Source organism: Clarias gariepinus, chromosome 20 (assembly GCF_024256425.1).
Source record: "Clarias gariepinus isolate MV-2021 ecotype Netherlands chromosome 20, CGAR_prim_01v2, whole genome shotgun sequence".
In the NCBI taxonomy this organism is placed as follows: domain Eukaryota; kingdom Metazoa; phylum Chordata; class Actinopteri; order Siluriformes; family Clariidae; genus Clarias; species Clarias gariepinus.
This window is the reverse complement of record NC_071119.1, coordinates 29,757,210-29,824,949: the sequence shown is the minus strand read 5'-3', so window position 1 is coordinate 29,824,949 and position 67,740 is coordinate 29,757,210. Positions and strand designations below refer to the sequence as shown.

Genomic DNA, 67,740 nt, shown 5'->3' with positions numbered 1-67,740 from the left:
TTTGTTCTCTCATGTGATCTTGTGTGTTTATGTACAGAGTTATATTTAGCCCCGCCCCCTCCCCCCCGCTTTCTGAGGTTACTATCGGGCAAACTGCAGCTCTGCCTGAAAAACGACGGATTAGTGTGTGTGTGTGTGTGTGTGTGTGTTCGTCATAATTAAACAACAATACACACACACACTCCTGTACACAGTGTGTGTGATGCAGTAAAGCGCAGGTTTGTGTTTATTCCTGTGTTTTAATAATTCACTCAAAAACACAGAACTGCAGCCTTAAAGCGGCGACACCGAGTGGGGCCCACCTCTTATTACTGTACCTCCCATTACTGTACCTCTTATTACTGTACCTCTTATTACTGTACCTCCCATTACTGTACCCCTTATTACTGTACCCCTTATTACTGTACCTCTTATTACTGTACCTCCCATTACTGTACCTCTTATTACTGTACCTCTTATTACTGTACCCCTTATTACTGTACCTCTTATTACTGTACCTCCCATTACTGTACCTCTTATTACTGTACCTCCCATTACTGTACCTCTTATTACTGTACCCCTTATTACTGTACCTCTTATTACTCTTATTACTCTTATTACTGTACCTCTTATTACTCTTATTACTCTTATTACTGTACCTCTTATTACTCTTATTACTGTACCTCCCATTACTGTACCTCCCATTACTGTACCTCTTTTTACTCTTATTACTGTACCTCCCATTACTGTACCTCCCATTACTCTTATTACTGTACCTCCCATTACTGTACCTCCCATTACTCTTATTACTGTACCTCCCATTACTGTACCTCTTATTACTGTACCTCCCATTACTGTACCTCTTATTACTCTTATTACTGTACCTCCCATTACTGTACCTCTCATTACTGTACCTCTTATTACTGTACCTCCCATTACTGTACCTCCCATTACTCTTATTACTGTACCTCCCATTACTGTACCTCTTATTACTGTACCTCCCATTACTGTACCTCTTATTACTGTACCTCTTATTACTGTACCTCTTATTACTCTTATTACTGTACCTCCCATTACTGTACCTCTTATTACTCTTATTACTGTACCTCTTATTACTCTTATTACTGTACCTCCCATTACTGTACCTCTTATTACTCTTATTACTGTACCTCTTATTACTCTTATTACTGTACCTCCCATTACTGTACCTCTTATTACTGTACCTCTTATTACTGTACCTCTTATTACTCTTATTACTGTACCTCCCATTACTGTACCTCTTATTACTCTTATTACTGTACCTCTTATTACTCTTATTACTGTACCTCCCATTACTGTACCTCTTATTACTCTTATTACTGTACCTCTTATTACTCTTATTACTGTACCTCCCATTACTGTACCTCTTATTACTCTTATTACTGTACCTCTTATTACTCTTATTACTGTACCTCCCATTACTGTACCTCTTATTACTCTTATTACTGTACCTCTTATTACTCTTATTACTGTACCTCCCATTACTGTACCTCCCATTACTCTTATTACTGTACCTCCCATTACTGTACCTCTTATTACTCTTATTACTGTACCTCCCATTACTGTACCTCTTATTACTCTTATTACTGTACCTCTTATTACTCTTATTACTGTACCTCCCATTACTGTACCTCTTATTACTCTTATTACTGTACCTCCCATTACTGTACCTCCCATAACTCTTATTACTGTACCTCCCATTACTGTACCTCGTCTTATTACTGTACCTCCCATTACTGTACCTCCCATTATTGTACCTCCCATTATTGTACCTCTTATTACTGTACCTCCCATTACTGTACCTCCCATTATTGTACCTCTTATTACTGTACCTCCCATTATTGTACCTCTTATTACTGTACCTCCCATTACTGTACCTCCTCTTATTACTGTACCGTAATCCAATGCCTTAACCACTGAGCTACCCCTGGCCCATAATATTAGCACCATGTAACATTAACACATAGCATTGACTAACATAGCATTGATTATCAGTTATACACCAATAAACTGGTGTCAGAATTATGGGCACTCAAGCCTTACCATTTACATTTACATTTAGGCATTTGGCAGACGCTCTTATCCAGAGCGACTTGGTCCCATTACTGTACCTCCCATTACTGTACCTCTCACTACTGTACCTCCCATTACTGTACCTCCCATTACTGTACCTCTTATTACTGTACCTCTCACTACTGTACCTCTCATTACTGTACCTCCCATTACTGTACCTCTCATAACTGTACCTCTCACTACTGTACCTCTCACTACTGTACCTCCCATTACTGTACCTCTTATTACTGTACCTCTCATTACTGTACCTCTCCTTTACTGTACCTTTAAAGTACTTTTACTTGTTTATAAATCACTTAATGGCCTAGGACCTAAATACATTACAGATATGTTCACTGAATATAACCCTAACAGACTCTCAGACTGTTAGGATCGAGTCAGTTAGAAATATCAAGGGTTCACACTAAACAAGGGGAGTCGGCTTTAGCCATTATGCTGCCCGCAGTTGGAACCAGCGTCCAGAAGAGATCAGATGTGATAAAACATTAGTCACATTTAAATCTAGACTCAAAACTCATCTGTTCAGCTGTGTGTTTATTCAATGAGCACTGTGCTACGTCCGAACTGACTATTTTATGTTTATCTAATTTCTTTAACTGTTTTATTTTTATTTTAAATTATGTTTTTATTAGTTTTAATTAGTCTTTTATTTTTATTTTTAATTAAATTTTAATTAGTTTAAAGTTTTGTTGCAAACTGCATTTATTTTTATTTTAAATGAAATTTAAAGGTTTTTGTTAAAATGTCTTATTGCTATTATCTTTTATTTTATTTCATGTTTATTTTATTTTCTTCTGTGTAAAGCACTTTGTATTAACACTGTGTATGAAATGTGCTCTACAAATAAACTTGCCTTGCCTTGCCTCTCACTACTTCACTCACTCTGTCTGTCTGTCTGTCTCTATCTGTCTCTATCTGTCTCTCTCCCTCTCTACTGTATGTGTCTTTCTCACATCAATCTGATTGTATAAACATTATAAACATATTAGATATGAAGTATCATGGTGTAAACGACCAAAAAACAACATCAAAAACGCACCAATATTAACAACAATAACAACAACTATCATTTAACCAGATCAGTAGTGATGTTAAATCGTAGTTACTTTGGGATGTGCAGGGTTTGTCTCACGTTCTGTCTCGTGTTCTGTCTCGTGTTCTGTCTCACGTTCTGTCTCGCACTGTGTCTTAATGTCTCACACACTGCAGCGAGGGCACCAGTGAGGTCCTAAAATTATTCAGATTTTCTTACCATCTGTTAATTTGGGGTAGTGTGTGTGTGTGTGTGTGTGTGTGTGTGTGTGTGTGTGTGTGTGTGTGTGTGTGTGATAATCTCAGTGAATTATGTGTTGATGTTTTTGACAGTGGAGAAGGAAGTGCAGTTCAGTCTTGACCTCACTGTTCATACACTGTTCATACACTGAGCACACACACACACACACACACACACACACACACACACACACACACACACACACACACACACGTCTCTCTTTCTGCAATATTTTCATGGAATGGTTAATTATGATTATAGAATAGATTAAACATTGGCTTCGGTGCGCGTCAGTAATGCTGTCTAGACAAAACCATAGATTTGGAAAGTGTTGTTTGTTTATTTGTTTGTTTGTTTTTCACAGAGACGTTGAGTTACATTTAAGACGTGTTTAGTTCCTCAGCAGGTGATTATTATAGTGTATCAGAGGAACCAGCACCAGTCCTCCCAGTCGATTAAAGCAGGTCCAGGTTTGAACCCCAGTAACCCTGGGTTATTGACAGTGAAGTGAACGTGTTACGGATCGACGGCGCTCTCCTCTCACGCGGCCCTGAACTCGCCACTTCCCCTCGCACTGAGGTTAGCGTTTCCTTTATGTGTGACATTTCCCTCATGACTGACTTCATTGTGTTATTGTATTTTATACTCTGAGCTAAATCTCTGATGAGATCTGAACTCATAACCATCTGGGAACCTTCATGCTTCATAAGCCAAACCACACAACTGTGATCTGTGTGTGTGTGTGTGTGTGTGTGTGTGCAGTCGATGAATGCAGTTATTTCTATATTCTTCTCATTTTCTTCATGGTGTTTTATTTCTTTTACATGTCGGCTAATTACTGTAGCAGCAGTTCAACTGTTTGTTGGAGAAAAAACTGGACAAGTGCTGAGTTAATTCTTCTCACCAAACTGAAGAGTCGTCATGACTCGACTTCCAGAGAACTTTACATGACGACTGGGAATCTTCACAGACATAAAAAAACTGCAGAAACAAACCCCATCTTATTCATGTTATTACTAAGAAACAGTTTCAGTGTGAACTCGTCTGTCCTGAAGATTACAGTCACAGCTTCACCTGTTCCACAGCACTCGCACTGGAGACTCCTTACACTCATGTTCCACTAACAACTCCTCACTCCACTGTAATAACGTTCTATTTTATTCGTATAGTGCCTTTAACAGTTGACACTGTCGCAAAGCAGCTCTACACAATCAAAATAAATAATGGAAGTGTGTATGGAATGTGAATGTGTGTGAATCAGAATGATTAGAACGTCCCTGATGGACAAGCCGAGGACAATGTTGCTGTGGTGAAAAACTCCCTGAGATGATAATAGGAAGAAACCTTGAGAGGAACCAGACTGGAACCCTCCACAGTCACCACACGCATCCCAGACAGACTACACCGGGTGTCCATGTAAGGAGATCTCCAACCAGAAGACGGACACCATGACCAATCAGACAGGTCCAGAGGACAGAGGGGGTCTGGATCACTGGCAGCTCAGGAGAGACATGTGTAGTGAGAGAGAGAGAGGGGAGATAACAGTTAGGTATGGTCACAGTCACACAATGTATAATGTGAATGTATATTAACTGTAGAGTGCAAGCAGAGACTCCGGCAGGACTAACTATGACAGCATAACTAAAAGGGAGAGCCAGAAGGAAACACAGACATGATGGGGAACTGAGATGTAAAGCAAACAATCACCTCACCGTCAGCAAACCTGAGTGATCAATGAGAGTGAGGAAGACAGCATCCAAACATACCAGTTCACCATAATACTCTACGTCCATGAGTCCCCCAGATCTGCTCCTTTACCTATGGCAAATCTATTTATAAAAATGCTTGGCTAAATAAATAGGTTTTTAGCCTGGACTTAAACACTGAGACTGTGTCTGAGTCCCGAACACTATTTGGAAGACTGTTCCATAATTTTGGGGCTTTGTAAGAAAAAGCTCCGCCCCCAACAGTGACACCTAGAGGTCACATGACCAGAGCAGGTACAGGTGTGAGCTCCACCGTTACCGGCGTTAAGCCCCTGCGCGGTGAATAAACAGATTCAGGTCTTCAGTGTTTCCTGAACTGTTACACACGCAGTTATTCAGTCAGCCAGAGGCAGCGCTGTGCTCCAGGAGCTGTTTATTCATTTTAGAATTCTGGCTCAGTTTGTAAAATATTTAACAAACACCTGAGTTAATCAGAATCTTCATGTACTTATTCATTTATTTATTAACTACAACTGGTTCTAGATTAATGCTTTAAAAAATATTTAAAGTTGTAAAACAACAACCTTTTTCCTGTTAAAGATATTGCTAGTGTAGTTATAAATATAAAATATATCACTCACACATCTTCTCTACCACTTTATCCTGTATTCAGGGTCACAGGGACCTGGAGCCTATCCCAGGAGACTTAGAGCACGGGGTAGGGTACAGCCTGGACAGGGGGCCAATCCAGGGCACACACACACACACACACACACACACACACACACACAAACATATATATATTGAATATTTATACATAAATATTGGCAATTTGGGAACGCCAATTAGGAATTTAATATTATTATTTATTTTGCAGTTTGAACATATATACAATGGGGGCCAAAAGTTTTGTGTAACACAAATATAAATTAAGTCTTCTGCTTCAGTGTTTTTAGATCTTTGTATTAGATGTTACTCTGGTCTACTGTAATATAATTACACTCATTTCATAAGAGTTAAAGGGACAGACTGATATTCTGTAAAAGGTCCAGGGACTGATATGATGAGGACTGGAGTAAAGACCTTCTCTATAATCAGTCCCCTTTCAGATTGTTTGGGACATCCAGAGAAAAATCTTGTCCGAAGAAGAGAAGGTGAGCTCTGCCTTCAGTCCTGTATCACACCAACAGTAAAGCCTCCTGAGACCAGTCATGTGTGAGGTCATCCTCTGAGAGAAACTCCTCCCAGCCATCCAACAACAGCCTGGTGATGAACATGATGGAGCTTCTCACCATGAAGCAAAAGTCATGACTGAGTGTCTCAGGGAACAAAATGTTTCAAGTTTTAGGTCCATGACCAGGAAACTCCCCGGATCTTAATCCAACTGAGAACTTGTGGTCGACCCTCAAGAGACGAGTGGACAAACACAAACACACAAATACTGACCGGGTGTGGAACAGAAGATGATTGACACCGAGTCTCTACATAGAGCTCATGTTATTGTCAGTAAAAACCTTTAACTCCTATGAAATGTGTGTAATTACACTTCAGTAACATCTCACACAAAGATCTACACACACTGAAGCAGCAGACTGTGAAAATTTATATTTCTTTCATTCTCAAAAGTTTTGACCCCCACTGTATGTAGAAATAATACATTGTGGATGTTGAACAAATTATAAATATAAAATTGTGAGAATGATGTCCTTAGACACACCCTGAGCTAATAGACCAGACTGTGTGATACAGTTATATACTGTATAATGCATGGCATGTCAGTAGCTTTTAATGTTTTATCACGTGACCTATCAGATGGATGTCTGGTTTTATTCACACACACACACACACACACACAGATAATGCTTTATCTCTGAGCAGAGGCACCTGTATAGGAGGTAAGAGTGCTCCTGAACCTGTATGAGGTGTGAGATGAGTGTGAGGAAGAGGAGGATGAGGAAGGTGTGTGTGTGTGTGTGTGTGTGTGCGGGGAGGTTACTGTCGGTCATTTGGCTCAGGGACTCCAAATGAAATAAAAACACTGTCTTTCATATATTTATATTTATATACACATATCATTTAAATACCTTATTAATGAGATATTTCTGAAATGTGTGTGTGTGTGTGTGTGTTACCGTTTTAAGGGCTGTTTGGGCTGAGCACGCGCTCGGTTTCTTGCTGTTGACCGAGAGTAACCCCGCAGCTTAAAGCGGCAACATCCCTCCTGCTATAAAAGGATGGAGAGAGAAACACACACACATACACACACACACTCACTCAGACTCAGAGTGAGAGCGGAGACCAAACAGAGCAGGACTGGACCGGACCGTGTGTGTGTGTGTGTGTGTGTGTGTGAAGGATTAAAACACTGTTTTTTGTGATACACACTGAAGCAGCAGCAGTGCCAGGTGAGTGCCTTTGTTTATGTTTATGTTTATGTCTGTGTTTATGTTTATGTCTGTGTTTATGTTTATGTTTGTGTTTACATGTCGAGCTGCTGTCAGTGTTTATTGTTTATTATTGATTGTGGATCAGTAGATCAGACAGGATGTGTCGGGACGCTTTCATCTTCGCTCGGACACTTTGTATCATTTCATGGATTTGTCGCGTTCTGCACGTGTGTGCGCGCGCGTGTCCTATATGTCGCGCTGCACAGTACTGTCGCGTTTTAATTCTGTGTGTGTGTGTGTGTGTGTGTGTGTGTGTGTAAGTGTGTTGCGTTAAAACTGGAGAATCATAAAGAACAAAGAGAAGTGCGTTTAACTGGCATCTGCATGGAATGACCGACAGTAACCTCATTCTCCTCCTCCTCCTCCTCCCTTTACTGAAAACACACACACACACACACACCATTCAGACCTCGTCACATTTTTACTCATGTAAAAATATTTTTAATCTCATGAGCAGTGTGTTTTATGTCTGTAGATTCCAGAAGAAGCTCAGTGTGTAAACATTATAACTGTGTGTGTGTGTATAGATATATATATATATATATGTGTGTGTGTGTGTGTGTGTGTATAATAATCCTGATGAGAAATAAAGAAAGTCTTTTCCCTCCTGATGGATGAAAGTAATGCATGTGTTTACGACTCATGGTTGTGTTGTTAAGATGATCGAGGCATTTAGGAATATTTTTGGATGATGTCACTCTTTAGTTGATCTCGAAAAGATGAGAAAAACAACAACCCGAGAACAAAGAAAGTCTGAAACTCCCCCAAAGCAGGCAGGGTTTTCAAACTTTATACATCGTAGTCTTTATATTCCATTGGTATTGTGTTTCTTTACAGTTTTGTCTCTTTTTGGTTAATTAAAATGTATTTTCTCCTTCGTTCATTCTGTGTTTTAACCCTTTAACACGCTGTGTTGAAGTAAAGCACAGAGACAAAGGAACCCAAGAGCAGAGATCACTGCCGAGGATCTACTTGTAAATAAACTACAGACACGACTCTCACGCTATAGTTCCTGAACTCCAGCAGTAAAAAACATCATTATATTTAATATTAAAACAAATATGGTGTAGAAGTCAGAAGTGTTAACATCTCACGGGGTCCTGATGATCCAGAGTCGTTTCAGAGGGAAATAATACAACAGTCTCTAAAATGAACCCTTAAGGAGCCTGCAGCAGGCGTGTTGGTGCTCACAGCATGACCTCATCAGTCTTTATCCTTCTGTCTATCTATAATAATTACATTAGGAGTTAGTAAAGTACTCTGTTTATTTATCACCAATAAATGGTTTATACACGTTTAAATAAGAGTATTTTGAGCTTCTTTCTTTTTAATTTGCTTTTTGTCTAAATGACAGTAAAATGTTAGGATTAGTCATGAGTAAAAAAGATGATAAAACATTATGGTTAAAATAATGACAAATATAGTACAGTAGTTGCAAGCAACAATGAGTGGGCCCAAGCACCGTGCACCATTGACAACCCCCCCCCCCCAATACCATGACAATACATGACATAAGAAAAAGAGGAATTTTATGTTTAGATGTAAAAAGCCCCAGATGCTGGAAAAAAATTAATCACACTATGATGTCATTCAATGTGATGTCACTGAACATGATGTCACTCAGTATGATGTCACACAAAGTTATTAACCACTTTTCAGCGTAAGACATTATCATGGCTGACCTGTTTGAGATATCAGAAATCCCTCTATGTTGGTGACGATGGTATAAATTCCCTAGGAGGAGTAAATCAAAATCCATCGGGTGCCTTTTTTGCGAACGACCCAAAAGAACTGTCCTCCTGTTGAGTTGAGCCCAGGACATGCGATGTGAAGGTTTGTTCAGCTCGATGAGTAGTTATATAAGTGAAGGGATTTACCTAAATACTCACACAGTTCTAGTCTGTCTTTTCTAAATGCTCTGTTCATGAGTGTGCACTCTGTGCATGAAGGGGTTAATGTGATCACCTGGAATATAACATAGAATTAGTCAGTTGATTGGATGATTGATTAATTATATGATTACTTTTGTGTGCATGTAGGTCAATTAGCACATGATTAGCATAGACATAATGAGAAAATAAAGAAAACAGCTGCAGCTCTGTTGATATTTTAATCACCGCTCTGATTAAAGGTACGATTGAAACTGTGACACAAAACCCAAGAGTGTCACGTCACAGGGACGAGAATGGCTCGTTTTATCTATTTCAGCTTACGATTAGTAATTATTTTACACACACACACACACACACACACACACAAGCAGAGAATCCATGGCGTACTAAACTGCAGTGTGTTTATCCCCGGTGTGTTGAGGAGACACTGTGCACAGGACAGAGGGTTTTAGATCTCTGTGTTCCTCCTGCAGCTGAAAGTGATTTTCTGGGTTAGGATCGTAATCTCAGCTCTAATATTTGCTGGTCCGAAGGTTGGGTTTTATGCTGAATCTGAATCCCGCCCCATCACTCATCTATTAAAGCCCCTGAGAGATGCGAGTGGGGTGAGCTCTGTCCAGCACATAGGCAGCGTTAACTCCAGTCCCGTCAGAGTGTCCAGTCTGGTGTCAGTGCGTCCTCTTGTAGACCCGAGCGAGCGCCGTGCATTCAGCTGCGTTGTGTTTTCAGGTGCCGAGCGGAGCAGAGAGGAGCAGAGAGGAGCTGAGAGGAGCCGCGGTAAGATGGCTGTCTCCACTCAGCTGGGTTTACTGCTGTGGAAGAACTTCACCTACCGACGGAGACAGACCGTGAGTTCACACCGGGAATAGAAAATAACTTTTAACAATAGTGTCAGGATTATTGATTATTACAGCGTTTTATTCCTTAGTTTGCTACACAGATATTTAGTGCAAAATGTAAGCGCACCCCCCTTAACGCAGCATGTGTTCAGCTTTAAGGGGTCAATCTGACAGATGTACAGGGGCAGCTGGGAGTAAACTCATGAATAGAGGATTGTGTGAGACAGCTGACGGATCAGCATCATCTCAGTCCACACCATCCCAGTGACTGCCGACCCGCCGCTGTTCATGATGAAGAAAGAAATCTATAGTGTATAGAAGAAGCAAACCTGTCTGAATTTGGATCAACAACAGACAGAAAAAAGAAAGCATGTGACCTTTTAATGTATCAGATCAGTTTGATTAATTATCTTAACACGACAGAGTAAGAGAGAGAATGTAGATGTATAATGTATAAATGTAGATGTATCCAGAACCTGCGCTCTGACTGAGAACAGGAAGAAGAGAGAACCCTTTCACTTGAGTTTGTGGGAAACCACATCAAAGTCTCTCGCGGATCTCAGACAGGAAACGTCGAGCCGTACAGCAGAGTGTTTCTTACATCTACAGTATCTGAAGCTGAGGGCAAATCCAGGGATAGAACCTCACACCCTCCTGCTCATAAACCCCAAAACCTGCAGTTATAAAATATTACTCATAAGGGAAGTGATAAATGTTTTTATTAGAAATAAACAATCTCTGATCTGAATCGCTGTAACTAGGCAGATAATTTCACACAAGACCTTAAACTGATTTAGTTATGTAACAGAAAGATGTTTTTATGTATTTAGATTATACAGACTGGGAACAGATTAGTAGAGTGAGAAGTGTTTAATATTCTCCAGTATAAAACAAGTCAAGTCCCTGAACCCCTCCTGATGTTTCCCCCCTCAGATCCAGCTGCTGACCGAGATCGTGTGGCCTCTCATCATCTTTTTTATTTTGATATCGGTGCGACTCAACTATCCTCCGTATGAGCAGCACGAATGTGAGTGACCTGTAGCTCTTCACCTCCCTCTGAGAACCTTTGAGCTGTCTGGGTTCAGTCGAACCCGCAGTCACGTGATGTCACTGTGATGCCTGAGTATACGTGTGTAACGTGTGTAAGATGTACATGCTTTATCTCAGATACTTGCTCCATGTTATAGATACGGAGACACTGTAGTACCTCTGTTACGATACACAGCTTTTATAAAATTAAAACCTATTTCTTCTTCTCATCATTATTATAAACTGTGACCTATAACCTGTCATCACTGTGTCCACATTTCGACAGTGTAATGATTATAATTTCACCTTTTTAACCTTTAAAAGTCTGTAAATGTAATGATTAATCCACCAGCGTATTAATCTCCCTGTATTGAAATTTAATGACTACTTAAATAAACATCACGTAATAAAAAAAAAGATCAATTGAGCTATAAAGTAAGTGAATGATTCTGAAAGGCTTCTGGAAGAGTTCCTACTGGAGTTAATGATTTGAACAAGGTCATGATGTTTTCTGTTTGCGTTCAGCTGAACTCCAGCGTTGGAATCAGGCCACTGTTTGCTTTGTGAGCAACACGGTCAGAGCCTCGAGAAGAAAGTGTCAAGGATATCAAACCAGCTCCGAGAAGAGCTAACATATGACTCAGTAGTCTCGGATAAACATTTTTGTTTAATTTACTGCCTAAAAATGATCTCGCTGCAATTTCCTTTAAACTGATGGTTATCTGTTACTAAGAATGATGGAGTAATTGAGTTTTGTGTTGACGTTAACGTTATCACACGTTTAACACTTCACATGATTTCCGCAGATTATTCACATCTTCACTGATTGACTTGTAGAAACTGATGTCAGCAATAAATCCGAACTTGATTTGCGAGTTCAGCTTGATAAACATGTTTAAGCCTTAGACGTTACACTGAGCCCTTACCATCCAACATGTACTCGCTAGTATTTACTTTGGCAATATTTCTCTTGATAAAATCTCCTCAAAGCTCATTACAGAAAAAGTTGAATGTTTCTAAACATCATGTTCCCTTCTGCTTGGTTTCATTGTCCCCATCATATCTTCTTTAGGCCACTTTCCCAACAAGGCCATGCCCTCAGCGGGCACTTTGCCCTGGGTGCAGGGAATCGTCTGCAACGCCAACAACCCCTGCTTCCGCCACTCGACTCCTGGAGAGGCTCCTGGTGTCGTGGGCAACTTCAACGACTCCATGTAAGATTTACAGAATTTCCCCTTGTTGCATGTCGTTCTTCAGTGAGATCCTTAAGGGTTCCTCTCGTACTAATAAGCTTTTATTTGGAACTGAATATAAACCATTGTGTTCAGGAGATCTTAATAAATCATTTTTTCTTAGAGGTGAAATACCCATTAGAGGTCTAGTCTCCACTGGCCTCATCTTATAAATTAGTAATAATCTTTTAGATTAACTACAGTAAGATTAAAAGGAAACCAAATGTTCCATGTTGTGTAAATTCCGTCCTGTTTGAATGAAGCAGAAACTGATATTGTGTTACATGTTTATCACGTTATCATTCGGTTACGTCACCGCGGCGTTGCTATAATAGAATATATATGGGAGGTTTTGCAGAATGTTTTAATGTTGCTGTTTCTTACAGAATCACCCGGCTGCTTAATGACGCCAAGAAAATCCTTATCTACAGCCAAAACGATAAGAGTTTCGAAGGGTACAAGGGACTGGTTCGAGCTCTCAGGAAGCTCCAGAGCAATACTGCAGGTACATCAAAACACCGTACAGTGCGGCATGTAATGTCATCATTACTCCATCTCATTTAGAAACATCTTCAAGCGCGCGCACACACACACACACACACACACACACACACACACACACACACACACACCCAGAGCAAACCTAGGCCCCCTGTACAGCTCTGAAGTATAATCTGTCGGTGCCACGCTCTCGGTCATGCCCAGATAAGCGGCCTGCCCAGGGTCAATTACTGAGAAATACGTGGCGTCCACAGCCCTCTGAAACGAGGGAACACTTTGTGCTACAGCACAGACACACACACACACACACACACACACTTGACTACTTCCTGTTTTACTTCCTAACTGAGTGCAGAAAAGTCTCTGAGCAACTAATCACAATCTTCCTGCAATCAACATTCCAGCATTTTTATTCTTGGTCACATATTCCTACCAACACACACACACACACACACACACACACACATGCAGACCCCCAGCTCACACACACAGTGAAGGTTTACACTTTAGATATCAGCAGTTGTCACATTCTTTCCTTTGTTTTCCCTTTAAAAGGCCTCGAGGTTCTGTAGCAGAACACGGCGCTCGGGGACGAGACACAGATCTGTAAACACACTCATTCATCACAAAGTTGGGTCGTAACTCTGTCCACGTGTTTCCAAACAGGTCTTTAACTTTTTGTATAGTTTCTAGATAAGAACCTTCACACTTCTGGAGTCACTTGCAGAAAATACATGCAGGAAGTATTCAACGTTATCCTGTTTCAAAATCAGATACTAAAAGTGTAAGTTTGTAGATAAAGTGTGTATTCGACCAACGTTTGGTTCAGGAAATACACCTGCAGTCTCTGGACTCAGAAGGTTTTCAGGTCTCTGAGAAATCAACAAAAATATAAAATCTCTTAACAGATCCTCTTTAATATCCCGAGTTCCTGAGACAGTTCCTGGGTTGTGACTCTGGTGGAAATGCAGCTGAAGTTTCATCCTGAGGTTCTTCTGTTGAGAGTGTGTCTAAAGGTTCATAAGAGGACAAAAAACTCACTCTCTTCAAAATGTGTCTAAAGATTCCTGAGTTTCCACCAAAGATTTCTGGTTTGCACACCTTCCTGGTGTCCTGAGAGTCTTCCTCTTGTGGAAATACACCCGAGGTACCCATGATGCCCTTTTCCCCCAGGCATCTCATGTCCCTCCTGCCTCCTGATTTCCTGCTTGGCTGCTCAGGTTATTGGCAGCATCTCGTTCCCCTTTCAGGTCCGCTGAGTCCTTTAACCTCCCATCTCCCTTGTTCTCTCTTTTGGTTCTATTTCCGGCGTCTGTTCCCGTGTCCTGCAGATCAGAGTGCACCGAGTTCACCCAGCAGGACGTACGTCCTCACGGGTCATTCTCTTTACATTAGTCTGAGTCTTCTGGCAGACGTTCAGCTTGGGTTCATCACACACTTGAAAGTGAGCCAGAGTTCCACACTTGAAGTCTTAAATCCAGGCTTTCAGTATTTGGTGCTCGGGTCTCCGTTTGTTCTGACGATTAAAAGACTTTGGAGTGGAAGTGCTCTGAATCTAAACAAGGCTGAAAGTGAGCACAGTAATTACGCTAAATGTTGTGCTTTAGCATCTTTTCTGTTGTCTGTGTGTGTAACCTGGGGACAGACGGCACACTGGGAGTCATAATGTCTTATATGCTCTGTTGAAGGGTTTTAATTAACGCTCCCACAACACCTTCCTTATACACCTGGGTCCTGAGTCTCAGTGTGTGAAGGAGACTGAAGGAGACTGTAGGAAGCTGTTTGGGCCCGGGGGATCGCTCTCTCTCCCTCTCTGTCTCTCTCTCTCTCTCTCTCTCTCTCTGTCTCTCTCTGTCTCCCTCTCTGTCTCTCTCTGTCTCTCTCTCTGTCTGTATCTCTCTCTCTCTCTCTCTCTGTCTCTGTCTCTCTCTCTCTCTGTCTCTGTCTCTCTCCCTCTCTGTCTCTCTCTCTCTCTCTCTCTCTCTCTGTCTCTTTGATGTCTTTTAGATTCATCTAAGATGTCTTTCATCATCCTCCTTATTTTGGCTTTTTTGTCTTCTGTTAGTACAGAAAACCTTTAGACAACGTTACAGCAACATTATGCAACTGTGCTGAGCGAAGAAGAGGAATGACCTAGAGTAACCTCAGTCAGGCTGAAACCGGTTGACTCAGACAGCCATTCTGTAAGCAGCTGACATGTTGAACGTGAGGAGCTTGAAGAACAGAGTCTCAGTGTCTCCCTGGCGTCTCTCCTGCCCCGTCTGTCCTCAGTCCCACGCTGCATCGTTTCCTTTATTCCCGTCACTACAATCTCTGTATTGTAATGTGTGTTGTTGCAGAGACGGGAATCGTGCAGTAGATCGTACACAGTGTGTCATAAACATCGTACACACTGTGTGTGTGTGTGTGTGTGTGTGTGAGAGAGAGAGAGATTCTCATGATTTGTTTAATTATTTCTCGCAGGTTTTAAGTTGAAGGACTTCCTGCGTGATAATGAAACCCTGTCGGAGTTCCTGGAGCAGAACGCCACGCTGAGCGCGAACGCCGTGCAGCAGATAGTGGACGCCGACATCAACCTGGAGAAGGTAAGGAGGGATTTGAACACGTCTCAGTCGGTCGGGTTGCAATCAGATATCAGGAGATATTTCAGTGCAAAATGAGAAGATGATGGGATGAGAGGATGAGATGATGATGATGGGATGAGAGGATGAGATGATGATGATGGGATGAGAGGATGAGATGATGATGATGGGATGAGAGGATGAGATGATGATGATGGGATGGTGGGATCAGCGGGTGAGAGAATGTAGGGAATAGAGGATGGGGGGGGCGCTGCAGGACACAAGGTGAAAGACAGACTGCAGACATGACAAAAGACATAACTAAAGCGCGGGACATGTCCACCTGAACCTGCTCTGATTCAGATCTTCATCACGTTTCCTCCTCAGCTGGCAGAGATACATTTAGAATCTAATTCAATTTGTATAGCATAAAAGATTTTAATCAAAGGACATCCTGAGGAGACTAAACCATCTTTAAAAAGTGTCCTGGGAAGCTAAGGCAAATAAGGTTCCTGAAAATGTTCCTGGGTCCTTCAGACCTTCCCGCAGGAGAAACATACCTGAAGTGTTTTGGTTTCTGTAGAATGTTCTGGATTTGTCTCAGCTCTAGCGCCACACGGAGGTTTCACTCCGAGCCTCTCATATCGATTCCTGATGTTTTTATAATAAATAGTGAAGTCATGTTAGGCCTGACAGTAGGAGGAGTGTGTGGTGTGTACGGTACAGGACCTTCACTCTCCTCAGGGAGACACACAGGTCTAAACTAAACTTCTTCAGAGATCCATCAGGCCAGAGCCGTATGTCCAGCTGTCCCTGATGAGCTGTGTGACTCTCCCCGTGTCTCCAGGTGCTGATTAGAGGGTTCGGGGTGCACCTGAGGGACCTGTGCAACACCACCTCACTGGAGGAGTTCGTGAGCATTGCCGACCGCGACGTCGCCGAGACGACGCAGAAAATCATCTGTGAGGCGCCTGCTGATTGGCTGAACAGCGCCGAGAGCCACTTCCTGTCCAACCTCGACTTCCTGAAACCCATACGTGTAAGACACTCGTCTCTCACTGTCTCTCACACACACACACACACACACACACACACGGTCGTGAGCTGTTAAATCCTGCGGTCTGATTGGTCAGAAGGTGTTAATGTATTCTCTCTAACAGCAGCTCTAAGAGTATCGCAGGTTACGTCATGGTTTCACAGGGACGTGTACAGCGGACGCTCCACATCCTGGTCATGGGGAGGTGTTCGTTAAGGACAGCATCACTGGGACGCTGCAGTCCCTCATTAATTAGACGTTTTATTCAGGCTGCTGTAACGAGCTTCACAGAAAAGGTCACTCTCTTTCTACTGTGTCCCTCTTCTGCAACAAAGAATAAAATGATGATCATCATCACGTGTATCGCTTTATTGAATGCAGTACAACAAAAAATAAAGGACAGAGTGAATTCTGGGAAAATTTCATAACATATTGCTACAATAGAGACTTTGTGAAATGATTCCGAGAACATCACAGGAGTTATCACAGAGTGAGCATTGTGCTTTCCTCCAAGGAATCTTTCGAACCACATCAGAATTGTGTGTGTGTGTGTGTGTGTGTGTGTGTGTGTATACACATAAGCCTGATGAGAATAGCACCAGTGAATAATAGAACAGGAAAGCCGTGGCGCTGGTCCGAGTGTGTTGCCGTGTCAGTCGTACATCATGCTGAACTCCGTCACACTGAACGCTGGTTCGGTTCTGTTTCAGTAATTAAAGGTCCCGTGTTGGACCACAGTATTAACCCGTTAACTTCCACAGCAAACTGATGGGTTGTTTCTGTAAATGTGTCACATGTTTCTCACGTGTCCTTCTTTCTCCTGTCTCTGTGCAGAAGGACGTCAGGTCGGACCCTAAAGTCGTCCAGGACGTGTCTCTGGCCACCGATACGCTTCTGCAGAGTCTGGGGTCACTGGCTGTCGAGGTGAGCCTCTCCAAAAATATCCCTCATCTTCTGGATGCAAAATCAGATATCAGATAGAGAGACCCGATACGTCCGCTGCAGTTCCCAGAACAGGGCTTCATTTCAGCAGTGGGTCAGAGGCCACGGGTTTGAGATTATTTAACATGTCACTGACCTGTGTGTGATTTTATTTGCAATAATTTTACTAATAATATCTTGTGTATGAAAATAACCTGTAATCGCTGAAGAACACAACATTTGGCTCGGCTTTGACAGATTTTCTCAAAGATCCAGAAACCGGATCCGAGTCAGAAAGTGACGAGTGGTTTACCGAGGCGCTGGCGGAGCGCGCTCTTACAGCTGAGCTGGCTGAACATCGGGTCACTCTGAGTCACTGCTGCTGTTTTTGCTTTGTTATATAAAACCTGAGTGTGTACGTTAAGTAAAACAAAGAGAGCCGCCCGAACAGGCGTCGACTTGTGTACATGCAGGAAGCTGAAAATATGTGAGTTGTGCCACATGATGAGCTCTGACAAAAACACCAGTACTGTCAGCTTTTAGAAAGGAAGTGAAACAGAAACAATTGCACAGCCTCAGCTCTTTTGTTCTCACGCTGTGGGTTTTTAGCGATCGCTGAACTGCAGTAACCCCGTGGCCAGGCTGCGGGACGGGGAGGTTACTCCAGGTCGTTCTCGGCTCCTCGACTTCCTCCTGCTTGCGTGGCTCTGTCTCATCTCGGAGCGGCGTGTTTACAGTAGCTGGGGTGTGTGTGGTTGATCAGGATGCCTGCAGCATATGATTCAGCTCGGTGTGACGGACCGGGAAGGGGTGTGTGTGAGAGGAAACGCGGCATTGTTGAGAAATGAGACAAGAGGGATGGAGATGAGGAGTGAAAACTGGAAGAAGATCTTCAATAAGAGTGACATCAGGAGTTGAGAAGTCGTTCTGTTTTAGTGAGCGTGTTTATGAGGTGACGCAGTGGAGCTGCTCGAACCTGAAGCGGCTCAGCTCAGATATATTCCTCTTTAATAAACTCCAGCATTTCTTCCTCCAAACGCGCTGTCTTTGCAGTTCGGCTTCCTACTCCGCAGCCTGACTCAGAGTGACCTCTCGCTTCTCGTTATCATGGACTGAAATGTAGCGTCACAGTAAAGTACCGAAGACTTCTCCCTCTGCACCCACATCCCTCTCTAAAGGACCAGCATGGCTTTTCCACAGCACGAAGACCTGTAGTAACCCCAAACACACACACACACACACACACACACACACACACACACACACGGTATTGCTTACACAGCGGAGGAGACGTGTTGATTAAGCATGAGCTTCATTAAGGTCTTGTTGATCGAGAGTAACCCTGCTGTATTTCTCCTGCACTCAGTGGCTCCCCCTACAGGCTGACGCTGGCTTTGTGTTTTTGTCTCAGCTTTAATCCATTTTAAGACTTTTTCTAAATAGAAATTAATTTTAAAATAACATTTTAGTTGCATTATCATGTACATATTGCATAAATGACATTAAAATGTCACTATAAGAAAAAATTAAATCCTATCACTCTCGCTGTCACTGTTTTAAAAATGTATGTTTTAAAAACATTTGATCTTTGCCTAAATAAAGTTTATAACTGTTTATCTCAGAAAATGTCTATCTGTGAAAAAACAGAGACAAAAACTGTCAATAAATAAATAAAGTAAAAAAGGCATTTTAAATTGTTTCCCATGTTTTTGCATTTTAATTCAGTAACATTTAAGATGTTCCGGTGTTCCTCATCCACTGGTTATAACCACTCCAGATGTTCCTCCTGATGTTATGTGTGTCCCCTGCTCTTCGTGTCTCAGTAATGTGTAACCCTTCCTGATTCTCTCTCTCTCTCAGCTGGTGAACATGAAGAGCTGGCGTGACATGCGGAACGAGATCCTGTTTCTGACTGGCAACGCCACCCGCACGCCCAATCACGTGTACCAAGCCGTGTCGCGCATTGTGTGTGGGCACCCAGAGGGCGGCGGCCTGAAGATCAAATCCCTCAACTGGTATGAGGATAACAACTACAAGGCCCTGTTCGGTAACCATAACGACAACGAGAGCGAGCCCGTCTCCGCCTACGACAACACGTCCAGTAAGTGTGTGATGTAACATCGTCCAGAATATCAGTCGCTTAAACATCACACACATCAGGAGCACATCTGCTTCGCTTTCAAATAACTACTTGTGTGTCCAAGAACTAAGTACACTGCCTTCTGCTGTATATAAACCTGTAACATGCCCAATGTTGTTAGCTTAAGTGTGCAGCTCCGTTTGATTTGCTCTTCCGCTGCTCCTTCAGCTCCATACTGTAACAACATGATGAAGAATCTGGAGTCCAGTCCCATCTCGCGGATGATCTGGAGAGCGCTGAAGCCCCTGCTCATGGGGAAGATCTTATACACACCCGATACCCCGGCGACACGCAGGATCATACACGAGGTCCGTCTCTGCCTGAAGGATGAGGAATGAATATCAGTTTACCGCATGTGAAGAGTCTCTCTAACTCTCTCTCTCTCTCTCTCCATCTCTCTCCCTCTCTCTCTCTCTCTCCATCTCTCTCCCTCTCTCTCTCTCTCTCCATCTCTCTCCCTCTCTCTCTCTCCCTCTCTCTCCATCTCTCTCCCTCTCTCTCTCTCTCTCTCTCCATCTCTCTCTCTCTCTCTCTCCATCTCTCTCTCTCTCTCTCAGGTGAATAAGACGTTCCAGGAGTTCGGAGTTCTCCGGGATTTAGGAGGAATGTGGGACGAGATGAGGGTGAAGATCTGGGACTTCATGGAGAACAGTGAGGAGCTGGATCTAGTCAGAGTGAGTTAACTGAAGCACTTTTTAAAAATAAATGCCACAGCACCACATAGTGGCCAGTAATATTACTGCAGGTTATTTTCTGTTGTATGGAATGCTGGATTGCTGGCTGGTGATGGAGATAAGGAGGAGTGATGTTTGAGTGTCTGATGTGTGATGTCGTCCCTCTGTAGACTCTGCTCCAGAATAATGCCAGTGCTCAGTTCTTCAACCACAGGCTGAAAGGGACTGACTGGAGAGTCGAGGACATTTCACAGTTCTTATCTAAAGCCTCTGAGGACACGCGTCCTCCGGGGACAGGGTACACCTGGAGAGACGTGTTTAACGAGACGGACCAGGCCATTCTGACCATCTCACGGTTCATGGAGGTAAACACACACACACACACATTTGTATCCCCACTGAATAAACTGCTTTTTCAATGTGTGAGATGTGTTTATTATCAGCCGTGCTGTGTGTCCCGCTCATAATGTAGTTCTTAATCCTTGGAAGTTTAAATTTAACGCTTAATAAAAGAATCTAATGTTATTTCCTTTCTTCTGTTTGATCTGAAGTGTGTGAACTTGGACAAGTTGGAGCCGGTGTCGACTGAGGAGCGCCTGGTGAATAAATCCATGCGGCTCCTGGACAATCGCAAGTTCTGGGCCGGGATCGTGTTTCCGGACATGCAGGCCGACTCCTCCGAGCTTCCTCCCAACGTCAGCTACAAGATTCGCATGGACATCGACAACGTGGAGCGTACCAACAAGATCAAAGACGGGTAAGGAACTGTTCTATTTCTCAAATGATCAGCTGTTTATGTTGAAGGTGTTTCAGCTTACAGATGTTTATCTTCAATGGAATCCTGTGTTTTGTCCTGTCAGGTACTGGGACCCCGGTCCTCGTGCTGACCCGTTTGAGGATCTGCGCTACATCTGGGGAGGATTTACATACCTCCAGGACGTTATTGAGCATGGGATCATACGGGCTCTGACAGGCAGTAAAGAGAAAACTGGAGTCTACATCCAGCAGATGCCGTACCCGTGTTACGTGGACGATATGTATGTTCTTACCTTAACTTTATTTTTACTGTTTGACGACTTTTTAATGGTTGTTTAATTGAACCCCATCTATTGTTTCGTTCTCATTATTTTTGTGTTGTATTGTGTAGTTTCCTGCGTGTGATGAGCCGCTCGATGCCGCTCTTCATGACCCTGGCCTGGATGTATTCGGTGGCCATCATCATTAAAGGCATAGTGTACGAGAAAGAGGCACGTCTGAAGGAGACCATGAGGATTATGGGATTGGATAACGGGATCCTGTGGCTAAGCTGGTTCATTAGCAGCCTGATTCCACTGCTCATCAGCGCCGCCCTGTTGGTCCTCATCCTGAAGGTGCGACTCTCATCCACATATATATGATCGATTTTAAATCATATTAGACATCAAAACGCTTTCTATACCATTTAAATAAATAAATGAATAAATAAATAAATAGCGTTTTGCTCCACAGATCTTCTCAATTTCTTTCTACGTTTCAGATGGGGAACCTTCTGCCCTACAGTGACCCGGGTGTGGTGTATTTCTTCCTGGTGTCCTTTGCCATTGTCACCATCATGCAGTGCTTCCTAATCAGCACGCTGTTCTCTCGGGCCAACCTGGCAGCCGCCTGTGGGGGAATCATCTACTTCACCTTATACCTGCCCTACGTCCTGTGTGTGGCCTGGCAGGACTATGTGGGCTTTGGCACTAAAGTGGTCGTGGTGAGTGGTGTGTTAATCAGACGAAAGGTTCTCATCATGATATGATGAAGATAACTTGTGCTAATCAATGTCTCTGTCCCCCAGAGCCTGCTGTCTCCTGTGGCTTTCGGTTTCGGCTGTGAGTACTTTGCGCTGTTTGAGGAGCAGGGAGTGGGCATTCAGTGGGATAACCTTCTGTCCAGCCCCATGCAGGAGGACAACTACAGCCTCACCACCTCCATCTCACTCATGCTAATAGATTCTGTGCTGTACGGCATCATGACGTGGTACATTGAGGCTGTTTTCCCAGGTAATCCCTCAGTTCTCTTAAGTTCTGTTTTATTAAACATTAACACGTTTTGATGATTCATACGTCAGGACTTGCATTTATTCGTGTCCTTCTGGTATCTTTTAAACTCACAGGTCAGTATGGCATTCCCCGGCCATGGTATTTCCCTCTCACCAAATCCTACTGGTGTGGAGAGAAATGTGGCTGGACAACAGCTTCCTCCACAAACAAGAAAGAAAATGCGGAAGGTATGTATACATGTACAGTATATATTTACTTTTAGTTCATCACTCAAATAAATAACTCTTAGGATCTAATTAATCTGGTTTTCCCAAAGCGGTCTGCATTGAGGACGTACCAGCTGATCTGGAGCCTGGTGTCTACATTGAGAACTTGGTGAAGGTGTACAGACATGGCAACAAGCTGGCAGTGGACGACCTCACTTTGGGCTTCTATGAGGGTCAGATCACCTCCTTTTTGGGCCACAACGGAGCAGGAAAGACCACCACCATGTAAGATTACGAGCCTCTTCTACACCAGATGTAGATTGTTAAATGCCAGGTGTTTGACTGATGATTTCTCCCATCAGGTCCATTCTGACTGGCCTGTTTCCTCCCACATCTGGGACTGCTTACATCATGGGCAAAGACATCCGGTCAGATCTAAGCACCATCCGTCAGAACCTGGGAGTGTGTCCTCAGCACAACGTCCTGTTCAGCATGTATGTTCCTACAGCATGCACCAAACACCAATTGGATTTTTGTCCCCAAACTCAATGAAGTACTTGGTAATGTTTGTTCTAAAGCTTGTTGTTCTTTCTTGGACCACAGGCTGACAGTAGAAGAGCACATCTGGTTCTACGCCCGCCTGAAGGGCCTATCAGAGGAGAAGGTGAAGTCTGAGATGGATCAGATCGTTTCAGATTTAGGCCTTCCTCACAAACGCAAATCTCGTACAAGTCAGCTTTCAGGTAAGCAGATATAAAAGATCTAGAAGGTCCAGGAAACTGTTCAGAAATCATTTAAATTCATTGTTGTTGATTCTACTACAGGAGGAATGCAAAGGAAGCTCTCTGTTGCTTTGGCATTTGTCGGCGGTTCAAAGGTTGTGATCCTGGATGAACCTACAGCTGGGGTTGATCCATACGCTCGCAGGGGTATCTGGGACCTGCTGCTTAAGTATCGTCAAGGTGTGGAAAATGAATGTTTTAAATGTTTAACTCTTACCATAACTGTGCATGTTTAGTTATGCCTTTTTCAACAGTTCTTTTTTGGTTCTTCTTTCACTTCACATTGTTGATGCACATACTTTATATTTGCTCTTCGCACACTTGCATGGGATAAGTACTGTACATGCTTCCATGTTAAAGACCTGAACCGATCAGAAGGTTTACAATGATTTTATCTTCCTCAGGTCGAACCATCATCCTCTCCACCCACCACATGGATGAGGCCGACATTTTGGGTGACCGCATAGCCATCATCTCTCATGGGAAGCTGTGTTGTGTGGGCTCCTCATTGTTCTTGAAGACGCAGCTGGGCACTGGATACTACCTTACACTGGTCAAGAGGGACTTTGACCTGTCTCTGAGCTCATGTCGCAACTCCAGCAGCACCGTGTCCTATTCCAAGAACAGTCTCAAGAAGGTTTGTGGTCAGAAACCCGTAGCAGTGTGAGAGCAGCCTGATTTAAAATGTTTAGTAGTCACTGAGTTTAAATGGATGATTCTGTCCATGCAGGATGACAGCGTTTCTGAAAGCAGCTCTGATGCCGGCCTTGGGAGTGACCATGAAAGTGAAACGACCACCATCGGTAAGATTCTAACATAAACTTTTGAGGTATAAATGGTTGAGGAATAAATTCATTGAGAAATCAAATGCTTTAATATCTACTTGTTTAACATTTTACATTCCAGACATCTCTCTGATCTCCAACGTCATCTTCAAGCACGTTCCCTCAGCCAGACTGGTGGAGGATCTGGGCCATGAGATCACCTACGTACTGCCTTATGAAGCAGCGAAGGACGGTGCGTTTGTGGAGCTCTTCCATGAGATTGACGATCGCCTCATCGACCTCGGCATCTCCAGCTATGGAATCTCAGACACCACGCTCGAGGAGGTACGTCAGGATACACAGGGAGATAATATACGCTATCTTTGTGATGCTAAATGTGACAGAGTATTGACCAGGTTCTTCTCTATGGTGCAGATATTCCTGAAAGTTGCAAATGATAACGGAGTTGATGCTGTTACCTCGGGTAAGATCAAAAAGAATGTATTCATAGTCAGAATATCATCTATCTTAATTCAAGATATATAATTTATAATGTTTTGTTCCAGATGGCACTGTTCTTCCAAGGAGGCATCGCCGGCACGCGTTTGGTGACCATCAGAGCTGCCTGAAGCCCTTCACTGAGGATGACAACTTTGATTTAAATGATTCAGAAGGTGATCCAGGTACATCTATCTCTTGTTGTTTATAACCCAGAACACCATCTCCTCATTAGTGACATTGCCTAACAGATTAGTGTGATTCCCTGTACAGAATCCCGTGAGACAGATTGGTTAGGAGTCTCTGACGGAAAAGGCTCGTACCAGGTGAAAGGATGGAGACTGAAGCAGCAGCAGTTTGTGGCATTACTGTGGAAACGGTTCCTGTATGCACGTCGCTCTCGGAAAGGATTCTTTGCTCAGGTGAGTAGATCATCTCAAACTATTAATTGTTCAATCTTTCTCAACCTTTCTCTAAACCACATCTGCTGCTTCCAGATTGTTCTTCCAGCTGTGTTCGTGTGCATTGCCCTGGTCTTCAGTTTAATCGTGCCACCTTTTGGAAAGTACCCGAGTCTGGAGATGGAGCCTAGCATGTATGAGGAGCAGTTCACCTTCGTCAGGTAAACACCAACACCACGTCTACAGTTAGAGATTGAAGTACAAACTATGAACCCAAAGTCTTACTGACTTCTTATGTTTCACTTCAGTAACGATGCACCGGAGGATGTACACACTAACAAGCTACTCGGAGTATTAACAGACAGTCCAGCCTACAGTGGGCGCTGTTTAGACGATGGCACGCTTGGGTGAGTAAATGCTGATTATGAATTTCTGGCACAATTATTTTAGACAAAAAAAAAAAGAGACAAATCAGTGAAAGAGCGCCCCCTAACTGAGACGTGTGTTAAATCTTGTAGAACTGCAGTTTAGACAGTTTAAATGTATGTAATCACAGTTATTCAGTTATATAAATCACATAAATCTACACAAATTCAGGTGTATTTTTAGTTATTTAACAAATGAAAATAATTGAAGCTAACAATTTGCTTTTGTATAAAACAGAGATGGGTCATGCCCAATTCGAGAAGGTGAGTGGACCGTTCCTGAGATTTCCAAGACCGTATCAGACATGTTTCAGACCGGGAACTGGAGTATGGAAAACCCGTCGCCGCTCTGCGAGTGCAGCTGTGACAGGAAGAAGAAGATGCTGCCGGAGTGTCCCCCAGGAGCGGGAGGCCTCCCACCACCACAGGTACAAAACACTAAGGTGCTCTAAGGTGCTTCGTATATGCTTGTAATGATGAAAGCATCCAGGCTTTTAAACCCACATTTCTGTTCTATTGATGTAGATTAAAGTCAGCAGTACAGACACACTGCAGAATCTGACCGGGAGGAATATTTCCGACTACCTGGTGAAGACCTACGCACAGATTATTGGAAAGAGGTGAGGAGAAAGATTACGAGAAGACGTGGAGCGATGCTGGGTGGTGTTAGGTCTGTAAGTCTCTAACAGCTTGTTTTCTGTTCTTTTGCAGCTTGAAGAACAAACTCTGGGTGAACGAGTTCAGGTACTTAAAATCTAATAGTGAATTTGTTCAAGACAAGTGCAAACCTTTTGTGCATAGTAGTGAAATCTCATCAAAGGTCAAACAACCCACGCGGGAGGTTTTGTGTGGACAGCATTCAGTAGTCTCCATGGTGTCAGTGTGTCTAATCTGTTTTCTCATTGGTTGATTGTAGGTATGGTGGATTCTCACTGGGTGCCAGAAGTTCCCTTGGCCTGCCTCCTCCTGATGAGATCTCCGAGGCCATCGCTTACATGCGCGCTCGCTTCAACTTGGAAAGAGTGAGTGTTTAGAAAATGATTTGATTTTTATGAGTAATTAATCAGTACAGTGTTCTTCTCCAAATTCTTCAGTATATTTAATTATTTTTGTTTCGTATTGTTAGTTGGATTTCTGTAAAGTCTGAGTTTAAACAAATCCTGATGAGTATTGTTGTTGGAACAGGGCACAGCGGCAGACAGGTTTTTTAGGAGTTTATCAGGCTTCGTCAGTAACCTGGACACCAAGAACAACGTCAAGGTGTGTGTTTTTATGTGCTTCAATGTTAATCTAGTGTATCATGTAACCTGAAGCTCTTCTGATGTCAAAGGGATCTGTTATGGTTATGAATTTAACACAATCCTTTCCTCTCCATGTGCAGATCTGGTTCAATAACAAAGGCTGGCACAGCATCACCGCTTTCCTCAACGTGATGAACAACGGGATCCTGCGTGCCAGCCTGCCTGCCGGTCTAAACCCCGCCAAGTTTGCCATCAGAGCTTTTAACCACCCGCTGAACCTCACTAAGGAGCAGCTCTCTCAGGTGGCCCTGTGAGTAAACCTTACACAAACCTTTCACATAAACACAACACTCGCGTCTCTCCGACCTCCATCTGACGTGTTGATGGTTTCTCAGGATGACCACCTCGGTTGATGTTCTGGTCTCCATCTGCGTCATCTTCGCCATGTCCTTCGTCCCGGCCAGTTTTGTGGTCTTCCTCATTCAGGAGAGAGTGAATAAAGCCAAGCACATGCAGTTCATCAGCGGGGTTCAGCCTTTGCTCTACTGGCTCGCGAACTTCTTGTGGGATATGGTGAGAGATATTACATCATTTACAATTCTGTGTGCTGATTGGTCAGAAGGTGTTGATTCGTTATCTTACAGCAGATCGATTTACATTAATCCAAAGATTGTATATATAATTATCAATCTCATTTTATTTATTTATATTTATTTCAATTCTAACCTTCTCAGTAGAAATGCTTTAAGCACCCTGTTGTAGTTTTGTATTTTCTTACTTTAGAATAAAACGTATTTGAGGTACACTAACTGAACCTGTCTTGTATTTTTCCTACAGTGTAACTACGTCGTCCCTGCAACCCTCGTCATCATTATCTTCGTCTGCTTCCAGCAGGAGGCCTACGTCTCCTCCACCAACCTGCCTGTCCTCGCTCTGCTTTTACTCCTCTATGGGTAAATTCTCATTCCAGCTAAATATCCTCCTGCACTCCCTCTGTGAGACTTGGGTAACTCAGTGTTGTTGTGTTGGTCTCTGTACAGCTGGTCCATAACTCCTCTGATGTACCCAGCGTCGTTCTTCTTTAAGATCCCCAGCACGGCGTACGTGGTCCTCACCAGCGTCAACATCCTCATTGGGATCAACGGCAGCGTGTCTACCTTCGTCTTGGAGCTGTTTGGTAGCAATGTGAGTTCTGACTCATAACATTAACAAGGGGAACAAGGGGAACAATTAAAGATGTGGACAGATGGATTATGATATTTTTATAAAAATCCAGTGTTCAATAAATCATTTTAATGATGAACAACTCTCTCACTTCAGCTGTTAACGGTTAGCTTTGTTTAAGAAGCAACATTACAGAGAAAGGTTAGAGTATTGTTCAGACAGAGCCTGGCTTATTCAAGTTTAAATTCTAATTCAGTTACTGTAATCCATAGGGGGTGTGTATATTTTTGCAAAAGCTTTGAAACAGATTTAAGAACCCAGACTCTCTCCTCTATATAAAAAAGACTGATTTGACGTCAAGGCTTTGGATTAAAATCTGAATGCTCTGTCCCGATGCAGGAGATCGGTGGCATTAATGACATTTTGAAGAACGTCTTCCTGATCTTCCCTCACTTCTGCCTGGGACGTGGGCTGATCGATATGGTGAAGAACCAGGCCATGGCTGATGCTCTGGAGAGATTCGGTACGATCTGATCTACTCCTTTAGTTTTACACGCATTTACGTAAAAGACATAAAGATGTGTTTTTATCACATTGATTTGTAGTCCTGGAAGTCTATAACTGATTTGTGGGTCCTCAGGTGAGAACCGGTTCCGTTCTCCTCTGGAATGGGACATGGTGGGGAAGAACCTCTTCGCCATGGCGGTAGAAGGTGTTGTCTTCTTCAGCATTACTGTGCTCATACAGTATCGTTTCTGCATCAAGGCCAGGTAACTTTGCAGCTCCTCAGCTGATTATATCTACGGTTCTTTGATGTTCTCTCTTTGCTGATTAAACCTCTGTGCCTACAGAGACGTCAATGCTCACCTGAAACCGATCATCGACGAGGACGAGGACGTGGCCAGGGAGAGACAAAGGATTCAGAGTGGAGGTGGACAGAATGACATCCTGGAGCTCAAGCAGCTGACCAAGGTGAGCTGTTTCTTCTACATCACATGAATAAAAAGAGATCTTAAAGATGAGAGCTTTAAGCAGGATAGTGACGGTTTGACGTCCTCACAGGTGTATAAGAGGAAGCAGAAGCCAGCGGTGGACCGACTGTGTGTGGGGATTCCACGTGGAGAGGTAATAATCTATATAAATAATCCAGATATAATTGAGTCATGACATTTTAGGTGTAATATTAAATATGACATTTCACTTTGCAGTGCTTTGGATTGCTCGGTGTGAACGGTGCTGGAAAAACCACCACCTTCAAGATGCTCACAGGAGATTCTGTTATCACGAGTGGAGAGGCGTATTTAGCTGGAAAGAGGTACGCTGAGCAAAAAGAAAAACACTCTGCTGTTAAAGATAATTAATCAACAGCATGTGGTTTTGAATACGCTGTTGCTTTTTATGCAAAAACTGATAACGAGTCGTGTTTCAGCGTGCTGACGGAGATCGACGAGGTGCATCAGAACATGGGCTACTGTCCTCAGTTTGATGCCATCAACGACCTGCTGACCGGCCGAGAGCACCTGGAGTTTTACGCCATCCTGCGTGGAGTGCCGGAAAAAGAAGTGTGTGAGGTTAGTACTCCTCGAGAGAGAGAGAGCGAGAGAGAGAGAGGTGATATTACGGATATACAGTATTTAAGGACATCATCTGTAGGACATGATGCAGTATGTAACGTCTCTCTTCATGGTGACGTTTGCAGGTGGCTGAGTGGGGGATCCGTAAATTGGGTCTGATCAAATATGTGGACAAATCAGCAGGAAGCTACAGCGGGGGAAACATGCGCAAGCTCTCCACGGCCATCGCTCTGATTGGAGGCCCACCCGTGGTGTTCCTGGTGAGATATCAGATCATTAGTTCATGAAGAGCACAGACTTAGGATGAGGTGTTGGAGGTCATTTTCTGACTTCCGAGAATCATATAAACGTCCCCTGCCCTGTGTGTTGCCCCACACATACCCCTTACTCCTCTTTAAAAATATGGCTGAAATGTTAAAGAGCGACAGAGTGAGACACAGTGACCCAGTTCCTGTGGTTTTCTAGAAACTCATGCCTGACTTTATTGTCGTTTTTTGGAACAGGACGAACCCACAACTGGTATGGACCCCAAAGCACGACGCGCCTTGTGGAACTGCATCCTCAGCATCATTAAAGAGGGGCGTTCCGTCGTTCTCACCTCACACAGGTACGAACCAGAAGGATGTTATCAATACTGTCAGTGTGTGGACTTCTGGAATGTTTGCATTTAAATTAAATAAATATAAATTATATATCATGTTTTTAAGATGGAAAAAACTTAAGGTTCCTTGAGGGTTCTTTGAATGTTTGAAGGGACTTTGTACAGAAGAGGGTTCTAGATTTCTATAAAACTGAAACTGCGCAAAGAACTTTTCTTTAAGATTGACATGGATTTTATGATCCCTAAAATCCACGTCAGAAAAAAAATAAAAACAGCTACGCATTGCACTGAATAATGGTTCCTTACGGGCTGTTTGGGTGGTTATGGGTACTCAGCCCCGTGAACGCTTCTAGGAACCTACTGTGATGAGGAAATGCCTCTATCATAGGGTTCTACATAAAACATTTGAAGCGTCCCTAGGAAATTACAAACTTAAGTATATTTTACAGTTCTAATCGGAGGTGCCACATTTAACTCTAACTATTTCTTCTCCTGTTATGTTGCAGCATGGAGGAGTGTGAGGCTCTGTGCACTCGCATGGCCATCATGGTCAATGGCAGGTTCCGTTGCCTGGGCAGTGTTCAGCATCTAAAGAACAGGTAGGAACTTTCAGTATAAACTATCAAGAAAACATGGTCCTAGCGTATTTATCGTGTCCAGACATTATTAGAGAAGACCTTTCTGCACCATGTTGTGTATGTTCCTGCTGTGGAGCTTCTGTAGATCAGGGTTTGATCAGTGTTCTCTGTTCAGGTTTGGTGATGGCTACACGATCGTCCTGCGAGTGGCAGGTTCTGAGCCTCGCCTAGAGCCGGTGATGGAGCTGATCGAGCGTGAATTACCTGGCAGCATCCTGAAGGAGAAACACAGGAACATGCTGCAGTACCAGCTACCATCCTCGCTCTCATCACTGGCTCGTATCTTCAGCATCTTATCCAAGAACAAAAAGCAGCTCCACATCGAGGACTACTCCGTCTCACAGACCACTCTAGACCAAGTAAGACCTCGGCTCTAGATTTTGTTACAGTACCCTGGGTCAGTCAGTACAATCTGCTGGATTGTAGCCATAACAGTTGATTGATTCATTCAATTCAAAATTGTGTCTATAGATGTTACACGCTCTTAAAAAAATTTCATCTCGAACTCTAAAACTGTTCTATAATTTGAACCTTTCAATGCTCTATGGAGACTCAGAGCTCTACTACAGAGCTTCTAGTCATAAAAGTTGTTCAGTGGAAGAAGTATGGAAGCTAGAAGGCCTAAATGATTCCCTTACTGATAAACGTGAAGATGTATTTTTTTCTTCTGTTCCATACTTCATTCTGTTTTAGAGTTTATTTAAACACTCAACACTGTTCTTTAATGTTCTTCAGGTATTTGTCAATTTCGCCAAGGACCAAACTGATGAGGACCACGTCAAAGACATTTCCGTAAACAAGAGCGATGCAGTGGTGGACTTTTCACAGCTGGACGCGTTCCTCATGGACGCTAAAGCTCAGGAGACGGTCCTGTGATCCATCAGAACCCAGCATCAGTGTACAGACGGACGTTCCGAGATCCGTTTGCTAAGACTTTGGTTTTATTTTCAATATTTTTTTAGTATTTTTTTTGGTATGTTTTCAGTAGTGTGTGCGCCCAGAAGAGGGCGCTGGACCTCCGACACACTACGGACACCAAACTCAATGCAGATCAATGCAAGGGCGAAAATCCACTGCGATGCGGGTGAAGTCGAGCCCGGTGCCGCTTCTCCGCATCACAACGCTAACGTGTGTGAAAAAAGAAAAACAAACTTGAAACTTGAACAGTATTTTTTACAGAAAGAGTTCTTTCTACACGGTTCCACTCAGACACTGCCAGTAAGACGCGTGATTCAGGGTCGAACGTCATCCGTCTTCTCAGCGCAGGACAGAGTCACAGCCGCGGGTTGGGGTTTCACTTTTTTGCATCAAACGTGTTCCAAAGTGACTTTTTAAATAATGATTTTATTGTTTTGTTTAGCTGTAACAGGAAGTTAAGACACGAGCTTCTCGAGCACAGAGATCATCTGAGACGTGTTTAGATGTTGCATGCTTTACAAACACAGAGACCCGACATGTTCTCTAAAGCATGTTCCTGAGAGTTCTGATCTTGTGGATTCTGGTGTCACGTCACTTGTTGTTTTTGTAAAGAAGTGTAGATAGCAGCTGAAAAACAAACACGACAGGAGACGGTTCGTAGACAAATGTTGTAGAAATATCATGATGCATCGTGTGCCAAACTGAGATCCTGTCCGGAGGAGAAGATGCTGAAGATGATGGTGAAGATGGTGGAGTGTATGGGACGTTCCCCGCCGCTGTAGACTGCACGTGCTGTGGACGGTGATGTTCATGCAGTAATGTTCAGCACGTCTGTGTGTTTCTTGACTTTAATCCTGAAACGTTTCTGTACCAGGCTGCGTGTCGTGTTTAATGTGCAATCTGTACAATGTGCAAATGATACATTTAGGATAAAACTCAGGATTTTATTCTTTCTGCGTTTCCTACGCTCTGTACTCCCTTCCACTCTCACCTCGAGATCCTGATGGAAACCTGGTGGAGATTTCAGGCCATCTGTTTCCAGCCTGATGTTAAAGCTGTGACCAAAACGTCCACCAAGACAAATTTGGTGCTTTTTGATTAAATTCCGTTATAGTAAAATACCCTTAAATTAAATTAAGTTAAATTAAAGATAATATGGGATTATATTTAGAGAGAAGTTACCTGTTTATCATCAGTCCAACATGGAAGCACTTTATAACAGTCTCTGCTCAACTCTAGAGCTTTTTTTGTTTTTTTTTTGTCCTGGACATTTACACTTTATAAATTTTCCTAAACATGGCGCTTTTTATTTAACAAAAGGTTAAAAAGTCTCACCATGCTCATTTTGTGTTAAATTATTTGTTTACATGTTAAGTATTAAAATCTATATTAATATGTTGTGTCTTTTCTCTACTTATATATAATTAAAGACATTTGGTTCTGGTACTGGATGTGACATTATTTGACATTTCTCTGAAAACAGTATTAACATTACTGCATAATGAAGCGTGCACAAGCTGGAGTGTTTAAATCAGGGGCTGTGAGCTCAGCATTGGGTTCAGCACAAAGCTTTTAAAGAAATTAGAAACTAATAACAATAATAATTATTATTAATATTAATACCATAATATTATTATTATTTTTTAAAGCGTAATATCGGGCTCAACCGAAACAAATAAATAACAGAAACCAAGTATTCCAATTTATTTATTTATATTTATTTATTAAATAAAACTTATTATAAAAATAAACAATTAATTCAGTTATTGATAAACTCTACATACATTGCAGTGGTCCATATCACACTCTCAGTTTGTATGTGATTAATTGTGCAAGAGAAAAAATAAATAGTGATGCAAAATAATTATACTTGATTATTATGGACCAAATAATATGTGGCGCTCCTGTCTGTAGTATATGTAGTTACGTATATGTTACGTAATATGTAGTTACGGCAACTTTTGGACAAAAACCTCGACCATATCTAATGTACTTATTTAATTATTTATGTATTGCTGCAGTAATTGACACACAAGTCTCTAAGACTCACCGACAGCTGAGTGTAACAGTTTATATTCTCACTCACTGATTAACAACAGAAAATAAAAACTTTTTAAATTTATCTACAAAACAGAGTTTTTTTATTTCAGAGTCTCAGACAGGAACATCAGCAGTTTCCTAACCAGCTCTAACACTTGCTTTATTAAACTGATTAATGACTAAAACAATTCACATGTTCACCTCGTTAAGGCTTAACAGGCTTAAACAGGTTCACACGCTCGCAGAAGAAACAGCGAAACAGCTCAGAGACGTTTAGTATGAAAGTGGTGAGCTTTTCCAGAACTCTAGTTTTAGGGACGTAGTTCACCAAAACTAAAACACAAATACTTTGGACTAAAAATAAGCTTTTAGGGCATTTCAAGGAGAAAAGACCAGATCTCTGGATAATACTCCTGACTCAGTCCCTCACTGTCCCCCGTCTCACTGAGCTGGACATACTGTAATTGTCTTCAGCTGTGTCCCTGCAGGTTCATTCTCACACTGCTGTACATTTATACTTTAGTCTTGATTAAAAGTGGACCATGATGTCATCCTAGTGTGAATTCTCTCATACAGCTTGTATCAGTGTTGAGGGTTTGATTCCCACCTCAGGTCTGTGTGTGTGTGTGTGTGTGTGTGTGTGTGCAGTTGTATGCTCTCCCTTTGCTTGGTAAGTTTCCTCCAGGTGGTTTCAGGACATGCCTGGTTAAACTGTGACACTTTAATATCATCAAAAACAAACAAAAGCGATAAATCCTTGTGATGGATTGGCCCCCTGTCCAGGGTGTACCCCACCTCGTGCCCTACGCCTCCTGGGATAGGCTCCAGGTCCCCGTGACCCTGAATACAGGATAAAGTAACTTCAGTACCTGTAAACCCACTCACTCACTCATCATCTGTTCCGCTTTATTCAGTGTACAGGCTCAGGGGGCGGGGCGGGGTACACCCTAGACAGGGTCCCAATCATCGTAGGTCACACACACACACACACACACATTACGGGCAATCTGGGAACGCCGATTAACCACCAAGCACAGGGAGAACATGCAAACTCCACACACTCAGGGGAATCGACCCCAGACCCTGGAGGTGCAAGGCGACTGTGCTAACCACTACATCACCGTGCCGGTCTCTAATTCTCTGATTCCTAAAGAAGAATTAACATGCAGGTAATAGATTTGACATTATTTCCCTCAACTGTAGGAGAACTGAAGCATCAAGCAGAGATGATAATACCCGACTCACAACCCCGACACAACACAAAGCCAAATAAGTTATTCTGTGAGACAGAGCCTTATTTTACCTCTAACAGACCAGGTGTGTGTTTTTAATCATTACCTAATGTCCTTTTGAGGTGAAGTCCATGACTCCTACACACACTGAGAAGCGGAGCTCACAGCCTCAGTCAGAGTTTAGACCAAAAGAGGTAAGATGCAGATCAGCTTGTCCTAAAACTCTCAACAGGAGGTCCAAAGCGATGCCTATGCAAGCGATACAGGGCGTAATAAAAAAAATAAAATAAAACCATCAGAAATAGCAAACACACTGAGAGTGGCCAATACAACAGTTTTGGGAACCTCCTTAAACATGGGAATTAACTGGCAACCCCAGCAACAACTAAAGACCTGTTTAATAATAAATAAAAAAATTTCATTATAAATTATTATTGATCTTACTGATGTTAAACCTCATCTCTCGCAGCCAGAGGGTTTGAACCACCGACCTTCCGATCAGTAACTCAGTGCCTTTACACACTGAGCCACTGCCACCCATGTGTCTGGGGGGATCTAAAACACGGTCCCCCACTATCAGAAGTGATGCAGTCGTGATTCCCTCATTTGGGGAATTTGTAAGGGTCAGCACAGCTTGAGTGCAATGGCTGAGCCTCAACTGGGGCGAACCACCTTCTTGAATATTTGAATCTTGATCTTGATGTTAATTTTTGTGGTGGACGATTTTTTAAAACTTCAATAAAAGGAACGTTTGTTCTACCGCGACTAACAGAGTAAAATTAAATAATAAATAATAAATGAAATAATCTACATTACATGAGTTCTCAGTGACAGAAAAGCCAACAGGTGTTCAGGAGTCTTCAGAGAACCGCTGTACAATTTTCCATGACTCTTTCAAATCCACACATGACGAACCATTAGGAGTTACACATTTGTAACTCGAGTGTTATTGATTTAGTAACCTGTAGTTATTTAGTTTCACTATCACCTGGAGTAGGATTAGTGGAAGTTCTGCTCCTTGATCTGTTTGCAAAAATAAAGAACAAATAAAATGTGTCAGGCGTCTTTAAATATTTTCTAAGATAAAAACATAATTAGATGATGTCCTGGTGATTAGATGGAGTGTATGGAGTGTATTGATAAGGAAATGTAACCAACCCACAACCGCAGACTTACTTTCTGCACACTTGCCAAAATGTACATTTTTTACTCGAGTGCAGTAGATTTTTATGCACAGGAAATTCATTAATTGGATCAGTTTCTGACAGCATAAAATGATCAATAAAATATATAATTTCACAATGCATTTTATTTAATTAGCTATTAATTAAACCCAATCTGATCTTCCTCACAACCTTACACTCTATTTTTACCTTCTGTTATTTTTTTTATTGATTACTCTTTTGGATAATCGCTGCCTGGTTGTGTTGCTTGAATAATGAGTGTGCATTTATGTGTGTAAAAGAAAAAAAGTAAAGCAAGTAATTGTCATTCTCAATAATTTTACAATGGTGAAATTTTTTACTTCTTTTTAAAACAACAATCCTGAAAATCATAAGTTATTGTAGCCACGCCCCCAAAATGACTCAGGGCTGTGATTGGACAGTGACTTCATTTCAGTTAGACATGACCACACTGCATTAATGAAAATTTAATAAAATCAAATGATCTTCTTAACTGTACTTTTACAAGTGTTTGAACATCACAGTCTTCCTGTTTAATGTTCAGTATCAGCCATTTGCTAACGTTCCTGGTTGTGTTCAGACATTGCATGGTGTGATAAATGTGTGTGATTTCTGTGTGCTAACTTCACTAATCAACACTAATGTATATTTACCTGCAGCTTGTGAAGTTTCTGTCTCTACATCAGGGTTCTTCTGTGGTTCTGTAGCTTCATCGTTATTTACATTCTGCTGTTTTCCATCCACACCAGACGAGATCACTGATCCAGTTTCTGACAAAATTAAACTTCATCATTAACAATAATCATTTTATTCTCAACTTTAGATTGGATGGAGTTTAGCTTGCTGTCAAACTTCAGTAAGGGGAGACGTGAAGAGAGGACAGGACACTGGAGGAGGAGCTGTTGGTGGTATTTTTACACTTTGATCAGAATTCTGTTCTATATCTGTTTACATAAACAAATAATAAATAGAACAGTTTATAAAGAGAAAGTTTAGATATTATCTGAGATGAAAAGATGATTAGATGATAAAGTGTTGATCAGGTGTGTGTATGAAGTGTATAGATGAGGAGATGTGACCAACCTACAACCACAGCGTGAGGAACTGTACCTGTAGATGGAGCGTCAGTCTGATCCTGATTCTCCACACGGATTTTATTCAGAGGTTCAGTTTCTGACTGAGTTCCTGCTGTTTTATATGTAAATAAATCTTCTGTTATTATCACTTATTTAGCTGGATTTTATTAATTCAGTGAATTTTACCCCAGCACCTACCTCCTGTACTTTCTGTCTCTTCATGGCAGTAGGGAACACTGTGTGTCAGAAAGATTCACATCAACCAGGAAGAACTCAATCATCTGGAAAGTGTCCATTAAACTCCTACAGATCATCTACACTCACTGGACTTTCAGTTTCACAAGCAGGTGTAGAATTACAGTCAGTCACCTTCAGGGAGGATCCAAGGGCCAGGTGGCACTTTATATTTAATAATAATAATAATAATAAATAAATAAATAAAGAATAGGTTACAGTTTATTTAAAGATCTTTATGGAAACTTAGATAAATTTCCTTCTCTTAATTTATTATGATTTATTAATGTGTAGTTTGCTGATGTGCTATAAAATGTTTAATATGAAGAAGTTTTAAATGATATAATTTTGCATAAAACATGACTTTTTAAATGATAATGTTCTTCTGTTACAGTGATTTCCTCCACTGCTGATGTTGAGTTCTGAGCTCTGATTGGTCAGAAGGTGTTGATTAGTGTGTAAGGTCTGATATGGAGTTTATTTTACACAATATAAAGGCTTTTGTGTTTACATTTTAAATATAAATATTTCACTTTGTGCTTGTATATTATTAAAACATTTATTCTGGCATGTTTATAATCCAGTTGTGTTTATTACTGTTTGAACAGCAGGTGGCAGTCTTTAACTGTTTTAGTGTTGTGGTGATTTATTGTGTTATTTTGAGTCTCTTCCAAAAATACCAGTTGTTGAGTCACGTGACCTGTTCCTGACCACAGTCCTAAATTTATATCAGCCAGAAACAGATCTTATAATCATGTGAGAATGGTGGTGTAGTGGTTAGCACTGTCTCCTCACACCTCCAGTGTCCGGGTTCGATCGTGTGTCTCCTGAGATAAACCCCCCCCCCCCCCCCCATCGTGACCCATGATTATACAGGATAAAGTGGTGTAAACGATAAGTGAGTGGAATTCACACAGATAATTTATTTACAGTTCTACAGTGTATTTACAGCTGGGAGGAATCACTTGATAACTGTGGTGTGGGGGATTTAATGAGGAAGACGACTGAGACGATTCTATATAATCTGTAATCTGCAGGAAAGACTCAATAATAAATAAGAGAAGAATTCATTACAGACTCAATCAGGAAACATTTAATTTACATTCATATTAAAGTTCTCCCACACCACCCCACTCCTCCGCTCCCTGCACTGGCTTCCTGTAGCTGCCCGCATCAAATTCAAAACACTGATGCTTGCCTACAAAGCTAAAAATGGCCCAGCACCCACTTACCTCTCTGCGCTAATTACACCACGCACTGCACCACGTTCCCTCCGATCCTCCAGCACTGCTCGCCTCATCCCACCATCTCTCAGGGATCGAGGGCGACATTCATCCAGGCTCTTTTCTGTTCTGGCACCTAGGTGGTGGAATGAACTTCCTCTAGATGTCCGTACATCAGAGACTTTGACTATCTTTAAACGACGACTCAAGACTCATCTGTTTCTCCAGTACTTGGACTAACACCCCCCCCCCCCCCAAAAAAAAAAAAAAAAAAAAAAAAACCTCTTCCCAGTTGTGTTGGACTAATGGCACTTAGTTATTAACCTAGTTAACCCAGTGTAAGTATGTATCCAATGATGTAAACATTAAAGCACTTTTTGTAAGTTGCTCTGGATAAGAGCGTCTGCCAAATGCCTAAATGTAAATGTAAAATATCAGTTGCTCCATGTATTAAACACATGACTTATAAACCTCATTATATGAACTTTACAAACAAATCCTTTCCACATGTCTTATTAGGAGTGTGTTATGTACAGTATGTATACACACTTTATATAAATACATTATAAACTCACACATCATCATATTACAGATGTCTTTATTCTCCTAAATAATCCATACAGGTTTAGTGTCTCTGACTCCAGGGCTGATCAGAGGACGCAGTGATGTTCTGACGTCCACATTAGTGAAAGTGTAGATGTGTGAGTGTGTATTAATATTATAAAATGACAGTGTGTGTGTATCACAGTCTAAAAACACTCCCACTGCTGTCAGCTCTTTATTAACGTCTGGGAGTGAAATCACTTCTGTTTGATCTCTGATATAAACTCCTTTATCTCCTTCATAACAGAGAACCCAGAACCCATCCTGTCGCGTAGACGGGACATTGTATTTTCTCTTAGCTGTATCACTCGCTACACCAACAAACCAGGAGTGTTTTACTGTTTTCTGTGACTCTCTCACTTTCACCTCCCAGTAATGTTTACCAGCCTGAAACCTCTCTTTACACAGAGTGAAGATTTTAACATTATCAGGAAGACCGCCCGAGTAAGCGTACGCAGGAGTTATCTTTCCTTCCTTTCCCTCGTATATTAGAGACTCTGGAGTTTCCTCTGGGTCGATGCTGATGTTCACTGCAGAAATAAATGAGATTTTAGTTATTATTATTTTACACTTCACACTTACAGGAATACAGTAATGTTCAACTGAATTTATTTCTCACCTTTGTATTGTTTCACTTGGTCTAAATCTGTTAGAAAAATAATAAATAACAGTAAAGTACAGTGATGAGTTTATAAAGTCAGAAAAAGGGAATAAACACACACACACGCACACACACACACACACACACTGGTGTTCCGGTTCCTTCTGAGTTAGTTCTATCTGTAGTGTAAGGTTTATTATTTTTATCCATAGACGTCTTCTGTGGTTTAGTTCATCTCACTTTATGTCTGTTCATCTACTGTTCCTTAAATATTTACAGTAATATGTAACTTACTGTAACTGATCTCTGACGTGGTGAGAGTGGGTCTGTTATCTGAGGTGGAGTCAGCAGGTCCAGTCTCTGAAATGGAGGCAGTAAGTGTGAGATTAGAACTGGTGATAGTGTGGATGAGATGTGAGGTGTTGTTGTGTAACTCGATAACAGATTGAGAGACACACCCATCACAGGTGCACACCGTGACAATACATATTTCCACAAAACCTTTGAGATTCCCCTCTAAATGCAGATTTAAGGATTATAAAATTAATGAGTGGGAGAGGCTCATTAAGACCTTTTTAAAGACACATTTACCTGGAGGAGGAGCTGTTGGTGGTATTTCTACACTTTGATCAGAATTCTGTTCTATATCTATTTATATAAAGAAAGAATAAATAGAACAGTTTATAAAGAGAAAGTTTAGATATTATCTGAGATAAAAAAGATTATTAGATAATAAAGTGTTGATCAGGTGTGTGTATGAAGTGTATAGATGAGGAGATGTGACCAACCTACAACCACAGCGTGAGGAACTGTACCTGTAGATGGAGCGTCAGTCTGATCCTGATTCTCCACACGGATTTTATTCAGAGGTTCAGTTTCTGACTGAGTTCCTGCTGTTTTATATATTTAAGTTATAATATAAATCTTTGGGTATAGGTAGTCCCCGACTTACGAACATTCAAGTTATGATTTTCTGCAGATAAAGACGGACTGCATTTCTACGAACATCCGCTCATCCGCAGCTCACATGTATTGTACAAAAAAATATACACTGCAGTGTTTCACATCCACCCGCAAAACAGGTGAAATCAGTAGTTACTTAAGCTCCCAGAAAGCAGTGAACCATGTCTAGCATTTAAATAGAACAAGGTCTGGGAGCATCGCTCCGGTATAGGCAAAAAATAAAAAACTAAGAAACAAAAAGAAAAGAGAAACTAAGAAAAGTAAAAAAATAAGTGAAAAGGTAAATAAAAAGGAAAACTGAGAAAAGAAGTGTTAAAAAGTTAATTTTACAAGAGAAAGAGTGGAACCCAAGCACAAGCTTGGGAAGATTTTATTTGGAAAAAATAAATAAATAAAAGTGGGGCGGTATGTGCGGTCATAAGTACGCCCCTCATTACAGTAGAAAATATAATATTTAATATTAAGAGTCAATATTAAAGAGGCGCCGGATCATCCCCTGCTAAAATAAACACCCCACTGCCCAACACTCCCCTCTACATCCTGTGTTGGGGTTCCAACACTTAACAACATACTTAGTGCAGCCATATTAAAGTGCCCCCTCATAACATGCAGTGCACCAGATACCAATATTTACAATTATATACAATATCATTAGTGTATAAGCGAAAGTATTATAGAGTTAGATATAGATACCTGATATAAAGTATCAATAGAATGTATTAAAGTAAAGTAAAGTAGTATGTGTGTGTGCATGTAAGGGTGTTGGACCTCTCCGGTTTCAATGAATTAGTCCGTGAGCATGAGGATAGAAAATGTCCGTCCTGTAAACCTGTCCTAGTGAATAATTCTAATTTTGGAAAATCTTCAACAAAACATTCACAGTTCACAGTCCAATGCAGTAAAAAGCAGCTAATTCCCTTTATGATTCAAAGGCGCAGAGACAACACTGTTAGATTTCACATACCAGTTAAACCTTAAATTGCGAGTAATTTAGTTTGCAAGTGTTTTGCAAGACAGAGAGAAAACTCTCCTGTATTAGACAGCACAAAGACCTGATAAAGACCTGATAAAGACCCGATAAAGACCTGATAAAGACCTGATAAAGACCTGCTCCAGCACTCATCTTCCAGCTCTTCTCTCTTTTACTATCTACAGAGACTGTATAGTTACAGTGTGACAAGACTTCCTGTATAGTCTATTGGACTCCATCAGGGGCTCAGTGATGCTCCATCAGGGCGGCGTACTGTTACACTTAATACTGTTCTCATCTACATACATGTGTCTGTCTTAAAGAGCAACTTCTAGTTACTGTCAGTTTCATTTTCCACATTCATCCTCCTGACTCATATATTATTAAGTCAATGTTTATATCCCACCTTTTTTACGTAGCACACAATACACTGCAATTCCGACGACACACAGCACCAGAAGAACGGGAATGATGATGATGATGTATCCAGTCAACGACTCTGCACACATAGACATCAACACAAAATAATCATCAGTCTTTTCTTCAGTTCCACCATGTACACATATCCTTACATATGGAAATGGTTTATTTCAGTAATAATTACCTGTGTCACGTGCAGGGACGTGTAACATTATTCTGTCTTCTTTTCTCTCCTGATCAGACAAACCCACAGAGCAGGAGATCCACTCAGACTCAGAGGGAGACACAATCAGCCACGAGCTCACATCTACAGTCCCTACAGAGTCTGAGGATAATAAAAAGTGCTTTGTTATTTCTGTTTTTAGGATCTTTAATGTAACTGTAGATGAGTAGATCTTACTGTTGGTGAACTTGTCGTTACTGAGATGTTTCAGATCTCTCCCATCTTTATCTGTCCAGGTGATTGACGGCTCAGGTAGCCAACCTTGTGACTGACAGCTAACATTCACCTTCCCTTCTCCTGCTTCATGTATGGAGAGAACAGGAGTGGATCCCACCACTGAGAGAGAAAGAGAGAGAGAGGGAGAGAGAGAGAGAATTAAACAGACAGACACACCATGAACTTTCGTTTTTTTTATGATTTAATGCACTAAGTGTTACCTCTCAGTCTGAGGGTCACTGTGGCCTTGTCATACCACATATCAGTGCTCACATGACATGTGTAGTCTCCTCTATCTGTTAGCGTCAGGTTCTCCAGTTTCACAGAGACGTCTCCTTTCTCCAGATCTCCTAACAGGAACACTCTGCCCTGGTACTGAACATCTACAGGACTCTTTTGGATCTGTTTATTTTCATAGAGGAGCATTGGGGTGTCATACATTTTGGGACGGTACCAGCGCACTTCTTCATGACGAACATCCATATTCTTGGTGACAGTACAGTGCAGAGACACAGAGGAACCGAGGAGCCCTGAGACTGGAGACTCAACCTTCAGTGAAAATATTTCTGCAGGAGAGATTGAGAGTTTGGATCAGACTAAATCAGAATGATTAAAATCACTGCATATGATCTAACACTTCATGGTGTCCATGTTAGTATCTTATCAAATAATTGTAAATGATAAAAGCCCTGTTTAATAACTAAATAAAAAGTGTACACTGGAAAAAAATGTCTTGTAAAATGTCTTGTAAAATCATGACATAAAAATTTTGTAAATAGAAAAACAACAGTAATATTTTGTAAGTTTTAAAAATGCAATTGTGAAATACTGAACCAACAAACCTCTTAATTTTACAATAAGAATGTTTAAAAAAAACATATAAAAAAACTGTAATAAGAAAACAATACAATTCACTTTAAACACACAAAATTATGTTGTATTTACAGATAAATATATGTACAAGGGAAGCAAAATTTGGATCATATGAGGGGTTTAAAAATGTGATGTGTCCTCAGAATTGTCCTAACATTGCATATACATTTATAGTTTGATTCCCTTCTTATTTAAATGTTTGTTTGTTTTCTTTTCCCTTTTTGGTCCTTTTTTTTTGCACGCAGAACCAAAAAACTTCCAGCTCCATATTCCTTTTTTTTTTCTCGTTTTTCTTGTTTTTTTCACTGCCTGGTGTCAAGCCTTTCTTATGCATGTAAAGCTGGCTTGGAGTCAGGGAGGGGCGAGGTGGGTGCTATATGGTGCTTTTATAAGGGGGTTATAAAACCTGTATTAAAACATTACATGTTTTCCCTGTTGTATCCCTGTTTAAAATCAATAAAAATATTGTTGAGAGAATTGTCCTAACAATACATAGCATCAGTATAAGCTATTTTCATATACAGTGGGCCCTCGGATTACGAGCATAATTCGCCCCAGAAGCAGCTCGTGTTTCAAAACACTCATAAACCAAATTTAATTTTTCCATAGGAAATAATGGAAAATCAAATAATTTGTTCCACAGCCCAAAAAAAATAAATACATAAAAATAATTAACACAAAATAAAAAGTAAAAATAAAACAAACTAACCTGTACTTTACCTTAAAAAAATGTAAAAATAAATTCCAAAAGATAAGCGTTTTCATTAAAGTGTTTCGTGTGTGTGTGTGTGTGTGTGTGTGTGAAGCCCCAACTGTCCCCAGAGAGAGTGTGTGAACCAACATGGTGTTAAATTATGCGCGCACACACACATAAGAGTGGCTGAGAAAGAAAATGGATTTTTAACCTTCTAATGGGACTTTCTTTTGCTTTACACGCGCACACAAAAGTGTGTTATAAGAAACAGTACAAATGTGCTCACAAACACAAAACAAAATATGTTTTACACACACACACGTGGTCACAGTGTTATAGTAAACAGTACACACATGGACGAATGTTGATTATACCAGTGAGAGACGAGCACTAAGACCCAGCAGAGGAGACGATTACCCACAATTCCGCAGAACAAGAGAGAGAAAAACCGTTGGCTCAGTTGTGATCACGTGACGCTCAGCGTCAAAACAAGAAGCGCATGCGTGATACATGATACTCGGTACTCATAAACCAAGACTTGTTCGTTTTTTAAATCAGAATTTATAAAAAATATTTGCTTGTCTTGCGGAACACTCGAAAACCGCGTTAATCGCAATCCGAGGTTTCACTGTATTAGATTGTAAAAATTGTATTGCATATTGTACATAAAATATTACAATAAAAAAATGTTAAGCATCATTTGTTGCATAGCCTAGCTGTTCGTCAGTTTTTTATTCATAAACAATATTTATTAATTGTTAATTTATTGTAATTGACAGTATATATATATATATATATATATATATATATATATATATATATATATATATATATATAAAATATACACTACCGTTCAAAAGTTTAGGGTCACTTTCTAACTCCATGATGGTTCCTGATGTTTATTTCTTTCTACATGCTGAAGGCGTCCAAAAAAATGCATTAATCTCCTTTGAACAGTTAATGGTGAGATGTTTCTGCTACTTCTGCTCTGTAAAGACTTCATAAAGCCTCTAATCTGAGGTGCTGTTAATTGGTCATTTTTCAGGCTGATAACTCTAAATGAACTTCTGGTCTGAGGCAGAGGTAGGTTTTGGTCTCGCCCTCCTGGGACGGCCTTCATGAGAGCCAGTTTCATTATGGTGCTGGACGGATTTTGCAAATGCACTTGACAATACTGTTCTTGCAAGAACTATTACAGAAAGGCTGACCTCTGTGTCTTAAAATATCAACTAACTGTTGTTCTTCTTGTTGTTACGTAATTACCTAATTCCATATGTGTTATTTTATAGTTTTGAAATCCCCAGTATTGTTGTAGAATGTAGAAAATAAATCACTAAACAAAAACAAAGAAATTTGCAAGTGTTCTAAAACTTTTGAACGGTGATGTGTGTGTGTATATATATATATTTTTGTTTCACGCAGCAAAAGAACTAATAAAAGACCCCTTAAAAGACCATATAGTGTAGGGGCGACCCGTGGTGTGTCCAGTAACAGGTTGTAAAAATACGTTCATGGTTAAATCATCATTTCCTTCTCATATGTCCAGGAAACATAGAGCATCTTCTGATTATAGCATGTAGCTATATTATAGCAAGTGACATCTACAGGGACAGTGTTTCTCAGTCATCCACTATCATTGCATGTGAAGATGTTTCCCAAAGCTCTAATGATGCAACAACACCTGAAACTATTGAATTACCACATCGTTTCGAGGAGTCCTTTCTTAGGATTGTGTACCTAATTCAAGTGTTCCTACTTCCAGCTTCAACTGTACGGACAATTGTTGAGATACAAAATGTGCATGAGTTCTTTACCAGGATTTATTTAAAATGGTCAATCCCCTGCCAAATAAAAGAAGCACAAAGTAGTTGCAGTCTATCTTTCTGTGGCTAATTTGCCTTCCCCGTGCGGTCCAATACTGATCACATGTCCCTTTCCTTGTTGTGTGGAGAGAATGACCTAAAACTATTTTCTCAGAGTTGTTAGTGGATTTTAAAGATTTGGAAGTAAACGGAATAGCTGTAGATGGTAAAACGATCGAAGGTGCTCTGTATTGTATCACTGGTGATAATTAGAGTTCATGCTCAGTACTTTTGCAGGTACTATGAAATCATGCAAAGTGAGTTTTTGAGTGATGACCCAAGTGTTTGTGGTCCACAGCACATCCCTGTAAGTAGCTATTCTGCTGTGCGTGATCTTTAAAGAGATTCCAGTTAAGCCATCAAAGGCTTAAAGGTAAACTCAGTTTTCAATACTCTGAAATATTTCCATGTTTGCCAGCCTGGTCTCCCACCTTGCTTAGGGCATGACTGATTGAGGGGGTCTTATCCTAGGGCGTTGCCTTGTACCTGGAGTATTTCATTAAGAAGAAACAATGACTTTCACATTCAGTTTTGAACCAATGCATCAAGTAATTCAAGTACAAAGGTACTGATGCTCTTACAAAGCAACATGCTGTAAACTCTGAGGTGCCCAAACTTTTGGGGCAAGCCATCCAGAATTGGAATTTTGTAAGGTTGCCTCCAGTGACAAAGTGCAAAATCCAGAAGATGATGCGTTGCAGTTAACACTTCAGCTTAAAGATATACTGTAGTTGATTTGATTTGTGCATAAAAAATATCTTCATCACAGATAGCTTCTCTAGACATTCCAATCCAAGAATATTTAGATTTAAGAAAGTCTTTATTTGCTGAGAGTAGGTTTAAACCATAACATCATTTCTTAAGACATTATCCGGCGCTCATTTTTAAATTTGGCCCTTTGACTTGATTGTGGACGACACGCTTTGAAAGTAAACGTAGCTACTTCAGGAGACATGCCAGGCATATGAAAAACTATAAAAAAAAATGTCTGCCTAACCTTTTTTGAAGACATCAGATGTACCAGGCATATCATTCAGCTGGACCTGGATGCAGTCAGCTTCTAATAGTCCAAGACAGCTGCATTTTTACCCCAGACTTTACAGTCAATTAAACATGCACTGAGAGAGTTTCACTTTTCAGAGATTGATACTAGAGTATCTACAGACATTATGTGTAAAGGTACGTCTTATAAAAAGGCCATTTCCTTGTGTCAAAAAATGATGAGTCCATTGAGTTTTAGGTCCACTGCTTTTTTCCCTTTACATGCTTCCTCTGGGCAACATAATCCGTAAGCATGGTATTGATTTTCATTGTTATGCTGACGATACACAGTTATATGTCTCAGCAAAACCTGATGAGAAAAAACAGCTTACTAAAATTGAGCAATGTGTGCAGGACATAAGAAATTGGATGCTAATTAACTTCCTTCTGCTAAATCCGGATAAGACAGAAGTTCTAGTCATAGGATCGCATACAGCTAGGAGTAAAATTTTAGATCACACCGTAACTTTAGATGGCCTTTCTGTTCCATCAAATGCAACAGTAAAAGACCTTGGTGTGATTATTGATTCCAGCCTTTCATTTGAAGCACATGTAGATAATATTACCAGGATAGCATTCTTTCACCTCAGAAATATTGCCAGAATAAGAAATTTATTGTCGCTAAACGATGCAGAAAAACTAGTTCATGCTTTTATCACCTCTAGGTTGGACTATTGTAAAGCCTTACTGTCTGGTTGTTCAACTAGATGCATAAATAAGCTTTAATTAGTCCAGAATGCAGCAGCGAGAGTCCTCACTAGAACCAGAAGATATGAGCACATCACCCCTATCTTATCTTCACTCCATTGGCTCCCTGTGAAATTTCACATTGATTTTAAAATACTACTCTTGACATATAAAGCATTAAATGGTCTCGCGCCGCAGTACCTGAGCGAACTGCTAGTGTCTTACGATCCGCCACGCCTACTTCGATCAAAGGATGCAGGCTGCTTGTCAGTACCGCGTATTATGAAAAATACAGCTGGGGGCAGAGCTTTTTCTTACAAAGCCCCAAAGTTATGGAATAGTCTTCCAAATAGTGTTCGGGACTCAAACACAGTCTCAGTGTTTAAGTCCAGGCTAAAAACCTATTTATTTAGCCGAGCATTTTTATAAATAGATTTGCCATAGGTAAAGGAGCAGATCTGGGGGACTCATGGACGTAGAGTATTATGGTGAACTGGTATGTTTAGATGCTGTCTTCCTCACTCTCATTGATCACTCAGGTTTGCTGACGGTGAGGTGATTGTTTGCTTTACATCTCAGTTCCCCCTCATGTCTGTGTTTCCTTCTGGCTCCTCCCTTTTAGTTATGATGTCATAGTTAGTCCTGCCGGAGTCTCTGCTTGCACTCTACAGTTAATATACATTCACATTATACATTGTGTGACTGTGACCATACCTAACTGCCATCTCTCCTCTTCTTCTCTTTCCCCCCTCTTTCTCTTTCCTCTCTCCTCCTGTCCCCCCCTTTCACTCTTTCTCTCTCTCTCTGTCGAGCTACACATGTCGTTCCTGAGCTGCCAGTGATCCAGACTCCCTCTGCCCTCCGGACCTGTCTGACCCATCCTGGTGCCCCGCTTCTGGCTGAAGATCTCGTCACATGGATGCCCTGTGTGTCTCTCTGGGATGCGTCTGGTGTCTGGGGATGATTCTCTCTACCTAGAAAATGGTTCTGGCCTCAACTGGTGTTGGCAACTGTTTCTCTGGGAACTTGACCGTTCGATAGTTCATGACTGGAACTTCTTACAAGTCTACCTGGGTCTTCAACTCAAGGGTTCCCTGTTGAGTCTGGTTCCTCTCAAGGTTTCTTCCTATTACCATCTCAGGGAGTTTTTCCTTGCCGCTGTCGCCCTCGGCTTGCTCACCAGGGACAAACTGACCATCTTGATTCATACACATTCACATTTCATACAAACTTAAATAATTCTTTTGACTGTGTAAAGCTGCTTTGCGGCAATGACAATTGCTAAAAGCGCTTTATAAATAGAATAGAATTGAATTGAATTGAATTGAGTTCGGCGAACTTCTCATTATTATAATTCAGAATGATGCAGCTGTGTTTTTTGTGATGGAAATACATAAAGCTGACTATCATTCAGAACACCATCTGTACACTGTGACAAAATAAAGTACCATGTTGCAGTGTCTTAACATTAATGACTTGGTAGATTTTTATCCGTTACCATCATACAGAGAAAGAAAAACGATATAGTGAGAGGATACCAAAAATCATTAGTTCACCCAAAAATTAAAGTTCTGTCTTTACTCATCCTCATTTCACTCTAAACCTGTAAGACCTTTGTTCATCTTCACAACACAAATTACGATATTTTTGATAAAATCTGAGAGCTCTCTGATCATCCACAGACATCAATACAACTGAAATGTTCCCAGGTCCAAAAACGTAGCAAGGACATCGGTAAAATAGTCCATGTGACATCAGGGGTTCAACTGTAATTTTATGAAGCTTTTATTTTACAAAGAAAACAAAAATAAGGACCTTATTCAACAGTTCTTCATGTAAACAATGTGCATGCTCTCTCCACAATGGCCAGGCGCTGCACCAGACCGGATCAGGAGGAGGAAAATTGTTGAATAAAGTCTTTTTTGTTTTCTTTATGCCCAAAAAATATTCCTTTAGCTTTGTCACATGGACTATTTCACTGATGTCTGTAAATGATTAATTTTACAGTTAATGTTTATTTGCAGTAAACTCAGATGATATAATCTACACTAAGCTAAACTGTATACTGATAATATTGGTTTAATTGATATTGTTTTTGAGAATCACAATCATTTTATACTAAAATTTGCAGTTTTTGACTGTAAAGTTGTTTATATTTAAAATGTTTTGGGTAAAAATCAACAGGATTAATTACTGTGAATTTTACATTGTTTTTAATACATAATTATTTTGTCAATTACACTAGATTTAATTGTGAAGATGTTTACAATGTTTATGTATTTTTAACAGAATTATTCTGGTAACCACAGCTGACTTTTTTTTATTTTATTTGTAAAAACAACAGAATTTATTATCTTGTGTAGAAGGTAATAAATAATCCGACTGACCAGAAGAAGCCTGATGGCTGAGAGATAGAAACAGTAAAACCCATCTCAGTGGTCGAGCTGTAAAGAGAAGAAGAAGGAAACACATTTAATGTGTGAAAGAATCCACTGGAGCTCTGATATTATTTCTGTAAATTCACTTGGTTGGAGTTTGTATAAGATTTATCACTCACACTGCACTGTATGTATATTAAACATAATAGAGTCAGAGAAGTGAATATTAATAAATGACTATTTTCCTCCAGTTATTGTAAATGATGAAGTGAGATGTTCCCTGTTGTGTATATTACATTTAAACAGAAATTCATTGCTCTCTTTAAACACACTTCTATGTTCTGATAAATATGAGCCGTGGATCTAGTTTAAAATAAACTGCACATGTCAATGCAACAGTGTCACTTTGTTCCTATTTCTGTACCAAGAGCCTGATTACCGTAAAACCCTGTGTACAGCCGCACTCCAGTTTCTACACCTGCTGTCTGGATCAGAGGTTTCTACTGACATTTACACCATCAAGGGGGAAAAAAGGAGATTTTATTTCCATATGAAGTGATATTAGTGAGTGAAGTGTTTTTCCCGCCCTTTTCTCTGTTGTGCTGAATGAGTTGTGTAATGAAGCGACATGACTTATCTGCAGTCCCACCTCACCTTTCACACACAACACAGGAGAGAATAAACAGCACTAAAGCATTCTCTTACCTGAAATCATGGCAGTAGGGAACACTGTGTGTCAGAAAGATTCACATCAACCAGGAAGAACTCAATCATCTGGAAAGTGTCCATTAAACTCCTACAGATCATCTACACTCACTGGGGGACGGAGTGGGATTCGGCTTTCGCTTTCAGCTGATCATCTTACAACCATGTGTGGAATCACATTCAGTAACTTTCAGGGATCAGAGACCATGTGTGATTATATATTTCTGTTTAAAATAGAAAAAAATATATACCTTAAAGATCCCTCTTCATGGAAAATTATCAGAGCAATTGTTATTGTCACAAAGCAGCTTTACACAATTAAAAAAATATATTACAGAAGTGTGTATGAGATGTGAGTGTGTGTGAATCAGAATGATCAGATGGTCCCTGATGAACGAGCCGAGGGTGACGGTGCTGAGGGAAAAACTCCCTGAGATGGTAATAGGAAGAAACCTTGAGAGGAACCAGACTCAACAGGGAACCCATCCTCATCTGGGTGATAACAGATAGCAGGGATTGATCTGCACTCATACTGTGTGTTAGGAGGCTGGAAGTTCAGTATAACAGGAGATGTGGAGAAGTTCATATGGAGTCCAGTTCATTATTGGAGGCTCAGGTAGACTGTAGGAAACTCCAGTCCTGAACTATTGAGCGACTGAAGTCACGAGTCCTCAGAGAAACACCTGTCTGTATCAGCCCCGTCTTTGTGGAAAAGTGGAACCGTCCCCAGTCACCACACGCATCCCAGACAGACCACACGGGGCGTCCATGTGATGAGGTCTCCAACCAGAAGCAGGACACCAGGACAAGTTAGACAGGTCCAGGGAACAGAGGAGGTCTGGATCACTGGCAGCTCAGGAGAGACATGTATAGCTCGACAGAGAGATAGGTAGAGAAACAAGGAGAGAGGGAGAGAAAGAGAGGAGAGAGCAGAAGAGAGTAGAGGAGATGGCAGGTACAGTAGGTCTGGTCACAGTCACACACTCTATAAAGTGAATGTATATTTACTACAGAGTGAAAGTAGGGACTCCGTCATCATAACTAAAAGGGAGGAGCCAGATCATCTTACATTCATGCACTGAAAAAAAGGAGACTGGCCGTCATTTGGATTTATTTAAGTACCTTTTGTGCAGTTTAAATTATTATTTTATGTTCTTAAGCAAAATGTATTAATATATATATATAAATATATATAATGTTATATTTATATGATGTGCAGTGAAAGTACATGAACCTTTTTAGTTCGCGTTGGGCAGAGACATGGCATTTAAGGTAGGATCAAGTGAGCCAATTAAGTAACTGTATAATATTTTTCTCGCGATATTTTACGTGATCATGTACCGCGCGCAAAGCACGACTGTTTCTTAGAGCATCATTCACCTCACCTCGGTAAGTCTGGATGGCGGCATCACATTAGAACTTGAATATTTAAATAAAAAAATTCGCTAATAACTAATAATATGTAGTATAATGTCTTTAGACTAACCAATGATTAACTGCGTGATATTTTCTCGCGCGCTGTTTTTATTAACATTTTCCACCTGAATTTGAAATTCAAACAGTTTCAATACGTTTTTCTCTGTGAAAGATTTTCAAGTAGATGTCATTTAACTTTTTGTTTTTAACGAACTGACCACACTGCTGTGCATTTATGTCCTGTAATAACGGGAGAATTTACAATAACGGTGGACAGGTGTTGAGTTGTTCTTGCTATTAACTGCGGCCGCACTAGAAATGGGCGGAGAGAAACTTCGCACGTGAACTAGAAGATACCAGAAGGTTCTGGCCCTGTAAAAACGAGGCATAAAATGTTTATGCAACGTTCTTAATTATATATCAATTTAGTTTTGCGAGTCAAAGTTTTGAGTTTTAAAAGTGGTGTATATTTTAATGTTTTTTTTTCTCCTGTTGTTGCTGCAGAATGCTTTTAGCAGTGCCTCGCCCTTCAGTCTGTGGCTCAGTCTTTCTGGTGAGTGTGTCCTCTCTCAAAGTAACAGAATTCGAATTGGCCTTAACCAAAGTTATATTAAGAAGAAAATAAACACTATGCCAACAGACAAACAACATACTACATACATGCTGTTTGCATGAGTGAGTTTAACTGTTTTATTAATGTTCACTGAATAAAGCATGGTGGCAAAAAGAAAAATATAGGATTTTTCCTCAACTGAGGATTCAGAATGTCTAAAACAATGATGCCCCTGCATCGAAATTACAACTTGCTGCTTAGTGCAGCAGGTGAATAAAATAAGATCATGATCTGTTCACTTTTACTCGGCAATGGATAAAACAAGTATAAATTAATGAGGCAATTAGTTTTACAGTCACACAAGGCAACCGCAACATTGTGTTTTAAGTTTTGATTAAAGCAAAAACGAATTTCCATCAGTTTTTCCATTGGTGAACACAGAGGAGACTGCATTTTATATGGTTTTCAGATTGTTTATGTAGACGTCAGACTCAAAGTTATCTGTAATAGAACTGTTTGGAGTTTTGTTTGTCTTTGCTTGTCTTATTATACCTGCTGCTACTGAAAATTCGATTTGTTCTGTTCTTTGTTGTACTTCTTAAGGATGATATAGATGCTGTTAGGGAGTGTGTCATAAAAGGACTCTGCATCTACCTCAACGAGGATCCTGACGATCTTTTGCAGGAGTATGTGGTGAGTTTGTGCTAAAGTAAGCTGTGCTACAGTAGATTTAAAAATATAATAATAAATCTAGCCTAAACCTTGATAAACTTAGCCACACCTAAGTTATACAAACATTCCTACACAGATGCATAATAAAAAGAAAAGATATATAACTTACTCTTAAATTATTTCAATTTTATCAGGACATGACTGATATTAACACACTGAAGGCCATAGAGGGCACAACAGTGGGGATTTTTTTGGAAATTAGATGATTATTAAGCCTTTAAACAAAATCAAAAAAATTTTTTTTGCCAACTCATTTTGTTTATGATATATTTTTTGTATCACATTTGATACATGAGGCTTTTTAGAAACTTTTTGCTTACAACAATGTAGATTTTAGATAAAAAAAAAAACTATTATGCCTTTCTAACATTTAGAAAACAGAACATTTTAGGCAGTTTTTCTCTTTGTTTTTTCTACATATATCTTTTTTCCAGTTCTTTTTATTTTACTTTGTAGTAGTCACGAAAGCAGTTTCTGTCTTTGTTCAGGCAAAGATGCACCTTACACTTCTCGCAGTATACATGTGAGAAGTGATTGCTTGTGCAATGCTTGCATCTTTGTCGGGTTTTCCATGTTGGAAAATGATCCATGGCATCCTTTCTGACATCCAGGGGCACACTGCCGCTTGACCTTTTACGGGGTGGTGATGGAGCTGCTTCTGGACAGGATAGTGGTCGTCCAAACTTTTTAGCCTTTCCAGGACTTGTGAGTGAAGTACCAACCAAAGCTTGAAACCTTCGCAGAGCCATGGTTTTCATCTTGGGGTCTAGCATCCTTTGGTCCCTTCTGTAGAGGTTCCACACATTGATGACTGCCACTGTAACAGTGTGCCACCAGATGTACATGTACCATCTTCGGGATCTGAAGCTGAATTTGTAAAGCGCAGACAGCATATCAAGGAGATCGACGCCTTCCATGAACTTATTATATGCTTCAACGATGGCTGGTCTGGGAACCATTATGTGAGTTTTGGATTTGCAATCCCAGCGTTTCACATTTCCCATAGGTTCAAAATCAGGAAATCAGGTTCACTGCTTTGTTGTCAAACCATCTAGTTCCATCAAGTAACCATCAAGTTCCAAGATGGCGCCGGTGAGGTCGGCTGCCGTCACGACTGCTCCGACCACCTTTTCTCTGTTTTTGTTTTTAGTGTTTTAAAATCGGCAAAATTACCACCATGGAGTACATTAGTTATGATAGAGACACTCTTGTTTCTATTGGTATACAATGTACTTACAATTCAACGTTTTTAACTCCGGATCCGAGCTGGCCGAGTGAGATCCTGAGGGAGAACAAAGGACGCGACGCGAAGCGGCGGCCGCGAGGGAAACGAGCCGGCGTCAGGAACAGGCTGAGAGCTCGTGCACACCGCACACCTCTGCCTAGCATCCTGCTCGCCAACATCCAGTCACTGGAAAACAAGCTCGATGACCTCAGGGCCAGGATAAAGTTCCAGAGAGACAATTGGGCCAGCCGGCCGAGTTCTTCTCGGTTCACCGCATGGACAGGACACGGGACTCGGGGAAGTCAAGGGGAGGTGGCGTGTGTTTAATGGTGAACAGCAGCTGGTGCAACAGCGCGAGCGTTGTTCCTTTCACACGCTCCTGCACACCAAATCTGGAACTACTGTCCATCATGTGTCGTCCTTTTTATCTACCTCGGGAGTTTACATCGGTCATAATCAGCGTCGTTTATATTTCACCACAAGCGGACACGGACACTGCCTTATGCGAGCTGCATGAGGCACTCACACAGCAACAATCACAACACCGGGACGCTGCGCTTATTGTGGTGGGGGACTTTAATAGTGCCAACCTCAAACGCGCAGCGCCGAACTTTTATCAGCATATCACTTGCCCCACCAGGGGCGAAAGGACACTGGATCATTGTTATACAACGGTCAAGGACGGCTACAAGGCACAATCTTGCCCACCGTTTGGTAAATCCGACCACGCCGCCATCTTCCTCATGCCAAAATACAAACAAAGGCTGAAACAGGAAGTTCCAGTTCAGAGGAGGTCGCGCGCTGGACGGACCAATTGGTGGCCGCGTTACAGGACGCACTCGATGACGCAGACTGGGACATGTTCCGAAACAGCTCCGATGACGTCAGCGTGTTTACGGAAGCGGTTGTGGGATTCATCTGGAAACTAGCGGACGAGACCGTAGAGAAAAAGACTATTAGAACGTTTTCCAACCAGAAGCCATGGGTGGATGAAACCATCCGCAATGCTCTGAGATCTCGCACTACTGCCTACAACACGGGACTCGCGTCGGGGGACATGGAACCGTACAAGGCTGCGTCATACAGCGTCCGGAAGTCGGTGAAGGAGGTGAAGCAGCGCTACGGGAGAAAAAAAAAAGAGTGACTCTAGGAGCCTGTGGCAGGAACTAAGGACAATTACGGATTATAAAACACCAACAACCGGTATGACAAACGCGGACGCGACTCTGGCAGACGAGCTGAACACTTTCTATGCTCGCTTCGAGGCTGCAGCTAAAGACGCTAGCGATGCTAATGCTAGCGGCGCTAACGGCTGCAGACAGGAAGTCACTGCCAGCACCAGAAGTATGTTCATCATCACTGAGCATGACGTGAGGAGAGCCTTCAAGAGAGTTAACACCAGGAAAGCAGCAGGACCAGACGGCATCTCAACCCGTATCCTCAGAGCCTGCGCAGACCAGCTAGCACCTGTGTTCACTGAGATATTCAACATCTCTTTATCTCAGTCGGTGATCCCCACATGCTTCAAAGAGTCCATCATTGTTCCTGTCCCAAAGAAACCTCATCCTGCTTCCCTCAATGATTATCGCCCTGTAGCCCTCACCTCAGTAGTGATGAAGTGCTTTGAACGCCTGGTCAGAGACTTCATCATTTCTTCATTACCGGACACACTCGACCCACTACAGTTTGCATACCGCCAGAACCGTTCCACAGACGATGCAATCTCTCATCTCCTCCACACATCACTTACTCACCTGGACACTAGGAAAGGGAATTATGTTAAAATGCTCTTCATCGACTACAGCTCTGCATTTAATACCATAATTCCCTCCACACTCACCACCAAGCTGGAGCACATGTGTCAGTGGATCTTCAATTTTTCTGACTGGCAGACCACAGGCAGTAAGTATGGGCGGACATGTCTCAGCCTCCCTCACTCTCAGCACTGGAGCCCCCCAGGGTTGTGTTCTGAGCCCCCTGCTGTACTCTTTGTACACCCACGACTGCGTGGTCACTACCAACTCCACCGCCATCATCAAGTTTGCTGACGACACTGTCGTGGTGGGCCTGATCTCTAACAATGATGAGTCGGCCTACCTAGAGGAGATTGTAAATCTGGAGAACTGGTGCCAGAGGAACAATCTCCTCCTGAACGTCAGCAAGACAAGGAGCTGATAGTGGACTTTAGTACAAAGCAGGAGAGGAACTACCAGACCCCCATCATCAACAGGAGCCCAGTGGAGAGAGTGGACAGCTTTCGATACCTCGGTGTTCACATCACGCAGGACCTGTCATGGTCCTGTCACATCAACACCGTGGTAAAAAAGGCCCGGCAGCGTCTCTACCACCTCAGACGCTTGAGAGACTTTAGACTGCCCTCCAAGGTGCTCAGGAATTTCTACTCCTGTACCATAGAGAGCATCCTGACGGGAAACATCACGACCTGGTTTGGAAACAGCACCATGCAGGACAGACGAGCTCTACAGAGGGTGGTGCGATCAGCTGAGCGCATCATCCACACCGAGCTCCCTGACCTGCACTCGATCTACAGCAAGCAGTGCTGGACCAAGGCCAGGAAGGTCGTGAAGGACCTCAGCCACCCCAACAATGGACTGTTCACTCTGTTGCGGTCTGGGAAGCGATTCTGCTCCCTGAGGGCCAACACAGAGAGACTGAGGAGGAGCTTCTTCGCGCAGGCCATAAGGTCTCTCAATCACATCACACCACACAGGAGTAATATCTTTTAAACACTGACACTGACTGGACAATCATGGACACATTCATGCAATACATATTTACATATCTAAAGCCATTGCACATGTCACTTTTCATAAGTCACTTTATACAATACATGTTTATCTGCTATTGCACATGACACTTTGGCACTTTGACACATTAAAACATTTTAATGCCACTTTAAAACATTTTAAAATTTTTATATATATATTTCCCCCCATATTCCTATATTCTATATTTTGTGATATTTTTACATGCCCCTATTTGTACAGTTTGTTTATTTTACTAGTTACATTTATTTTCCTTTGTATTTTATTCCTTTTTATTAATATTTATTCCTTATATATGTTTTTTTTATTTTCTTTTTAAGGTCACTGGCGGTCGTATAAGCATTTCACTGCATATCGTACTGTGTATGACTGTGTATGTGACAAATAAAATTTGAATTTGAATTTGATCTTACAATGATGTTATTGTCCTGGTTCACTCTGAAGTCCACTGACCCTCTTCCATGTTTCTTCAATTCCTTTTCATCCATCATGGTGCAGTTGGTCATCCTGTTCATCCGGATTGTGCCGAAGTAGTGGATTTCTCTCTCCTTTAGGTGCTGCACCAAGGGAACTGATGTAAAGTAATTGTCTGCAAAGACCTTGTGATTTTTTCCTGCTGGAAGTGTTGATGTCATTTTCAGCACAACTTCTCCTGTAACACCCACTTCTGATTTTTCTCTGTCTTGATGTTCTGCACCTTGACAAACATCAAAGTCATAAAGAAAGCCACTCTGTCCAGCACGTCCCCACATCTTAAAACCCCATTTGTGAGGTTTTGCAGGCATGTACACACATAGATGAGATTTTCCCTTGAATGGCACCATAATTTCATCTACTGCATGACATTCTTCAGGAGGTATGCAAAGAAACTGTTCTCGCAGTTTTTGTAACCATGGCCTAAGCTTCCACAGTTTATCTTTCTTTGCATCATCAGAAACACTGAAATTGTCCTGAAAGTGAATCAGTGTGAGCAATTTCAGAAATCGATCTCGAAACATTACATCACAAACTGCAGGAAGCTTTGTCTCCATCTCCCAATATGCTCTCACGCAGGACATCTGCACTAACCCCATATGCATGTACATGCCTAGAACTTGCTCTATGTCTTTGGCAGTTGTGTTAATCGACTTGCCCTCTTTTTGTACGCTGTACAGATTTGTTTGTTCTGCCGTTTCCTGTAGCATTTCATCAGTGACAAACTTTTTGAAATACATGTATGGAGTCCAGTTACACCTGTCTTCTGTCCCTTCATTATCGGATGCAATGAAATTGACAGATGGAGGTTGAAATTGTGTTTTTCTCCATCTATATTCTTTCTTTTTTGCATTATCCTTCACTGACTGCTTTTTGATTGTGTCCTGTGTTGTTGGGACCTCAACTTCTATGCTGCTCTGGACTACACTTTCTTCTTGATAATCTTCCTCATCACTGCTGTCTGAACTTCCATCATCATTCATGGCCTGGGGAACCCATTCCTCATCATTTTCCTCTTCCTCTAACTGCTCTAAGTCACTTGAACTGCCATCCATTATTATGTCGATGACATTTTCAAGATGCTTCCTTTTTCTCTCTTCTTCCTCTATTCTTTTTGACACATAAATTGATGAACCCGGCATATTGATAATGATTTTAGAGGAATTATTACTGTTAAAATGACAAATGTATTTGTGGTAAGCATATTGCAGTACAAAAATTTAATATGTGCTTTTTTAACACAATTTATATTTTAATATGGCATTTCAGTCATTAATTAGATTAATTAAATCATCCCAATAAAATAGATTACATTACAACAATGTGACATGACGGTTTAGACATAAAGCACCATTAATATCTGCAGTATCAAATTTGATCCACAAATTCTAACGTGATTAAATAGTAATTTAACGATTAAATAATTATATAATTAAGCATTTTTTCAATTCAGACAGTGTTTAATTAATTAATTATATTGGGCGCAATACACATGTTATTTTTACCTTAACAACTTGAAATTATCCTTTATTTTCCCCCTTGGTGTGATGAAATCGCATTTTGAAAAGCTAGAAAATCACCCCTCTACTACCTGCAGTACAGTGAAGGTCCACAAGGTGGCAGAATACACGTATCAAATTAGATACAATAGGTTTTCATTTAGTCATTTGGCAGACAGATTTTCAAAGAAAGTATTGCTCTCATTAAGTCAATATATGTCTTAGAAACTCGTGTATCAAATATGACACGTGCGGTTAAACTACACCAGTAAAGAGACTACTGCTGTTTCTTCCCTCGCTTGTGTAGATGTCCTGAGCAAAAATCTTTTACCTCATAATTCCTGGACTGAGTGGTTGGCTGGTTCTCTTGCCATGTTAAAGGTCATTGATGTGTAGTTTTAATTACTGTCAAATAATTTCATCTGTAATTAATATTCTATATGTTGTTTTGCTGTCATCATTTCTACGCAGTTATCTGCATGTTTGTTTTTTCTATATTGTTTGTCAATATTCTATATATTCCTGAATAATCTTGGCATTGTTGCATAGCACTTTAACGTGTTCAGAGAGTTGTGTAAACCATAATACATGGTAGCAAGTTGGTGTAACCTAGTTGAAACACTAGTATTTGCATTTTTGCGTTTTTAATATTTAAAAATGTTAAACATATTATTGCCATTTTATCTTTGCCCATTTAAAGTGCGGACACCTGTTCATCAAGGATCTTGATTAAAGGTTTTGAAACAAAACTGTCATTGTTTTAAGTTGTGGTAAAAAGTGTGAATGTTAAGATTGATCAGGAAAAAAATACTTAAATTAGACTAAATGAATACTTTCTGAAAATGTACTTTCTTGTATTTATATAGGAATTTATTATAAATATGGACATAGTATTTAAATTGATCTTTATTTTTTTTATTAATTTAATTTGATATTTCTTTTAAAATTTTGAATACATGGGACTAACAAATGTGCTGAAGTGATCAAATAATGTTGAGTTAAAAAAAGCGATAAAAAGAACAGATTGGGTTGGAATGAAGTGATCACACTGAGTTGGGGAAAGAGTCAAATTTTAATAATTTTGTATGCACACAAAGTATTTGTGTTGGTTAAACATAAATTGTTTGTGTTGAACACATTTTGGTAAATTGTTGTTGAAGCAAACATTTTATGTGCAAACATTTCAAGTCCATTATTGAATTGAGTAAATCCAATGAGTAATTTTTTTCAGTGTGTATTGAATTACATTTAGTAACTTTCAGAAAAGGATCAGTGTGCGATTTCATATTTGTAATAAGTGTATGTAACCCAGGTCTTATTTCTCTACCCAGGAATATAAAGTAAAAATAAATAGTAATACCACCAAGTAGAATTACCATACCCTGAAGGACACAACTGAGACAGACATGACTTAAAGATTAAACACAAATTTATTTCACACAGATATTCTAGAATGATTTATAAATAAACCTCGTACAGGTTACCAAGTAAATATCGATCAAACCATAATACTTCATTAATAAAAGGGACAAAAATCACACAGCAAACCAACAAAGTCTCTTAATGCAAATGTCAAACCAAAGAAAAAATACTGAAGCTTAACGGATGGGAGTATGTCACAGCTGAACAGACATTTACATGTGGACACACACTGGCTCAAACAGTCCAAAAATTGAAATATTTATAGGGTTGGATCACAATTAATCTTAAAATCATTTGCTGCTTCAATGAACTAAAATACGGACGAGTTAATGTACAATACCGTATAGCACATGTACAACACGATAGAACAGAATATCCTTAAAACATGCTGTAAACCAGTGGTTCAGAACACGTCGAAAACAGTCCGCCATGAAGACGGGACAATGAAACATCAGGTTGGTTGTATGAATAAAAGGCAGCTAGCGCTCTCAGGTCACTCCTGCAAAACAAATAAAAAACTAAAATAAGGCATCTATTAGAAAATGGTTTCCCCCTTTCCCAAAAAAGAGAAAACTCCCCAAATAAACTCGTACCTCCCAAATGAAATTATAGGAAATTTATGGGTGTGGCACTAATTAGACTTTAGTACTTTAGGCCATAAGACTTTTTTTGACCTTGAGGGCTTACACTCCTTCTGGAAGGTGTAGATGATCATCTTCTGGACAACTTGTTAGGTCAGCAGTCTTCTCCATGATCGAAGTGAAATATTCTAATATTTTGAGATACTAGATTTTTGATTTCCATGGAGGTGTAAGCAGTAATCATTTAAAGGAAAACAAAAAGTTTTACTTTTTGAATAACATAAAAATGTATTTTTGGAAATGCACTATAAGTAAATGTATGCAGAGGTGTTTGTTTTACAGTTGAAGGAGTCCTTCGCTGTAAAATGTTTAAGAACCTCTGTTTTAACTGCTGAACATATGGGATTAATGTATTCATAAAATTTTTAATGGAATATGTTGTACCTGAAACAGAGATGTCACTAATATCTCCAAGGCAGCATGCTTTAGTTAGCAGAAAAACATTATTGATGCTAAAATCACATACTGTATATAAGCCTGTACCCTCACACAGAGTGGAGTAACATCTGATTCTATTCAGTGTCATTTGCAGCAATGCTTTACATGCACTTTAAATGTTTTGCTAAATAATAAGAAAACTATAATTAAATACTCAACTATAAATTATATTAAATACTTTATTTACAAATGAATAAAATACATGTATGTATTGGTGGTGCAAAAAGGCAGAGCATCAAGGGTCCGTCCTCTCCACGACAATCTACAACAGGGGAGAAATAAAGACATGTTATTATAAGTGTCTAGTAAAAAGACTTCATGGTGTTACTATGCAGCTCCATGGCATCTCTGTAATATAAATCCACATATGGGTTTATAAGCAAGTTAATATCACTTCATGATGTTTGACATCATATGACATCAGTTTGACACACGCAGGCAGGCACACACACAAAATTTCATAGAATGCAAGCTTTTAGTAATGCTGTGTATTAAAACCAATTATTTGGTTTTGCTATTAAGGATTGCTGCTAAATTTGGCCCCATCTCCACCATTCATTAACACACACATGTCCATGAAGAGAAATGTGTCCCTGTCCCCTGATTAAGATGTGCTCAGTGGTGTTCTTGAAAAGAGAGGTAAATACTTCTGAGCACTCACCTTCTGCTCAGGATGTAAAGCTGGTGTAGAAATCAGCTGATACACAGGCAGTTGATGATTTACACACAGTTTACTGTGAGAAGAAAAACACACAATCATACATATTATAAGGAGTATAAACATATATTTAATGACTTTAATGACTAGAATAGATAGAACCTGAACAAAAGCCCCTTTTCTTGACTGTTACATACATTGTGTAAGCACATAACTAACTATTCAGAAGATCTCTAGCTATGATAAAACCACTACATTATACAGCAGGATACATTATATGGCACTCAGGAGCTCCAATAAACTACATACAACAATTCGTTAACCATCTGTAACATTTAGCACATAACAGGAGCAGCTCAGGGATAATTAGCAATAGTTAATAGGCAACGGTTAATAGTCTGCTATCTTAGCTCTTTTAGTAAGCTAGCGCTTAGCATAATTATATTAACTTGCTTATAGATCCATATTTGGACAGGCGTTTTACAGAGACAATGGAGCTAATTGTTTACATCACGTATATGTGTCCAAATACACTATTAAACTAATATATTGTAGCGTTTTACTGCCGAGAAGGATGTTGGAAAGACGAGTGAGCTTACTTGCTGCCCAATGCAATGGCTGGGAGTACTTTATTTTATACACCCAGTCATACAAAAGCATGAAGGAGGTAAAGGCGAGGTAAAGCGCCGGCGTTAGCGCGTAGGTTTCCCCCTCGGTCTGCTACTGGAAGTTCCGCCCCCCCGGTGTGTGCTACTAACCTGTCCGGCTGTGGTTTGGGTCCTAGCAACCTGGCTACCCCGAAGTTACCACGCAGAGTTCCGCCAGTCAAACTCGTGTGCATAAGTTCGACCACCAACCTGGACTCGCACCGTGTGACACGCCCGTACCTTTACATAGCCCCCAGTAATGGGGCGGACGTTGAAGGCAGGATCATGGAGTCTGCAGACGCGCTTGCTTTGCCCCAGTAATCCACAGCGCAGCAGCGAAACAGTGGAGCCGGTGTCCACGAGCGCCCGCAGTAAGACGCCGTCCAGCACACAGTCGACGTAAAGCCCAGCACGGCTTCCCAAAGTCCCCCCGGCGCTAGTTTAGCGGCTGCTGGTGTACACTGTCCCTTAGGCCTGAGAACGTTGCAGTGGTAGTCCCGAGGTAGCCCACGGCGGTCGGAGTCCCCGGACAAATGAGCGACGGGCTAGCTCTTCCCGCTTGTCGTGCTCGAATTCCGGATAGACCTCGCTTACTGCCAGCTCCTCACACGCTGCCTCCTTACGGTCACCCGCGCTGAACCGGAAGTGGAGCGAATCCCGCAACTTTGCCCAGTCCTTCCGCTCATCGGTCCGGAGGTCATCCAGCGCCCGGAGCGCGTCGGCCTTCAGCGAGAGAGCTACCCGGACTGCTGTTTCCGCCAGGGACCAGCCCGCGAAGCCACTTGGGCGAGGAAGGCGTGGGGTTTAACGGCGCCGTTGTAGGAGGGAAGGCGCAGCTGCAGATCGCCTTGCCGGCTGATGGTGCACGGAGCTGTATCTTGCTCCGGCACTTGGGCAGCGTCGGCCTCCGCCCCGAGATCCAGTGCTGGGATTTTCATCTCGCCGCTCCGCTTTGGTTGCCGTGGTGTGCTCGCGCTAGCTCGGTCAGGAAAGAGCCTTTTCTTTCTGAGTAGTCGCTCCGCTACTCGGCGGCCCGCTTGGATTTTTAGAAGGTCCTCCGTTGTGCGCTCCAACCCGTTACTCTCCATCCCACTTCTGACACCAATGTAGCGTTTTGTGAACACACCGACATCCCCGCAGGCGTACTTACTGAGGGTGGGTGTAGTTGATAAGCTAGCCTATGATGTGGTGCTAGGTGAGGATTTTCCACTTTTAAATGAACTTGTCCATGTAATTCACAGAGACTCTGCAGTGGTAACTAGATCACAGACTAAAGGCCTGCAACCTCTCCCTAATGTCCATGCAGATCTGTTTGAACCTGGTGGAAAGGTTAAGAAAACCAAAAAAGAGCGAAAGCGAGAAAAACATAGGGGTAAAGAAAAAGCACAGGATAGCCTACCAAATTTCCCTGGCCCTGCGTCAGATTTAGTTGAAACTCAGTGGCAAGTCCCTGACAATTTTCGAGAATTGCAGAAATCTGATCTTACTTTTTTTTAGCCTCTGTTTCAAAAAGTTTGTGAAATTGATGGGAAAAGTGTGGGTGTACCAAAACTAGCTGGGGATAAGTACATAATTAAAGACAATTTTCTGTATTTAGTAGATACTGGAAATCCCAGATTGGTTGTACCTGGTAAACTCCGTCAAATGATCTTGCATTTAGGTCATACTATCCCATGGTCAGGACACTTAGGTCAGCAGAAAACGTATGACCGAATCAGTCAACGCTTTTATTGGCCTAAGTTGTATCAGGATGTACAAGAATATTGTAGGACCTGTTCTCAATGCCAGATGGTAGCTCCAGTTCACAAAGTAGACAGAAGTTACCTTAAACCTCTACCGATTATTGGTACCCCATTTGATCGCATAGGAATGGACATAATAGGACCTTTAGTGAAGAGTAGCTCAGGTAATCAGTTTGCGTTGGTAATCTGTGATTACGCAACTAGATATCCTGAAGTGTACCCTTTGCGATCCGTTCAGGTTAAAAACATTGTGAAGTGTTTGATAGATCTAATTTCAAGGGTGGGTGTTCCTTCTAAAATAATCACTGATCAGGGAACCAATTTCATGGCCAAATTGATGAAATTGCTTTATAAGCAACTAGGAATAAGCGGTATTAGGACCACTCCTTTCCACCCTCAAACAGATGGTTTGGTTGAACGTTTTAATGGTACTTTAAAAAACATGCTTAAGAAATTTGTCGATGAAACTGGTAGTGATTGGGATAAGTGGATTCCTTTTCTTTTGTTTGCATATCGAGAAGTACCTCAATGTTCAACTGGTTTCTCTCCTTTTGAGTTGTTGTATGGTAGGCAAGTTCGAGGTCCCCTGGACATGCTCAAAGAAGGATGGACAGCAGAGGAACCAGCCCAGTGCAGTGTTGCTTCATACATCTTGCAGATGAGGGATAAACTGGAGAACTTCAGGAGCATGGCTCAAGAAAATCTGCAGGAGGCTCAAAAGAAGCAGAAGGTATGGTACGATAAACATGCTAGAGAAAGAGAATTGCAACCCAGGCAAAAAGTACTGGTACTTTTACCTTCAGGTACTTGCAAGTTGTTGGCCAAATGGCAAGGGCCCTATCTGGTCAAGCAAAAGTTGGGCCCTGTAACTTATGAAATTCTGTGTCCAGAAAGAAAACGTTCCACGCAGATCTTACATGTTAACTTGTTGAGGGAGTTTAAAGACCGGACTGTTGAGAATGAGAATCGCGTGGCAATGATGGTTCAGGCTGTTGTTGAGGAAGCAGAAGAGGAGGAAATGGAACCAGTATGACATTTAGAGGACATTCCTGGTGACTATTCTCACTTAAGTGATCAGCAACAACAACAGCTAATGAAGGTACGTCAATCCTTCTCATCACTGTTTCAAGAAAAACCGGGGCTGACACAAGTTCTCACCCATAATATCATCTTGAAAGATTTTACCCCAATCCGACAGAAACCTTACAGAGTTCCTGAAAAGATGGTGGAGAAGTTGAAGACCGAGGTGAGGATGATGTTGGAGATGGGAATCGTAGAGCCCTCTCAGTCTGAATGGTCAAGTCCTATTCTTCTGGTACCTAAGAAGGATGGGGGGGGTGAGGTTTTGCACAGATTTTCGGAAGTTAAATAGTGTGTCTTGCTTTGATTCTTATCCAATGCCATGTATAGATGAACTCATTGAAAGACTCGGTAAAGCACATTACATGACCACACTTGACTTATGCAAGGGATACTGGCAAGTACCACTTGAACCATCTTGCAGACCCTACACTGCTTTCCGGACCCCTACTGGGTTATACCAGTATACTGTAATGCCTTTTGGGTTACATGGAGCCCCAGCAACTTTTCAAAGACTAATGGATGGGATATTGTCTGGATGTGATCAATATGCTGCAGCATATTTGGATGATGTGATCATTTATAGTCAGTCATGGCAAGAACACCTTGAACATCTTTCTGACATACTGAAAAGACTTCAAAAAGCTGGGCTCACTATTAATTCCTCTAAATGTTCATGGGCACAGGTGGAAGTGAAGTATCTGGGGTATCTTCTGGGTCGTGGCAAAGTCAAACCCCAAGTGGAAAAATTTAAAGCCATTCAAAATATCCCACAGCCACAAACAAAAAGGCAAGTAAGATCATTTTTGGGTTTAATCGGCTGGTACCGACGATTTATTCCCCACTTTTCATCTCTGGCCTTCCCATTAACAGAATTGACCAAAAAGAGTCCCTCTAAATTTCACTGGACAAGGGAGTGTCAAGAGGCTTTTGAAGCCCTGAAGCAGTTGTTGTGTCAAGAACCAATTCTGCAAAGCCCTGATTTCTCTGGCAGATTTCTTGTGCAGGTGGATGCCTCAGATGTTGGACTGGGAGCAGTATTGGCCCAAGGAGAGTTGGGGAATGAGCAGCCAGTGTTGTTTCTGAGCAGGAAACTTTTTGAAAGAGAGAGACGATATTCAACGGTGGAAAAAGAGGGTTTGGCAATTAAATGGGCTGTGGACTCTCTAAGATACTATCTGCTCGGAAGGGAATTTACTCTGCAAACGGATCATTAAAATGGATGCAATCGAAGCAAAAAAATAACTCTCGAATACTGCGCTGGTGCTTGACTCTGCAACCTTATAAGTTCATCATTGAGCATTGTCCAGGTAAGAAGAATTTAATTGCAGATTACTTATCCCGCTTAAGTGACTAACAATGCCCAGAAGGGGTAGTAGGGAGAAATGTAATACATGGAGTATGTTGAACATGAAATAATGGTCTCACCAAGTTGTGTTTGAAACAATTTTTATTAATTTTATTGTTTTTTTTTTACAGTCCCATGGAAGGTGCACATTCCAGTGTGACTGTCTTTCATTTGTTCCTGTAAAGTGGTGGTATTTCTAAAAGACATTGTTAGTTAAAATATTATTTTTGCTTGATATTCATGGTTTTCTTTGTCTTACCTTTTCCTGTGAAA

At 41.1% G+C, this 67,740-nt stretch overlaps 2 protein-coding genes across 2 annotated transcripts; one reads left to right on the top strand and one right to left on the bottom strand.

Moving 5' to 3' along the window:
• Positions 1 to 7,314: 7,314 nt before the first annotated feature.
• Positions 7,315 to 33,027, top strand: LOC128508678 (phospholipid-transporting ATPase ABCA1-like). Its single transcript, XM_053480106.1, has 50 exons — positions 7,315 to 7,475; positions 10,139 to 10,257; positions 11,182 to 11,275; positions 12,350 to 12,491; positions 12,896 to 13,014; positions 15,474 to 15,595; positions 16,419 to 16,610; positions 17,442 to 17,531; positions 19,389 to 19,629; positions 19,837 to 19,976; positions 20,226 to 20,342; positions 20,513 to 20,707; positions 20,894 to 21,099; positions 21,203 to 21,379; positions 21,490 to 21,712; positions 21,859 to 22,080; positions 22,165 to 22,369; positions 22,483 to 22,596; positions 22,686 to 22,860; positions 22,938 to 23,069; positions 23,179 to 23,318; positions 23,400 to 23,537; positions 23,762 to 23,994; positions 24,088 to 24,160; positions 24,264 to 24,466; positions 24,557 to 24,605; positions 24,688 to 24,804; positions 24,893 to 25,041; positions 25,117 to 25,241; positions 25,329 to 25,427; positions 25,684 to 25,873; positions 25,971 to 26,065; positions 26,157 to 26,189; positions 26,362 to 26,467; positions 26,631 to 26,705; positions 26,827 to 26,996; positions 27,082 to 27,259; positions 27,524 to 27,639; positions 27,727 to 27,871; positions 28,250 to 28,373; positions 28,491 to 28,620; positions 28,702 to 28,822; positions 28,913 to 28,975; positions 29,059 to 29,165; positions 29,280 to 29,421; positions 29,550 to 29,684; positions 29,928 to 30,031; positions 30,532 to 30,624; positions 30,779 to 31,022; positions 31,399 to 33,027. The coding sequence occupies exons 2-50, from the start codon at positions 10,192 to 10,194 to the stop codon at positions 31,537 to 31,539; spliced, it is 6,810 nt and encodes a 2,269-aa protein (XP_053336081.1). The 5' UTR covers positions 7,315 to 7,475; positions 10,139 to 10,191; the 3' UTR covers positions 31,540 to 33,027.
• Positions 33,028 to 39,176: 6,149 nt separating this feature from the next.
• Positions 39,177 to 43,157, bottom strand: LOC128508492 (butyrophilin subfamily 2 member A2-like; the record flags this gene model as incomplete). Its single annotated transcript, XM_053479836.1, has 7 exons — positions 39,177 to 39,703; positions 39,793 to 39,819; positions 40,069 to 40,290; positions 42,114 to 42,206; positions 42,312 to 42,452; positions 42,528 to 42,686; positions 42,788 to 43,157. Coding segments are annotated over 7 exons (1,539 nt in total), but the record flags the coding sequence as incomplete, so codon positions are not given.
• Between the last annotated feature and the right edge of the window lie 24,583 nt (positions 43,158 to 67,740).

Excerpts from the sequence above, each read along its gene's own strand:
- LOC128508678 (XM_053480106.1), top strand. The coding sequence starts at position 10,192 with ATGGCTGTCTCCACTCAGCTGGGTTTACTGCTGTGGAAGAACTTCACC. Across the intron at positions 21,100-21,202 it reads ACCAACAAGATCAAAGACGG|GTACTGGGACCCCGGTCCTC; the intron begins GTAAGGAACTGT and ends TTGTCCTGTCAG. Across the intron at positions 24,467-24,556 it reads CAGACACCACGCTCGAGGAG|ATATTCCTGAAAGTTGCAAA; the intron begins GTACGTCAGGAT and ends TCTATGGTGCAG.